The sequence below is a fragment of the Marmota monax genome, unplaced genomic scaffold, assembly GCF_021218885.2.
Source record: "Marmota monax isolate L192 unplaced genomic scaffold, Marmota_monax_Labrador192_F-V1.1 WCK01_AAM20220418_F8-fsc00725, whole genome shotgun sequence".
In the NCBI taxonomy this organism is placed as follows: domain Eukaryota; kingdom Metazoa; phylum Chordata; class Mammalia; order Rodentia; family Sciuridae; genus Marmota; species Marmota monax.
In genome coordinates this window covers 187-72,275 of record NW_026692243.1, presented here as the reverse complement: position 1 = coordinate 72,275, position 72,089 = coordinate 187, and the positions used below count along the sequence as shown (strand labels likewise).

Below are 72,089 nucleotides of genomic sequence, written 5' to 3'. Positions count from 1 at the left end.
TCACCAATGAACAAACACATGCCTAGAGTTAGTTTAAGGTTCTGATCTGTGATGTCCGTTTTCCACAACCACTTTTTTTAAATTAGTGATTTAACTCAGGGGCATTACACCACTGAGTTGCATTTCCAGAACTTTTGATTTAATTTTTTTTTTTTTTTTTTTTTAGACAGGGACTCAACAAGTTGCTTAGTTCATATCTAAATTACTGAGACTGTACTCAAATTGGCCATTCTTCTTTTTCATTCTTTCACATTACTGGGATTAATTACAGCTGTGAGCCACCACACTGGACACTGAAACCTCTTTTGATACCAAATGTGCAAATTTTCACATCAACCAATGTTTTAACAACTAGTTGTCCAATAATTCATTCCGGATGACCCTTAATACATAAGCCTAATGTTTAGGGCTCACTTATATAGAATTTCACTGACTTGAAGAGCACGTTGCAAGCCCCAGAATAATGTCTGTATTTGTGATCCATTTCCTATAAATTGGGGGTCTCTTCAATTACACACTGAAATTACACAATCTTATCGAACAACTCATGGAACAAAAGAGCACATTATGTATACCAGGTTCTTATAAAATATATAAACCAGAAATATGACAATAAAAGAAACATGCATAGAGCATGAAAAAAAAATGTCAGAGGAAGATGGGGCACTATATAGGCCATTTTAGGAAACAGCTGGTTGAAGATATTAAATCCAAATTTGGTGTTCTGCTACAACAGTGAAGAGTCCTCTTTCTATTATGATTTAGAACATCCTCCCTATTTTAAATATGGTGATTCAGATACACATTCTGCATATTCCTTTTTTTCATTAAAAAATTATTTGAAAACTTTTACATTCAGTAGTCAGAACAAAATATTGTGACAAAATGTAACATAAGGCTGTCTTTTGTGTACAACCCATAGAACATTGAGCCATCTCATGTCAGCCCAAACATACAAAATATTAAAAAACAAAAAAACTCCTAAGTATTGGATGGATTAAGAGTAATTGATTTTTCATTTGGAATTTTGATTTTTTTTTGATACCTGGACATTCCACAAGTGAGGTACATTCATAGCCCTTTTAATTTATTTTCATTTTGAGGCAGGGTCTCACTAAGTTGCTCAACTAATCTTGAATTGTGACCTTTCTGCATTAACCTCCAAGTAGTTATAATTACTAGCATGTTCTAATATGTTCAGCATGATATGAATGATCTACACTTCTTATACTTTTTTTTTTAATTTTCTCTTCCCTCTAAAACCAAGCCATTGGCAGCCTAATATTTGAGATGTATCTATATCTTATATTTGATGATTTCCCAGTATTGCAATATATATTTAGGGAAAAAAGCCACTTTTTACACATATCTGAATTTGTCTAATCTGACAGTCTTGAAGTAGATCCACAAAAAATAAAAAAAAAAAATATAACCATGGATAAAATTAAGAACTAACTAAACCATCAGTGATGTTCTTTCAGAGGCTTAAAAATTGACCATAGTGTGAATATAATATTATGCTGAAATTTGCCTGTATCTTTCCTCTTTGGAAAAAATTTTTATCTTTCAAAAATTAGTGATAAATTACATTTTATAGATAATGAGAATGTTAGACTTTCTCATAGCTAATGAGAAAGTCTCCATCCACCATCTTATTTAGTTAAATATTTATTGTAAACACCAATCTTGAGGCACTGCATTATGCTGGGATCCTAGAGCAGTTCCACAGGAACCTCAGAGGAGGTGGTTAGGGTTCTGCTGGGGTCCTAGAGCAGTTCCCAGGGAACCTCAAGGAAGGAGGTTAGCATGCTTATGGGGTCCTAGAGCCATTCCCAGGGACCTGAGGGGAGGTGGTTGGGATGCTGCTGGGGTCCTAGAGCAGCTCCCAGGGAACCTCAGGGGAGGTAGTTGGGGTGCTGCTGGGGTCCTAGAGCAGCTCCCAGAGAACCTCAGGGCAGGTGGTTGGGGTGCTGCTGGCATCCTAGAGCAGTTTCTAAGGAACCTCAAGGAAGGAGGTTAGCATGCTTATGGGGTCCTAGAGCCATTCCCAGGGACCTCAGGGGAGGGGAGGTGGTTGGGATGCTGCTGGGGTCCTAGAGCAGTTCCCAGGGAACCTCAGGGGAGGTGATTGGGTGCTGCTGGGGTCCTAGAGCAGCTCCAAGGGACCTCAGGGGATGTGGTTGGGTGCTGACTGGGGTTTTAGAGCAGTTCCCTGGGACCTCACCAGGTGGGATCGAGTGCTGAGTTTGTCCTCTCTGGGGAGTATCTGGTGGCTCATGTTCAGAAAGTAACAGTGATTAACATGGATTAGTTTCTAATACTTTGTGTGGGGCATGTGTATGGCTCATTTAACATTCACCATGGCAAGGAGGGTGAGTGTCATCACCCACTATTCATGTACAGAGATGCCAAGTCCCAGCAGCTCAGGGATACTGCCCTGGTCTCACTGGGAGTCAGCTGAACCCCAACCTGCTCCCAGTGCCTCTGTGATCCTCTCAGGCCCAACTGCCTCCTTCATCCTCTGTGACTCCTGCTGTCCTGCAGGTCTGTGGATGGCATGCTTAGGGCTTCTTAAGCCTGCACAGCAAACTCATACCATTCATTCCTCCTCACCTGCCATGTTTTATTATTTATATGGCTGTTGTCCCCTAGATATTCTTGACACCTCCTCTGTGCATCATATGTATAATAACATGCATGCCAGGACCTGCACTCTACCTGCTCTCTACCAGCCCCACACCTGCCCTGCCCTCATCTGCCCTCTTCCTGCTCTGCGCCTGCATCCCACTCCACCCTCATAGGACTTCATGAAACAGCCCTGCACAAGTGGCCTTCAGCTGCCACACCAATGACTAGGGAGGTGGTGGTTAGACCAGTGGGAATCTATGCTCTAGGTGTGGGGTGCCCAAGCTCACAGTGCAGATGCTGTGGGGTGGAGAAGGTGCTCCAGCCTCTGCTCTTCATCTTCTCCATGACTCTGTGTCTTTTCCTGTTTTGTCTCATAAAGACACAACTCCCTGGACTCAGCACCCACACTAAAACAAGAAGCCTCCTCTGGAGATCCTTAAGGAACTCCAGGGGTGGAGGACCCCCATCTTCATAAAGCCACATCCTGTGTGCTGCATGGATGTGGGGTTGGGGAACACTCCAGACATCGCTGCATTTTCCTCTAAGCACTTTCCATTACAGTCTTAGCTGCTGGCAGAGCCAGGGACTGGGCCTGGCCCCTGTGTGGCCAGCCGTGCTCTGCCTCCTAGGGGCAGTGTCTGGGCTCTGGCCTGCCCTGCAGTGGGTACACCTTCTGATCATGTTGCTTGGCTCCCCAGGCTGCTCATCTGGGAGGCCAGATAACGAGACTTGGTGCTATGCTGGAGGGGTCAGCATGGTGCAAGCAAGGCCTGAGGCAGTCTGTGCAGAGCCCGGTGGTGTGGCCATGGCCCCCATGGATTTTGGTCCTGGAAGCTACACAGACCCATTAGAGCCCTGTGGACCCTCAGCTGCTGCTGTCCTGTTCACACCTGTCACGGTGTTCTCGGGTGTGGCCTGGGTTGGTCGTGGTGCCTTTGCATTTGGACCATGAGTGCTTTTCCCAGGGGTCATGGAGCTGGTGGACACACTGACCTCACTCTCCTGCCTATTGGGTAATGGTAGAGATGATGGCATCTGCTCTCCAAATATGAGCCATCTTTACTACCACTGGCTGAAGTGGACAGTTTCCCTCCTTGGCCACCCACACAAGATCCTGTCCAGTGACACCTCAGCGGGGTCTTCAAATGGAAAAAGGGAGCAGAAAGCAGGCCTCCCACCCAGTGGGACAAGGGTACCATGGATCTCTGAGAGGCTTCAGGCTGAGTGGCCTGAAGCAGGAGGCCAGAGGCATCTTGGTCTTTGTTACTAAGTCCTTTTCCTACTGTTAAATGGGTCCTGGGAAAGTGTGGCCATGTTTTGGCCTGTGGACCATGCTATCTGAGACTCACAGACTATCCTGAGCTGTGTGCCTCCTTATTTCCTTGGGCTTTGTGCACAGCACTTGATCCCAATCAGTTCTTAAGTGTCAGGGGACATTGGAAACAGGGAGTGAGAGAAGGTGTTTGGCAGTCTTGAGGATCTCTGAGTCCTGGTCACAGGCTTCCTTAGCGGTCCCTACCCATGGCACACAGGGACCACTGTACTCTCCCACTGGGAAGTTTGGAGTTCTTGCCACCTGTGCACATTATAAGAAAAGACAACAGGATCCAGAAAGAGGGACAGAAAAGTCAGGGAGAGACTTGTGATGGTCTCCAGTGGACGCCATCTCTCCTGGCTGAGGTTTCTCAGGAAATGCCAGGAACAAGAGATGGCAGCCAAGCAGCTGGGAGTCTGAGGAGAGACTTGTCAGAGAGAAAGGGGGATGCAGAAGAGAAGGCAGCAGGAGGAGGGGGACAGAAAAGGAGGGCAGCTGGGGATTGATCCATGTCAAGAAGTGGAGAGCAACAGGAGTGGAGGGCAGCAGGACAGGGGGCATTAGGAGGGGACAACACCGCATTTCCTATTCTTTTAGTTAGAGAGGCATGCCTGAGTCCCCAGCCCCACTGCAGGGTTCTCTGGGCAAGCAGCAGCAGGAGCTTCATGCCACCCCCATGTCCCATCCTTCAATGCCTCAAATTCTGCTAAAAGAATATTACTCACTTGGGCCATACAAGGGTTATGATTTTGACAAATCCTTTTAGAAATTTTTTAAAGTTTCAGCCACATGGAATAATGCTGAGTCATTTACCTGTCCCCACCCCACACTTTTTTCTTTTTTAAAAGATTGATTTAGAATTCATGTAACACAAAATTAACAATTTCAAAGCCATCAATTCAGTGGCACTTAGCACATCACCCCAAAACGAAATTTGGTACCCATTAGCTAAGCAGTACCTCCCCATTCCCCTGCTGTTCCTAGACCCTGGAGACCACTGATCTGCATTTCTGTCCCTATGGTTCAACTTCTGTATGAATTATACTACTCAATATGGTCAATTTCCCACACTTCATAGAATAGTATTTTGATGGGCACTATTGGAGCACACATCATTCTTCAGCCATTTGTACAGCTCAGTAATACTTCAAGGTCATGAATACACCATGCTTTCATTTTTCCTCAACAGTTGATGGACATTTGAGTTCTTGCCACCTGTGCATATTATAAACAGCACTGGCCAGGTGGTGATGCACAGCTTTAATCGAGGGCTTGGGAGGCTGGGGAGGAGGATTGCAAGTTCAAAAAGCCAGCCTTAGCAACCTAGCAAGTCCCCAAGCAATTTAGCAACCCCTGTCTCTAAACAAAATTTAAGAAGTGGTGGGGATGTGGTTCAATGACTAAGTGACCCTAGGTTCAATCACTGGTACCAAAACAAAACAAATCAAAAAACCCCAAACAAACAAACAAACAGTGCTGTTGTGCACATGTTTGTATGTGTATTTTACTGAGTTCCTGTTTTCAATTCTTTGGAGTCTAAGCCTAGGAGTGGGATTGCTGGGTCCTGTAGTCATTTTATAAGTATTCATATGTAGGTCCTACAGTAGTTCTAGGTTAACGTTTTGAGAAATTGAAAAACCATTTCCAGAGCAGCTGTGCCTTTTACATCCCCACCAGCAACATGTGAGGATCTGATCTCTCCAGGACCTCACCACCTCCTTTATGTCATATTTTAACCTGTGAGTGAGTGTGGAGTGGTGGCTCACTGTGGTCTTGATTTGCATTTCCCAGTGACTGATGATGCTGAGCATCTTCTCATGCACCTGTTGGCCATCTGTATGTCTTCTTTGGGGAATTGTGTAGTCAAAACCTTTGCCTATTCTTTAATTGTATGATTTGTGTTTTTGTTATTGATTTGAAAGAATTCTTTGCATATTCTGGATATTAGACCTTATCAGACAGATGATCTGTAGATCATTCCTCCCATGTCACTGTCTACTGTATCTCCACTTTTGCTCATCTTGTTTTAACCAACATCACCTTGGACCGTGTGTGGTCTGATGATTAATCTTGAGGGGTCTTGGCTCCCCAGGTCTCAGCAGTGCTGGTCATGGCCTCCCTATGCCTGTCTTTGCTCTTTGACTACTGCACATGGGCCTCGTCTGCCTTTGGCATTTCTTTTGTATGTTCATGGGAAAGACTGGGAGAGCCTTGCTGAGCATTCCCCGTCACTGTGTGCTCAGTGCAGTGGCCTCCTGGGTCCCTGACGTGGCAGCGCCTGGCCTTCCTCATCCCATGATGACTCTTCCCCACTTGCAGGTGTGGGGCAGAATCCATATACTTCCCCACAGACCCATCACACCCAATGAATCCCAGTGGCAGGAAGTGACCTGTCCAAACTCAGACTAAACTGAAAATTAATAAAAATGGCCAAAGATTTGGGCTTCAATTTTCAGGCACTTGTAAAAATAACAGGACACTTTGTTTTCAGAGGAAAGCCACTCATGGTGTTCTTCCTGTCTCCTGGAGGGAGGACAGCATGCCCACACTGCCCACTATGTGGTCGTGTTGCCCTGCGGAGTCAACCTGAGATGTTTTCTCATAAATGTTGTTTCCTACCTCACAGAATTAAGGTGGCAGCAGGTGTGAAGATCACAGCCTTGAGAACCAGCAATGGAGACCAGTGGGCAGCGGACCACAGCAGCACCCAGATGATGGCCACCCTGGCCTGTGTGTGCCACCAGACGCCCAGGGCAGGTGAATACTGAGAGGCCCAAGGCCCAAGGCAGTCGAGGGACTTGGGACTGTGTGGGAACCCAGGGCTGGATGTGGCATCTAGACCGATGCAGCTCCACTGAGGACACGTGTTCTTCCCAGCTCAGTATCCCAGCTCCTGAAGGGCTGTGGTGCAGGACACATGGGGCAGAGCTTGGTCCTTCTGCTCTTCATGCACAAAGGCCTAATGAGGTCGACAGTGTCCATAGCCACTGAGTTTCACATTTATCATGGTGCATGGTTTAATATCTAGTTTCAGATCATCTTTATTATTGGTGTTATTATTGTTTTTAACTAAGAGTTGATGAAGGTAGTGGGAAAAGCAGAACTGACATAAGAGTCAAGAGGAAAATGGACATTTTATGGCAGACAGAGGGAGGCTCTGGCTTTTGGTCATTGTTCCTTACCACCTAAATAGTCATTGCTCTGATGTTACACCAGGGGACTGGTGCATGTCTTTGGTCTTAAGCTAGGTCCCTGGCCCTGCTGGCTGGCACCCTCTCTTCTCCAGCTGGGGCTCGAGCCTCGGGTATGTGAGCTGTGCTCAGCTGTGCCACAGGGAGAGGTCCTCACTGATGATATTGCATTGCAACACCTGGTGGGTGACAGGATCCCTTGCCTGAAGTCTTGGTCCCTGCCCCCTCCCATGTGTGGAGCAAGCATCTTCAGTGGTTATTCAGGTTAATGACCATGACAGCTGTGCAGACACCATCACAGCTCAGGCCTCACCCTGGTTGAGGCACCAGCTCCTCATCTGGGCACACGAGCCCCTCGGGAAACTGCTCTGTCACCCTGCATTATAATAGTCTTTTCTCTTTCCTTTCTTCTGTTAGACTCTTTGAGGACCATGGGCACAGGAGCTTTGGTGTGTGTGTGTGTGGTGAGGACAGCCTATTCCCTGGAGTGGCATGGTGTGAATGCCTCTTCCTTGTGACCCTGTCAGCATCAGCTGCAGTTTCCCTCTGCCTGCTCTTTCAGGGGCAAGAGGGGCTCATATGAGTGCTGGTCAGAAGCCTGTTAGGAACCACTGTCTGGGTGATCTGGACACCTCTCCTTTCAAACTCATTCCAGCAGCCTCAAGTGACCAAAATGTCCCTGGAAATCTATGTCTATCTGCTGAGCACACCCAAATGCTGGGTACCCCAAGTCCAGAACATCCCCAAATCTTGAACATACCCAAATACTGAGCACCCCAAGTCTTGAGCACACCAAATTCCTGTATGGTAAATATTAGCTCAGGGGATTCAGCTGCAAGTAATAGATCATCTGCCCACAGATGGCTGCTACAAAAGAATTTGGTCATCTCACATCACAAGCAGTTCATAGCTGGTTGGTCTTGTTATTGGTGACACAGTGGTACCACATGTCTGCTCAGTGTTTCTGTTCTTCTACTCCATTCCAGCCAGAGAACTGACCACTATCCTCTACTTTATCTCCTCATTGTCACAGATGGCTGCAGCTCTTCCAGGTATTGAAAACTCACCCAGAAATATTCAGGGGTTGAAAAGGAGCAGGACTTGTCCTAAGTGTCTTCTTCTACAATCAGTCTCCAGGGGAGTCTTCCCTTCAGAGCTCATCATAAGCTGTGGGATCTCTGTCTTTGCCCAAGAATCAGGTACTCTTGGGAAGTACCTGTTGGGTAATATTTTGGGCTTTTTAGTGGGAGATGGTCTCTGCCATCAGGGAATGAAGAGGGGAGATTGGCCGATAGTACTCTTCAAAGTTGGTGTCTGTCAAGGGCTGTGGCTTTATTCTGTTTTGCACAGTGTGTGATGCAGCTTTTCATTACTGTGACCAGGATGCCCGACCCCTACAGCTGTGAGGAAAGAATGTTACTTTGTCTGACCATTTCAGAGGCTTCAGTTCATGGTTGGTCAAATAGATTGCTCTGTGCCTGAGGTGAGGCAGAACATCATGGCTGGAGGGTGTGGTGAAAAGAGCTGCTCAGTCCCAGTCCTTGGGAGTGGAGAAGGCAGGAGCTGGGGATGAGATGAACCTTCTCAGGCCACATGCCTAGTGATAACCTTCCTCCAACGGGGTTCCACTCCCAATAATCCATTCACATCTTCAATCCATCTGGTGCATTATTCCACTGAGGAGGTAAACACCTGGGGATGTATTCATTTCCTCTGAGCCCCACCTCTGGACATTATTGCACTGGGGACTAAGCCTTTAGGTGCTGAGACTTTGGGGGACTTTCCAGACCCAAATCATAACACACAGCACTGCTGTGCATATTCCTGATGGAAAAGTTTCTCTCAGGTGCTTGGTTTATCAGGTGGTTTTGTCCATTTGGTCCTGTAACAATGAAGGTCTTCAGGCAGGTTGAGTTCATGGTGGACAGGCACCAGGAGTGTTGGATTGGGGCTTCAACCTTCTCCTCAGAGCCTGTCCCCATTTTTCCATGGTTGTATTCCTCTCAGGTGCTCTCCATCCTGGAGGAGGATGGTGGAAACTGACTACATCTGCATCCATCTGCTGATGTGGTCACTCTGATAGAAGCTTTTCTTCCCAGACAAGCCCAGCACAGGTCATGGTCATCCCTGGCCCTGGGGATATAACTATGACATGTGATCCCCTAAGCAACTGCTATAGCCAGCCCTGAAGTCAGGGGTTCCCATCAACCTCAGCTGAAGGCCTGGGATGGAAGGTGGGAGGGGATCTGGGGGACCATGGACTCTGATGGGGACTTGAGTGAGAGTGAGCCAGACAGTCACCACAGTGTCAGGGGTCCTGATATCCCCAGAGCATGCTGTGGGTGCCATCTGTCCCTGCATCCTGGGACACTGGGTAGGTGATGGTGTCCAGGTTTTATGCAGAGGGAATTTTGTTGAAATATTTGGTCAAACGGTAATGTTGCAAATGCAGAGAACAACACAAGTTCTTGGAGGGGGTTGTCACTGTTGTTTTCTAAGAGCAGAGTCTGCAGTTCTTAGAAGTGACTGAGAAAGAGCTGTGTGATTGACAGCTCCTGGCCCCACCCTCCTCCCCAGGGCTGAAGAAGGGCAGGGATTGTGGCTGTGTTGTGATAATTTATGCTTATCTAGTATCCCTCTAGAATCCATTCCATAAAGTAAATAAATAACTGCTTCTTTTTATGTCTTCTGTTGCATTGTTATATCAAATGAGATATGAAACACAGGCCTGTGGAGGAAACTTGCTGCTAACAGGAATGTGTGAATGTATCCCAGCACATCATCTGGCAGGAAGCTGTGATACCTGGGTTGTGACAACCTTGAGTGGAACTGAGTTTTTAATAGAATATAATGTACAAACTGCCTGAAATCCTGTGATAATAATTACACGTGTTGCATGGGGAACCCTGATGCACACGGCTAGGAGGGCAGTGCAGGTCTTAATTTAAAATATTGTAATGAATACTCATCCTGAGGGAATGTGAGTAATAAAGATGAAACCAGAAGACAAAGGATTGTATTGCCAAAAGAGAAAAGATTAGAAAAAAGCAAATTGGAAAGGTTCAGAACAGATAAGCTGAAGCCAAGGGAACAAGTCAGAGGACATGGCTCTTTGCATGGAAGCCACGGCTTTTGGCCAGTGGGGGCAAGTGTTTCCCTGCCTTCTCTGGCTGTTGGAACTAGACTGCAGGAGGTGACCCACCAGGACCCATAGTTCAAAGCCCTCCTCTTCTGAGCACTGTTGTTGGGGCAGAAGGAGGCTTTGTTTTCCACAGGGAAGAGGGGAAGCAAAGCCCAGGCTTTCTGCAGAGGACAGGCCCTCCCCATGCTGTTGCCCTGGTGCAACAGGCACTGGGAAAAGTGACCATGTTTGGAAATCTGGAATCCATCCTCAGATCCCTTCTGGAATTTTTCTTTGCTGCTGTAGTCCAGACAACATGATGACAGTTTGCTGGCTTCCATTAGTGGAGCAAACACTTGAGACACCAACTTGCAGAGAGAAGGGGTTTGTTGGCGTATAGTTTTTGAGGATTTAGACTGTGGTCAGTTTTGAGGGCTTGTGGTGAGTTAGCACCCTGTGGCAGGGAGCGTGGGGTAGAGAAAATGTCCACTCACTCTCTCCCTGAACAAAGAAGAGGAGGGAGCTGGCTTCCTGCAGCCTCTGTCAAGTCCCATGATCTAGAGCCTTCTGCAAGCCCCCAAAGGTTCCCCACCCCATCAACATCAGACTAGGAACCCCTTCAACACCTGGCCTCTGGGGACCACCAAGATCCAAATGGAAGCAATCACTAATGAAACAGGGGAGGACCACCCTGTCAATCAATTTGACGAACCCTGTTGCTTTTTGTTAATATTTAACCATTGGCCATGGAACCAAAACACAGTGCTGATTAAGACAGCCAGCACATCATGGTTCATGGTGCATGAATCAGACTGTGTCTCCCAGTGGTCTTACACTTCACACCTGAGCTGAGAAGAAGGAGGTAGCTGCTGGCTGGTGCTCACCAGGCCATGCAGCACCTCTGCAACTAGCCAGTGCAGCTGCCCCTTCTCACCACCATTTGGTGTTAGCTTCTCTGCTCCTGCTATTAAAGGGTTAACTGAAAAGTGAAAGAACACAGGGAAGGTTTAGTCTGCCTCTCAGGAACATCTTGTGTGATTTGGTCATCTATACCTTATTTTATGAAAAGATTTTGTTAAAATCACAAACACACAAACACATATATAGACAGACATATAAAATCATATATATATATATATATATATATATATATATATATATATATATATATATACACACATACATATACATATATATCAGGAGTCAAGAATTATTTTTAAAGTCTTTCAGGAGAACAACGTTTCAAAAATTAGATACCTGATTCCTTGAATTGGACACCTGTCATTATTCCCACTTGACAGCTGTTTGAGTGGAGGCCCAATTCAGCAACTCTCATGGTCCCACAGCCAGTTTGTTTTCAAAGCCATTGACTCCAAAGCTGTGCTTGGACCACTGCCCAAGGCTCTGAAGATGCTTGTCAAGGTGTCCCTACATGTGTCCCCATTCTGCAGCTCTCTGTCCCATTAGATGGAATGCTCAGTAGCAGCAGCTCCTATAGTGCCAGCATCTATCTAGCACATGGACCTAAGCAACAGAGGCCTCTCCAAAGACAGTCCCATATTCTCATCTCCATAACTTGTTAGCCTGATCTTTGGTCAATGGGCCTTTGCAGAGGTGGTTGATGTGGGCTATAAGGTGGCCTTCACTGAGGAACTGGCACCTCCCTCCTTGGCTGTACAGGGGAGGGAACTGGCACCATGTTCTGGGAAGGAATCCATTGCAGCTTCTCATTAAGTGAGGAGTAGTCTTCTGTCCACAGAGGATCCTGAAAGCTCATCCTGAGATAAGGCCACAGACAGGCAGCAGTGGGCCAGGTTCTGTGAACACTGCCATGTGTGGGTCGAAAGTGGCAATCGTTTCCTTGGTTGACAAAGGGGAATGGGCCATTTACTGTGTTCTTGACATTATGCTGAGTTATGTACTTCAAACTGAACTTTAATATTTGTTTGTTTTCCAGATTAAATGGTTCAGTCTACAAGATCCTACAAGTGGACTTTGGCATCGACAACAGCAGTGGTCTGGCTGGGGCCCAACACATCAGCTGGCAAGTGGTGTATACAAGCAAGGACTTCATGAGTGAGCTGGTCATTTCTGAGATCTTTATCAGCCAGATGACCTTTGTGGACATCTTCCCTCTGGTAATGGTGCACAATTATTGCTTTAGGAGAAGAGGTACAGAGAAGTTTTCTTTGAATACTTTGATTACTCCAATATCATGAAGCAGAATGTCATCTGTTCTCTCCCATGCACTTGGTACATGTTATTTAAACAAGAAAAATATTATTAAATCGCATTTCCTTTACCTGCTTTCCATAATGCCTCCTGGAAACATTGTAGGTCTACTGTGTAAATCCCTTTTCATTTTTGGAGACTGTGGAATGGTTTCTTGCGGAGCCCTCATTCTTTTTTTTCCTCCATCTTTGCGCATGTCAGGACCAAGTGCTGTGCTGAGGGAAGATAGTTTTATTGAAATGTATGGTAGGGTGTGTGTTGGGACAGACTTTTGTGTGTCCATTTGCCAGCCCCTCATCAATTGGTTTTGCTTTGAGAGTCTCTAGGTGGCCTGGGATTGGCAAACTTTGAAGTGCATACAGGTGGACCAAAAGAATCTTGTTGGCAACTGCCCAGATGAACTTAGGATCTCAGAGCCCACTAAACTGCCTGTGGTTTTTCTTCATGGGTCAGAAGGTGGCTGAGTTTTTTTCCCTGTGTTTGGCTGAAACTCTGTCCACAACTAAGGCCCAGGGACCACAGTTTAGGATGCAGTCATGGATGATATTCCAGTTCATAAAAGGAGGGTGCTGTGGGTCTGTGGGAGGGCCATGCACTCCATGCTCTTCTATCCTGGAAATTATCAGGTACATTCTGCACTGAGTTGAAATTCCTGCCAGGACCTCACACACAGGTGTTCTGGGGAAATCTAGCTGCATTGGATCATTTGTCACTCAAGTTGGATACCAGAGTTGAGCCAATTGCAGATAAAATCCCTATTTATTAATTAATCTACCATTACTCCCCCAATCTTGAGATCCTAACATGCCTGGAACACATGTTCTCTGCCTCTCCCTGGGGTGGTTCCTTTCCTGCACCTTGGCTGGTAGAGAGGCACCTTCCCTGACCACACTTGTTTGTGCAGCTCTCAGGCCCTCCCTGCTCTTCTGTTTCTGTCCATGTCTTCCTATTTCATGATCCTCACAGATGTCACCACTGGCCATTGCTGGAGTCATCTACGACTCTCTCCCCAGAAGATGAGATCCTGGTCAGTTTCATCCACCCCTGTCTCCATGGCACCCATAGCAATGCCTGGCACAGTTGATGGTTTTTGAATAAATGAATGGACCCCATGATTGAATCCAAGTTCCAGGGCATTTAGGTTTTGAAAATTATGTTATCCTGTCAGCAGTGATCCACATTTTGATTTGGTGGAGGCATGACTTCGTAGGAAAGCAGCTGCTAAGTAACAGAGGTTGCTGGTGTGCATTTCAGGGAGAGATGAGGCATCCTTGCAGTCCCTCTCCCTGGGAGCTCTCTTGCAGATTCTCCAGCTCAACCTACATTGGGCCACAGTTGTGGAATATCTTTATTCAAGTCCTTGCCCTTTGTCCCATGCTTCATCTCCAGCCCTCAATTTTTTATTGGTGCCAAAGCCTCCTGACACTTACCAGGGTGAAATTCATCAGAGAGCTTGATGCTGTCTTCTTGGGAAGGCACCAGTTTCTACAGTTGCTAGGAAGCAAGATGTGTTTACCTGTCAGGGCCTGGGACCAGAGCAGGAGTGGAGAACAGGGTTGGGCAAATGCAGAGCACAGGCTGAATCCAGCCTGGTGCCTGGTGTGTACATAAAATTGTATTGAAATCCAGCCATGATCATTGTCAGAGTCTATGGATGTTTGGATGGTGATGCTGGTGCATTTGAGTATTTGCAATAGAGAGTATCTTTGGCTGAACTTTAATTTTAGCACCTTGTAATAATGTGTGAGGAGGCAGGTGAGGAGAGGGCTGCTGTCCTGATGCTGTTAGGTAACATTGTTTTTGACTCTCAGCATTTCTCATCAGGAAACGAGACTTTGCCAAAAGCACCCCAGCCTTCTTTGACCAGTGGTGACATTGTCTTTCATTGGGCCACATAGCTCAGGTTCTGGGTTAATTGAGATGTCACTCATAGGGTCAGGTCCCAGGGTGGGGACAGAGCAGAATTGGGGGGAAGACCTGCCAACAACTTCATGGCTGTGAATGAAGGGCTTGGTGACAGTGTGTGTCCTGTGGTCAAGATGCAGGTCAGATGGACAGTCATTTTCAAGCATTGCCACTGTCCCCAGGGGGCTATCAGTTTCTTGGTGACTGGAGCAGAGGCCAGTGGATAGAACTGGGTGCTTCCCCCATGGGTGGCTCCCTGCAGCTTGGGTGATGTGCACTCTCTGTCACCGACCTCATCATCCTCTTTCCTCCCTGCTCGTGCAGGCTGAGCGTCTTGAGGACACACAAAGCCATTTTCCTGCTGTGTGCTCTGCATCTAGTGGCCATGAGCACCCTCATCTGGCTGATCTTCACTCAGGGGCACTCACGGTGTAACCATCTGCAGTTGGAAAGTGCTGTGAAAGGAGGGCACTGGTGTCAGTTGTGATTGCATTCAGGACCCCAGTCATTTAGTGGAGTTTCCTGAGTATTAAGTGAGACATTACAGGCAGTCTTTGCACACTGGCCTGCATATTGCATGCAGTTAATAATATTTAGTTTTTATTATTTTCATCCAATATCGTCATCACACTCACACCCATTCTCAGGTAAAAGGAGCCATTTCAAACTCCCAATGACAATGTGTGTTCAGTGAGATCACTTTGCACATGGCCAGAAATAACCACTCTTGTTGGTGGAGCCACAAGCTTGTAGCTGGTGTTCACAATTGTAGCAGAGTGGGTGCCACATGGGTGCCACGCCGGTGCCCAGCTTAGCATCTTTCCATCATGTGGCTTTAGTGAGGGTGCTTCCTGAGCCCACGTCTGCTGTTGCCCCAGCTGGATTTAGACACTGTGCCTCTGCCCAGCATACATAAAAAGACACCAGTGTGCAATGCTGCCTCCTAGAGGGCCAGCTGGAGTCAGCTGAGTGCAAGAGAAGGGACAGGTCGTCAAGGTGTTTTGTTCAGCTGAAAGGCATCTTTGTCAAGAACCTTTACCTATTTCTAATTTCTGAAGGTGAAAGGAAGGAGTGGACTCACAGGAGGGAGTTCAGGAGAGAGAAAAGTGGGTGGTGACAGTCAGAGGCACCACTCAGAAGGGTTTGGGTACTCGTGTGCACAGATGCGAGGATGTGTTCCTCAGGGCTATGTCAGTAGCAGTAATATTTATGTCCCACCCACCAAATGGCCATAGTGTGGCACATCCATCAAGGGCTTCTACCCTGGGAGCATTCAGTTTTGTGGGCAATGAGGCCTGAGTGACAACTTTAGGAGCGATTATGTGAGGGACTCCAGGTTCTGTTTGACACCACATTTAAGGTGGTGAATCATCAGGAGAGCCTGTCTGGAGACAATGGTTTTCTTAAAAACCAAAAGACCCATTTGACTGTTGGCAGGTGAACTAGGCCGTTGTTCACGGCATGGAGCCATGGCCCTGGGAGCTGTCCATGGGCTCCATGGCTTCCAGAAGCCTTCCACAAGCCTTGTATTTCTGTTTGGAAATGACAGAGTTTTTGCCAACAAATGGCCTTGCCAGTCTGTGCTGGCCCTGAGGGGAGAGCCCTTCCCCACAGCTGCGGACCAGGGAGATATCTGTGCTCACACTAAGACAATCTGATCACTTCCTGTCTGACTCACTCTCTGCTTGTGCCTTCAATAGGTCTGCCTGAGTTGTCCCATCTGCAAAAGGGTCACATGGACTCCGCATGTTGTGTTACCAGTTATTGTGAAGGCGAGACACAGGAACACACCTACACGAATGCCACATAAGGCATGTATGGGAAATGCTAATGCTATATTCCCTTTTTATTTTTGCTTAAAGAGGAAATGCACAAGAACAGTGGTGGCATTAAGAATGCTTCCTAATGGGTGGCAGAGTCTTGGACCAGCTAGAATATGTGCGACTTGTAAATAATCACGATGGCTCTGCCCTTTCCTGGGCACACCAGATGCATGCCAGCTTCAAAGCACACAGCAAGTGCCCTCATGCCCCATGCTTGCCTGGCTCACTGCAGAGCCCAGAGAACTCATTTCTAAATTCCAGTGGTCAAGATGGCATTTTTTTTTAATCTGCTTTGATTTTTTCTTTTTCCAGAAGGGAATTGTGGGTGACCGTCCCTAATATACCCACTAGATGGTGCTGACATGCCAGGTTGTGGCCACAGATGTGCCCTTCTCCCCTCCCCCAGAGGGCTACAGAACACCTGAGGCCAACTGGCTTTGCTATTGTCCCCTGAGAGTGAGCAGATAGGCTCCCTTCTGACATCCACCTGGTTCAGCCAGAATCTGGCACCTGGCAGGCTGGAAAGGTACTGCCTCCCTTCTCTACACTACTGCAGGCCCCACAGCTAGATTGATGCCTAGTGGACTTTCCCCCTCAAAGGTCTTTAATATTTTTATTTCTAAGGATTGGTATTCATTATAAAAATTTTAAGCTACATATGGAGAAATCAAAATCCCAGAATCCCCAATATGACTCCCATTCCAAATGACTCATCTAAATCAACGCTGTGCAGAGACAGCTGGCTGGACAGAGAGTTGGGGGTGAACATCCCACTCTGTAGCTGTGAGCTCCTGCTCTGCATGCTACGATTCCAAGAGATGTCAAGTCCCCCATTCCCTTCTACTTAAGAGGAGACAAGAAATCTAACATGAGATCCTTGCACTTTAAAAAGCATCAACCACCACAAGGTACTGATTTTTGATAGAACAAAAATCACCTATATTTTGCCTAGAAGAATCTCAGTTCACCTCCAAAAGAAACACATAGGCAAAAATGAAGAATAAGAGAAAGTTATCTCAAGCAAATGGAAACAAAAATTAAACACAAGTAGCACTTCTTACATCACAAAAATTACACCTTAATACCAAGTGATTCTCCTGCCTTAGCCACCTGAAGTGCTGGGATTACAGGCGTGCACCACCACACCCAGCTGACTTTAGTTTTTAATGTATTTGGAATTCAATCAAATTATGCAAAAATTCGTTTAACTGTTCAATCATATCCAGTTATCCCAATAACCAAAATGTTCATTTCTTCTGATTTTAATGTTATTGTTTTGATATATAAAGCTTTAAAATCAGATTTTTCTTATTTCAACTGATTTATAGGTTAGTGCTATGATCCCTAAATAATCACTGTTATTTACTTATAACATATTTTATAAATAAATGAATATTTCTTTAAAGCATAGTATTAAGATGTATAAAGATTAATAAAATGGTACTAATAATAATCATCTTCATCATCATCATCATCAAAGAAAAAAGCAAACATAAATGAATAAATAGTATTTGTCAGGAGGGTAGATATTGACACAGGTAAGAAACCTAAGCTCCTTCAGACCTTTTAATTATTTTATTCTGCACATGCTATATCAATTAGATTTACATATTCATTTAATTTTCAACTCACAAAGAGTCGTGGTACAAATCTATGCAGTAGAAGATAACAAAAATAGAAGGCAGTAAGAGAGGAAGAAAGGTCAGACAGCACAAGTAGTAAACAATAAACAAAATGGCACTAGTAAATATTCACCTGTCAAGAACCACCTTAATGGGGTAAATTCTCCAGTAAAAAGACAGAAAGTTCTATAATAGATAGAACAAAAAACATCTACATTTTGCCTAGAAGTGCCGAAGTCTGGCTGGGCACAAAATCATGAGCCACCACACAGCTTGTAGATTCAAACAGCAACTCTTTATTCCCGAACTCGCACCAGCCATCTACAATCACGTTCTGGGGAAATCCACGTTCTCTGCCCAAATCCACCACCACTGGGCTTCTGTGTCCCAAAAAATACTGTCTGAATCCCGTGAGAACTCAAGGGGAACTCAGGCAGCAGGATACGCCCTATTCCCAGGAGGAATAATCTTAAGCCTGGAACCACCCTAAACCCGGATAGTCCTAAACTGGGAACGCCCTAAACTCGGATCTGCCTTGGTCCTTGAGCAAGGTCACATACATGCAATGTCACTGCAAAATGTCCTATTTCCATGAGTCCTTCCACTAAGCAACATGGGGTACGCTGGCAAGGAAATTGTCATACCTACTTGGCTAATGGCTCCCAGCATCTCCCCCCTTCTGATTAATTAAACAACAAGCAATGTGGCTTAAGGACCGTGCCTGGTAGGTTGTCCAATTCAACATATGGTTCTTACCCGTCATCGGAAAACTGACCTTTAGGCGTCAGCCTCCTGTCTTAGGTTGATAACACTGCAATTGGATCATACCCATCACTGACTACCGGTCCAGCATATAGCCATTGGCCCCCAAATTTTAGACCATCACTAGCAGAAGGGAGATGGATACAGAAATGCCATGACACCAAGCCAATTGACGGCTCCTTGGGAAAAATTGCATCACTGGTGACACCATCAGCAAAGATATGTCAGCACTACCACAATTAACATGGGGTGCGCTGGCAAGGAAATAAAAATTGCATCACTGGTGACACCATCAGCAAAGATATGCCAGCATTACCACAATTTGCTGCACCAAACGATAGTTACATAGTCCAGGCAAGTTCTGCAAGCAGTTCAAAGCAGAGGAATCTATCAATATGTCCATTTCCTCCCAAAATCCGTTTCCTCCCAAAGTAAGTTCACTCCTTGATTGAGCATTACTTGTTGAGTTATATTCATTGATGCATCAGTTTATACAGTTTACTGTGATAGCTATCAAAGAAGCTGTAGTCTGGTTTTATCTTTGTCTTCACCGGCACTGGGATGAAGATAGGAATTCTGGCAATGATACTAAAGAGACATTATCCTGAAAAGAATTATTAAATATAATGAAAAGGAAAGGTGAAAGTAAACAAAGAGATCTATTAACCTACTTTAAAAACAATCCTTAACAGCTTTTTACCTAATTTAAATTAGTAAACAAACAGATCTGTTAACCACCTTTAAAAACAATCCTTAACAGCTGTTTACCTAATTTAAATTAAACCATTTAAATCACGTGAAAAAAAATAATAATAATAATTCGGATCCATTTTTTCATGAGCGCTCCTCATATAAGAAATATGGACATAAGCACATACAGACATACAACACAAAACACAAGAGTGCACACAAACGTACAACACATAAGAAAATAGTAAAGGCCTTGTAGCTTTACCTAGGTGAAATCTCCATTGCAATGTTTAAAAACTCCACAGTCAAAAAATGAAACTGATCAGAAAAACATTAACCTAGGTTTGTATGAGCTCAAAAAAATAAAAATAGAACCTTATGATGTGGAAAAATGCAATAATAAAATAGCTATTTGAAAAAAGCATCCTGGTTAATCACTGTCACAGATGAAAGAATGGCCAAGCTGGAGTTCTGGATATCAGCTGTTATGGATTTGAGTCAAATCATCTTCTTTTCAATCTGTAGAAATTGTTTTAGTTAATCTCTCTGGAATCCAAATGGGCTGCTGTTCTCCCTGTGGAAAAACACAAACAGACCCCCGACTCCAGACAATCACTGGGTCAGGACCTTTCCATTGTCCTGTTTGAATATCTTTCCAAAGTACTTTAGGCTTATGTACATTTTTTGGATACATGTGTCTTTCCGCAGCACTAAGTCCTGATGAATCCAAATTTAAAAAGTTTAGAGTAAAAAGCATTATTTTAAGTTTATCTTTGGGGGATATATACCCCCTTCCAATTCCCTCTTTTTGCTTTAATAAGTACGTTTTAATAGTTTGATGAGCTCTTTCAACTATGCCTTGTCCCTGTGGATTGTATGGGATTCCTGTTATATGAGTAATATCAAATGATGAGCAAAATTGTTTAAAAGAGGTAGAGGTATATCCAGGACCATTATCAGTTTTTAACTGTTTAGGAACGCCCACAGTGGCAAAATTTTGTAAGCAATGAGCTATAACATCTTTAGTTTTTTCTCCGGCATGAAGGGAGCCCATCAAAAATCCGGAAGAAGTATCAACTGTAACGTGTAATTATTTTAATTTTCCAAATTCTGGCAAGTGTGTGATGTCCATCTGCCAAATATGGTTAGGTATCAGTCCTCTAGGATTGACTCCAAGATTAACTTATGGTAAAAATGTCACACACTTTTGACATTGTTTTATTATATGTCTGGCTTGTTCCTTAGTTATTTTAAAATGCTTTTGTAAAGTATTAGCATTAACATGAAACCTTTTATGAAAATTTGTAGCTTCTTCAAATGTAGAGAAAATATGTATGTCATGTGTAGTTTTATCTGCTAAATCATTTCCTAAACTAAGGGCTCCAGGCAATCCTGTATGTGCCCTAATATGTCCTATAAAGAATGGATCTTTTCTGTCCCAGATTAGACTTTGTATAGTGGAAAACAAAGAGAAAACAGTAGAAGAAGGGGAAATCCTACCAACATCTTCAAGAGATACTATAGCATTAACTACATACTGACTATCAGAAAATAAATTAAATACAGAATCTTAAAACATCAAAAACGCTTGTAAAACTGCATTAAGCTCTACCTTTTGAGCTGATTGTTTGGGTACTAAAAATGTAAAAGTTCGATCTGGGGTAACTACTGCTGCTGTACCATTATTAGACCCATCAGTGAATATATTTGGAGCATTCATGATAGGTGTTTTTCTTGTCATTTTAGGAAAAACTACAGGATGCTTAGACCAAAAAGACAACAAAGGATTAGATGGTAAATGATTATCAAATGAAACATTAGATTTACACCTGATTATTGCCCAGGTATTTAACTCATTAGCTAACTCATCAATTTGATCCATAGTATATGGAGTAATAATTTTATTGGGGTAAATTCCAAATACTCCCTTTGCTGCTTTTATTCCTTTGAGTATTAATTGTCCTACAGCCTCAGGATACCTAGTAAGAATAGTGTTAGGAGAATAAGATAAATGTATCCACAATAATGGACCTTCTTGCCAAAATACACCTGTAGGAATATTTTTGTTGCTAGTACAATAAATAATAAAGGCAAACTTATATCAATTCTATCCAAATGTATATTTTCCATATATGTTTCAATAATTTTTAATGCCTTTCTTGCTTTACGAGTTAACATGCGGGGTGAATTTGGATCTGATGGACCTTTTAGAATATCAAATAAAGGTCCCAACTCTCCTGTTGGTATACCTAGATAAGGCCTTATCCAATTTATGTCTCCCAATAACTTTTGAAAGTCTTTAAGTGATTTGAGTTGATCTACTCGTATTTGAATTTTGGGTGGATGGACCATGGTTGAGGATAATAGAACTCCTAAATAATTAATTGGAAAATTTAATTGTACTTTATCTATTGCTATCTCTAGATTATAATTTTTTAATAAGTTAGTAAGTGTGGCATAACATTCCAGTAGTATGTTTTTATCTTTATGTGCCAATAATACATCATCCATATAGTGAAATATTTGTAGTTCAGGATTTTGATTTCTAAGTGGCTGGATTGCTTTGTTAACATAGATTTGACACATAGTTGGACTGTTAGCCATCCCTTGAGGGAGTACTTTCCATTCATATCTCTGATCAGGACCTTCATGATTTAATGCAGGGATAGTAAATGCAAAACGTGGACTATCCTCTGGATGAATTGGAATTGAAAAAAAAAAAAAAACAATCTTTAATATCTATAGCTAAAACATGCCAGGTTTTTGGCAAAGCAGACAATTGAGGAATCCCTGATTGAGCAGGTCCCATAATAAGCATCTCATTATTAATGGCTCTTAAATTTTGCAATAATCTCCATTTACCAGATTTCTTTTTGATGACAAAAATGGGAGTATTATGGGGAGATATGGAAGGTTGTATATGTCCTTCCGCTAATTGTTGTTTGACCAGATCATGGGCTACTTGTATCTTTTCTTTAGTCAGGGGCCACTGAGGAACCCACACTGGTCTTTCTGATTTCCAAGTAATTTTGATTGTCTCAGTGGCCCTTTCTGAAAATCCAACCCATGTCTGTCTGTTCCTTGATCTATTTGTATTGGTGCTGCTATAACTTGCCCTTGTTTTCCTAATCTTTTTTTTTTTCCTAAAGCCTTGTCTAGCCCTAGTAGTGGGCGCATTAGGATTGATGTTATTTGTTAACGTCAAACCTAATTGATCTAGGACATCTCATCCCCATAAATTTATAGGAAGATGATCCAATACATATGGCTGTATAGTTCCTTCACATCCTTCAGGATCCTTCCAATCTAATATCATAGAACTTCTATGGGGATTAGTCACCACTCCTAGGCCTCGAAGTGTTTGAGTGGCTTGTTGTAATGGCCAATGTTTTGGCCATTCTTGACGAGATAGGATGCTAAGGTCAGCTCCTGTGTCCAGTAGCCCATTAAACTCATGACCTTGAATATTTAGTTTTAGCATTGGGCGAGAATCTAAATTTAAAGACAACATAGCCCAATCTACACCTGTGGAGCCTAATCCCCTGGAACCTCTTTCTACACTATGACTAGGAAACTTATTATGTAGGCTGGGTATTATTAACAACTGTGCTCTTCTATCTCCTGGTGAAATTACTGATATACCTCTTGGAGAACTAGCTATAATTTTTATTTCACCTACTTAATTGGGATCAATTACCCCAGGACTTATCATAAGTCCTTTTAATGTAGATGAACTAAGTCCCAATAATAAGCCTACTGTTCCTTGGGGAAGAGGTCCTTTTACTCCTGTGGGAATGATTTGAACTCCCATCTCTGGAGTTAATACTGCTCTGGCAGAGGCACAGATGTCCAACCCTGCGCTCCCTCGGGTTTGTCTGATGAGGGATTTAATGGACAATGTGTCCTGGGCACTACCCTGATGGTGTTGCTGGGTTCCTCCAGTGCCCCGTAGATTTGTGCTTGTGGGCCCCGGAGCATTGGGCCCCCCTGTCTGTTTTTTGGCAATGGAGCCTGATGCCTTTCTCCATGATATCGTGGATAAATACCTGATCTTTGTCCATTTTTTGATAAGGGAGTACCCTCTTTGGTGGTTTGAGAACGGCATTCATTAGCCCAATGTCTCCCTCTATGGCATCGTGGGCAAATACCCGGTATTCTATTCCTTTGATACCTACTTTTGTTAAACCGTCCTCCTATGGGGCAATTCCATTTAAAATGTCCTGTTTGTTCACAATCATAGCATGTTTTTGGCCTGGCATCTAAAGCCTGTTGTACTGCAGCTGCCAAGACTTGTCCTTGTTCATTAATATCTCTACATAATTTAATATATGTGTTTAAATCTTCATGTCTCCATGGTCTAATAACCTCTCTGCAGCAACGATTTGCTTGGTCATAAGCCAGTTGTTTTATTAATGGCATTGCTTGTTCTGTATCCCCAAAAATTTTGGCAACCGTTTGAATTAGCCTATCTACAAAGTCAGCATAATGTTCATTAGCTCTCTGTATTACCTTAGATAGCTGACCTTGTAAATCTCCATGTCCTTGTAAAGTCTTCCATGCCCTAACTGCGTCTGCAGCAATTTGTGCATATATAGCAGGATCATATTCAATTTGTTGCCGTTGACCCTCATAAGGTGCTTTTCCTAACAACATATCTAGATTTCTTTGAGGGTAACCAGCTGCTGCATTTCGCCTAGCTGTCTCCGCGCAAAATTCCTCATTGGCAACCTTCCATAACAAATATTGTCCTCCATTTAGCACAGATTTACACATGCTAGCCCAATCTGCTGGCGTCATGTCCAAGTTAGTAATGGACTCGACCATGCTTACCGTGAAGGGTGCTTGGGGACCATAGGTTGTTACAGCCTCCTTTAACTGCTTCACTGCTTTAAAATATAAAGCACGGTGAATTCGCTGCCCTCCTACCTGTTCAAGTACAGGGCATGCTAATCTTTGAAGTCCTGTCTCAGGATCCCATTTATCAACTACGGGGTCTGAGAGCCACTCAGCTGTCTCCATAGGTGGGGCTGTTGGTTGAATTACGCCCTCTTGTGATAAAACGGAGTTAGTAACAGTCTCCTGTTGTGGCCTTTTTCCTAACAACCCCTTTTCCTTTAAATTTTCTTCCTCTGTCTGACTAGCTCGAGAGACCTTCTCTTTTGCTTGATCTAAAATGTCTTTCTCCATGGTCTGAACTTCTAACAATTTACTTAACATCTTTTCGGTTTGTTTTTTACTAATTTCTAATCTACTATAAAGATAACACAACCCAATAAGATAACACAAAACAAAACCGAAACTGAATGAAACAAAAATGGAATAAAAAATCATTGTATCAATTTTCTCTTCCTCAGGGCAGACAAACTTCAAACCTTTAGTTAACCATTTTTTTTCCAGTTTTCCTGAGAAATTTCTAGGGATAGGCAGCTTGAAACCAAAACAAGATAAATCAAAACAAGAACGCACTGTTTTTTTGTTTTTTTTTTTTAAATGGTCACCCATTCTTTTGCTATTCCTCAGGGACGAGCAATTTCACTTACCTCCAAGCTTCAGAAGTTCCCCGTACAGTCCACCAAATGCCGCAGTCTGGCTGGGAACAAAATCACGAGCCACCACACAGCTTGTAGATTCAAACAGCAACTCTTTATTCCCGAACTCACACCAGCCGTTTACAATCACGTTCTGGGGAAATCCACGTTCTCTGCCCAAATCCACCACCACTGGGATTCTGTGTCCCAAAAAATACTGTCTGAATCCCATGAGAACTCAAGGGGAACTCAGGCAGCAGGATACGCCCTATTCCCAGGAGGAATAATCTTAAACCTGGAACCACCCTAAACCCGGATAGTCCTAAACCGGGAACGCCCTAAACTCGGACCTGCCTTGGTCCTTGAGCAAGGTCACCTACATGCAATGTCACTGCACAATGTCCTATTTCCACGAGTCCTTTCACTAAGCAACATGGGGTACGCTGGCAAGGAAATTGTCATACCTACTTGGCTAATGCCTCCCAGCATAGAAGAATCTCATTTCACCTCTAAAAAAAAACACATAGGATAAAAGTGAAGAATAAGAGAAAGATATCTCAAGAAAATTGAAATAAAAATTAGAAGTAGCTTTAATTATATCACAAAAAATAGACCTTAATACCAAAAGTAAAAATAGATGAAAGTCATTATATAATGACAAATGTTTTTAATTAAGCAAGAAACTATCATAAGTATAAATATAAAATCTCATAATACTACAACACATAGACATAAGACAGACACTACTTCATCTAAAGGGAGAGAGAGACTCCAATGCATATTAATGAAGAACTTCTAATAAAAGAGTTTGAAAAATGGATGGATCTTTCATCCCAAAACATCAAAAAAGAGACACAGGATTGTAAGTGTTTTGACCATAGAAATATGAGGACAGCATTCCTCTGGTGAGCAAACTCCCAGGAGGTAACAGGCACCCTATTTCCTATGTTTGGAATATTCTGCAGTTTCTTTCAGAAACTAGCAAGATAAGTAATACATGTGCAATACCTAGCTGTTGTGGAAAGCCTTGCATGAAGAAGCTCTTTCCTAGAATCTTATCAGCCTCAATCCTGACCTTAGGCACTTAGCTCCTGGGGGGGCACTTTTTAGACAACCACAGTGTTTTGCCAAGCTCTGTGGCACCTGAAGCTGTCCATATAATAGTGACTTTAAACAATAAACTTAGTTGAGAGCCACACAAATCTCCTAACATTGCACATTGCAACCTTAGTAGGTAACTATCGAAGAAGCTGCCTAATGTTGCTAAATCTGTAGCCTAATGGCACAATGAACAATAATGTACTACTGATGCCAATGACCTAATGTAACCTACTACTATAAGTAAAGCTGACAGCTTGGACAAGGAGACTTTCTGCCTTTCTGTCATTCTGCCTCTGCACCTTGCTTCTGTCTCTTCATCTTTCTTTACACAGTATTTAAAGTACACTGCAGAGCAGATGGACTTCACAGAACTTTCCAACAAAAACCAAAGGAGGACAAATTCTTCACAACAGTACCAAAAACATTCTCCAGAATAGACAATAGGTTAAGTCATAAAACAAACCTTAACAATTTTTAGAAGCTAAAAATCATTTCAAATAACTTTTTTTTTCTGAACACAATGTAAAAAAACTGGAAACCTACAACAGGAGGAACTTCAGAAACATCCTGTGTGTCTGCAAATGTAACAACAAACTCTCAAATAGCCAAGAGTTGATGAATAAATAGAATGGAAATTCTTAAAAATTCTTGATAAAAATGATGATAGAAACACAAAATAAAAAACCCTATAGCATAGAGCAGAGGAAATTTTAAGAAGATTAGATCAGTACATACCTACATCAAAAAAGAAGACAACCAGGACTTCCACTTCAAGGAGGTAGAAAAATCAAGAATGAGCCAGACCCAAAACTAGTAGAAGAAACAATACTAAACATCAGAGAAGAGGTAAATAAAATAAAGACTAAAATATTATTTTAAAAATATCAACAACAGAAAGAATTTATTTATTTATTTATTTATTCATCCATCCATCCATCCCTAGGATTGAACTGAGAAGCAACCACTCACTGAGAGATGTGTCCAGCCCTAGCTTGTTTTTTACGGAGAGACAGGGTCCCATAGAGTGGCTCAGTGCCTCACTTTTGCTGAGGCTGGCTTTGAACTTGCCTTCCTCTTGCCTCACCTTGAGGATCTAAACTGTTCATGTCAATGGTTAAGAGCACAGCTTTGCCATTGAACTCACTTAAGCAGTGGGAAGATCATAATGCTGTATAATATGAGGATTCCCAGACATGACACCTACAGACATCTTCACATAGGCTTCATCCACAGAAAGCATGAGACTCACTGTTCAGGACTCTGCTTGGTGCATGGTTTGGCTTCTTCTCTTTTTTGGGGGAGGGTGTCTGCTAGAGACTGAACACAGTGCATCATGCATGCTAGGCAAGTGCTTCCCCATGGAGCTGTGCCCCCAGCCCTCCTTGGCTTTTCTTGGTGATCAGAGAAAGGGTCTGTGGGATTCCATTTTTATTGACTTACTGGGAAACTTCGTGTCCTCTGATTCTGCCTCTTCTGCAGATCCAGTTGAAGGAGAAGGTGCTGTGGATGGACATCCCACTCTTCATCTTCTTAGTCTGCTGTCAGGTCAATCCGATCTCCTGTGCTGGCATTGGGGCGGGGGGAGTGGGGGACACATTCACCACTCTTTTGGTTTCTGCTTGTTTCCAGATCCTCTATTTGGTATTATGGCCTCAGATTCTGCAGACCCTTTCTACTGGATGTGAGGAATTCTGGCCTCCAACAGAGGGAGGCTCAGACTCACTCTGCCTGTTCTCTTCTGGACCAGCACCATTTAGTTGAATGACAGACTTTCTTTGGAGCTCAGAGAATGGGCAGCTCCGTGGCCTGGAAATTCTGCATGTGCCATGTCGAACAGCCTGATCAATGGTGCATTCAGCCTGGGCAACACCATCTTCTTTGGAGTTGGGTTTGAATGCAATACAAAACCTGGAAGAGCAAGATAAATCTCTGCTTGAGAATTTCTGAAAACCTGAAAACACTAGAGTGTTTGAAATCCCTGAAACAAGATGGCCAGTCCACCTAGAACATTCTCTAGAACTTTCCATTGTTTTCTCAGCTGCATCTTTTTCATATCTACAGTTGAAATATATAGATCAAAACCATGAGTGACAGTGGAGGGTCGATTCTAACCAGTCACCTGTGGGTCTGGAAACTATTTTCTTGTGTATGTTGATGGTGGATTTGATGGACATGGTTTAAAAATGGGGTTCCAATGAAGTTCCAGTCACTCAGAATCAGAGCTCATCTGAACATGATGGGGAAGGTTGATTCCCAACTATATCCAATTTTGCCAGCCCTGTCTGCAGAATCAGGAAATGATTGGAATGTTCTCCAGTTTTATGAACTGATGAAGGACGGGCCTCTCTGACCTCTGTCCAGCCAGAATGGATCTGTCCATAAGGATGGGAATGCAGCAGGCTGTTGAGGGGTATGTTACTTTCCAAACAGAATGACATGGGGTCTGGTGGGCTCGACAGAGGGACTCAATTGTGTTCTAATCTTTGGTTTTGGAGGGTTATTCTATAAGTCAGCAACCTGAAGCCCATCCAAAGTGGAGAGGGGGTCGCATGCTATTCTCTAGGTTCATTTTATTAAATGATACTTTGCTTTCCTGAGCTCACAGGGGCTTTGTGACTGCCCCTTTCCTTAGGCACACTCATGGAGCAGGGTATCTCTGCAATTGTCACCTTGGGCCTCATGATGCAGCTCTTGGCTGGCGCCAAGATGATTGAAGTGGGTGACACCCCAAAAGATCAAGCCCCTTCAATGGAGCCCAGAAGTGTAAGAAAGATCATGGGTACAGTTCTGTGTCTAGTTGAGAATTTGAATTGGCTCTAAAATTGGGGGCATTAAAACAGCCCAGTTTGGCCTGTGTGCTTGGCCTGCCGGCCTGTAGGTGCTCCATGGCCTGTTAGTGAGAGAGCACTTCTGGGAGGTGCCGGGTATGAGGGAGGGCCAGGCAAGGCAGGGGAGGGCAGGAATGCCCCAGAGGATGGGCTTGAAGGATAAGGGCATGGAGGTCACTCCTTCACCAGCCATGATTTCTGTACCTTGCGAAGAAGGTGACATCTACTCCAGAGCTGTCGTAAGAATTAAATCAAAGCCAGGTGCTGTGGAGTATGCCTGTAGTTGCAGCAGCTCTGGAGGCTGAGGCAGGAGAATAGCCAGTCAGAGGCCAGCGTCAGCAACTTAGTGAGGCCCTAAGCAACTCAGTGAGACCCTGTCTCTAAATAAAATGAAAAACGGCTGGGGATGGGACTCAAGGGCGAAGGACCTCTGCTCAGTCCTCAGTACTAAAAAAAAAAAAAAAAAAAAAAAAAAAGATTAAATTGAATAATCACTCTCACAGTGCCTAGCACATGGTAATTATTGAGCAAGTGCTATATTTCTTCTGCATTTAAAAGGATTTAATGAGTGGAAAGGTGATCCTCTCAGTCTAGCTCTGCTATTGATGAGTTTTTTGATGTGGAAGAAATTTAGATAATAGTTCTGGAGTCTCAGTTTCTATGTTCTGTTAAACTAGGTTAAGAGTATCGGCCATATCAAATGATAGGCAGCCCCAATAATGGGGGCCAGCCTCAGAGTCAGTCAAGCCTAGCCTCTGTTAACTGGAATGTATTATTTAGAAAATAATATTTACAATTTTCTACTCTGCCATCTTCCATACAGCATGCCATAGAGATCTTAAGTTAGAAGGTTAAGTAATTGAGTGAGAAATCCATTTAACTTAAATTTGTGTTTCAGACACAAATCAAGATTGTAGAATATATTTATGTATTAATGCATTAATCATTAATGAATTAAGTAATGCATTATTAAATATTAAGTAGTGTATTTATTATTCAATGCCTTAAATTAATGCATTATTCTTCTAAAGCACTAATAAGTGGGTTTTTTTATTGTAATTTTGGTCATTTTAAAATATACTTGGCTTAGTGCAGTGGTGCTCGCCTCTAATCCCAGCAGCTCGGGAGGCTGAGGCAGGAGGATTGTGAGTTCAAAGCCAGCCTCAGCAACAGCAAGGCCCTAAGCAGCTAAGTGAGACTCTGTCTCTAAATAAAACACAAACAGCGATGGGGATGGGGCTCCGTGGTTGAGTGCCCCTGAGTTTAATTCCCGGTACCAAAAGCAAAACAAACAAACAAAAAATTGCATTATTTTTCTAAAGGTCAAATTTGGTGTTTTTTTCTCTCTCTCTCTTTGTTTTTAAATATTAATTTTTTGCAGACCTGTAAATGGACCTCAGTGACTCTACCACTGAGCTACAGCCCCAGAAGTTTTCTCCTTACCCTTGAAATTTTTTTTAAATGTTTTTCCATCTTAAAAATTCAAGGCCATTTTTTAATAAAAGAATTTAGGATGACTAGGCAGAGGTTTAGTAGTGGACTTGCCTACCGTCTGCCAGGCCCTGGGTTCAATCCCTAAAGCCACAAAAAGACCAAAGCTTCTTTCACTAGAAATCTTCTGAGTTCTCTTGCACTTTGACCTGTGACAGTTGGACAATCCTTACCAAGTCCCCGGGGGCAGTGTCAGTATTTGTCATATGTGCTCCTGCCACACTCTGTTCAGGGTTTTCTTGGGATCCTAGTGTTCGGCATGATCGTCACCATCGGCAAGTCCATCGTGGATGTGATGACATGTATGAACAGGGACCCCTCAGAGATGGGCACTGGGATTTGCCTGTTGATCACCACTCAGGTGAACCCCCACTCGCACCTCTCTTCCTGAGTGACCCCACCATCCCTCTTCCTCCTCAGCAGTACTCAACCAGAGCTGAGGCCAGGCCAGGCTCAGGGCTGGGCTCAGGGCTAAACACTGGCCTGAGCAGGGTCAGGCCCCTGGTTGGAGGCTGGGCACCACCCCAAAGGAAATCAATCAAATAAAGACACAGCACTCATCTCCAATGAGAAATATTGAAGTCAATAAAGGCATGCTGTCCACCTGCAAACCCCAAAACAATTAAGGAACAAAAATAAAATGTAGGGGCTGGGGCTGGGGCTCAGTAGTAGAGACTCACCTGGCGTGCACAAGGCCTTGGGCTCCATCCTCAGCACCCCCATAAAAATAAAATAAAGATGTTGTGTCCACCTCCAACTAAAAAAATAGACTTAAAAAAAAGAGAATCGAAAGATCCTGGCTTTGGCTTCTGAATTTCCGTGAGGCAGATTGAGAAGGGTCTCTTATTTGGCCTTCATAGCAGAGTGCCAAGTCATTGAAGACGGAAGGAACCAGGGCCCTGGGGCCAGTAATGCAGAGTCTACTTTTATTAATTAATTTATTTTAATTCTGAATTTCTTTGTGGTGGGCTTGATCGTGCTCTTTTTGGATGAGCTTCTTTAGAAAAGGCACGGCCTGGGCTCTGGCTTCTCCCTCTCCATCTCAACCAACAGCTTTGAAACCATCCTGGGGAAGGCCTTCAACCCCACCACCATCCACACCGACCAAGGTAAGGGCCCTACCTCCCATGGGGCACCTCTGCAGGAAGTTTCCATGCATGCAGAGTATTCCTCTGGGGGAAAATGTCTGTTTCAAAAACAGTTCTTCTGAATTTTCAGTGTGCAAAGTTTTAAAAATATAGCTGATTGCAGAGGCTGAAGCCTGTCATCCAGCAGCTCAGGAGGCTGAGGCAGGAGGATAACAAGTTGGAGGCCAGCGTCAGCAACTTAGTAAGGCCCTAAGTAACTCAGTAAGACCCTATCTCTAAATAAAATATAAAAAGGGCTGGGGACAGGACTCAGAGGTTATGTGGTCCTGGGTTAAATCCCTAGTACCTAATAATAATAATAATAATAATAATAATAATAATAATAACAACACATTAAAATGATATCTAAACTTTCACATCTTATAAGAATATTTCAAGGACAGTTAACATGCCACAGAGTAATCCTGTCTCATATTTCTTAGTAGGAACCTGCACTGCAAGGATAAAGAAGTGTTGATTTTAGCCAATTGTCTTCTGGTGGACATTTCAGTCCTTTCTCAGTCACAGTTAGAATCAAAGTGAATATCCTTGGGCAATCATCTGCACATATTTTAGCAGTTGTTCTTAGCAAATAAGATTCTAAAAATGAAATTGCTACACCAAACCACTTGTTCAGGCAAGGAGCAATTAGTTCGATGATTACAAGTTCAAGCACACCCTTGGCAAATGAGACCCTGTCTCAAAAAGGACTTGGTTCAATCCATAGTATTGCCAATTGGGGATGGAAGTCGCTAGGGATTGAACTCAGGGACAGTTAACCCCTGAGCCCCGTCCCTAACCCTCTTTTGTATTTTATTTTATTCAGAGACAGGGTCTTGCTGAGTTGCTTAGAGCCCCAATTTGGCTGAGGTTAGCCTCCAATTTGTAATCCTCCTGCCTTAGCCTCCAGAGCCACCCAGATTACATGCATGCACCATGACACCTGGCTTACAAATATTAATAAAATAAAAATTGCAAAACATGTGAGACTTCTTAGGAGAATAAAATTGACTTTTTTTCTTTTCTTTTTCTTTTGGCCTCTGAACCCTGAATTTGTTATTTGCTGGGAAGTCTCTCATGGAAAATATTTATGAGCATTTTCATGTTTTTTTGCAATTGACTGTGGAGCTGGTTTTTGGTCTCCAGTGCCATGTCATCAAATTGTGTGTCCAGCGTGAGCACAGGAAGTCTGCATTTCTTTTTCTTTATTTTTTGGTACCAGGGATGCAACCCAGGGGCACTCAACCCCTGAGCCCCATCCCCAGCACTTTTTATATTTTATTTAGAGACAGTCTCGCTGATTTGCTGAGGCTGGCCTCCAAATTGTGATCCTCCTGCCTCAGCCTCCCAAGCTGCTGGAATGACAGGGGTGCACCAATGCCCCTTAGGGCATTTTTAAAGTCTTTCTAAAGATGTAGAGCTGCAGAAAGAGCCCTTTAATTGTCCAGCAGCTCAAGACCTTTTCTCTGAATCCACCTCTGAGGCCATCCTCTGCTCTGGGCATCATGCAGGTGGCCAAGCAGCTGAAGGAGCAGCAGATGGTGATGTGGGGCCACTGGGAGAATTCATGGTGCATGAGCTCAACAGGCAAGTGCACTACCCGCCCCCAGTCAGCATGTGCGGCTCCTGGGCCTCGAGCACCAGTTGGCCTTGGGGTCTCCAGTGTCCATGGGTCTCATTCTCGCATCACAGGGTAGGCAAGGTCGCTGTGTCATTGGATATTCATGAACCTGCTAAATGCTGGATGCTGGGGACATGGAAAAAGATGCCTGCCACACTCAGCAGGGAGCCAGGAGCACACAGATTGGCAACCCAGCATGGGGCTCTGTAGGGACTGTGCTGGCAGCAGGGGACCCTCACCTCTGCTCATGCTGGTGGGATGCTGCCCTAGGCATCCAGGAGCAGGTGCCCAGGCTCTGAGCACAGAGTGGGGCTCCAGATGGACCTGAGCTGAAGCACCAGGCTTTGTGGGGCACACCTTGAGGCCCAGGCAGAAGGATTGCAATGTGAAGGCCAACCTCAGCAACTTAGTGAGGCCCTAAGCAACTCAGTGAGACCCTGTCTCTAACTAAACACAAAAAAAGGGCTGGGCACAGGGCTCAGGGGTGGAGCACCCCTGGGATCAATCCCCAAAACCGAAAAAAGACAGATCGTGGATGTGGCTGAGAGGCCAGCAGAGCCACAGAGGGCTGGTGGTGTTTGAAGCGGGGAGGTCAGTTCCAGCAGACAAGGCCATGGCAGAGAGGAGGCCAGAGAACAGGTGGGCCATGGCCAGGTGGCCATCACCTTGGGTTGGAGAGGAGAGAGGGTGGGAGAGGCCCCAGGGCGCAGGTGCCCAGGGCAGGAGGTGTGCCCGCTGCAGCTGCGCCTTGTCCTGTATTGAGGGCTGCCCCCGGCCTCCCTGGTGCCCTCTGCCATTTTCGTAGCTCTTCCTCTGCCACTCGGCAGCAGAGACAGTGAGAAGGGCTGTGTTTACAAAGTCAGGTGGCAGCCCAGGTTGTCCTGTGGGTTCTCACTTGGTGAACTTTCCTGAAAGAAGCAACCACAGGAAAAGCAACAGTTGCAAACTCTAGGTTGCTTTCGAGTGCTTGGTAGGGACAGTCGCCATTTCGAGAGACATCTTCAGCATTTGAGTCTCATCCCCAGCCCCCCAGCCCCCTGTACTGAGGACCAAACCCAGGCTGACTTGACTCCTATGCCACATGCCCAGCCCTTTTTATATTTTATTTAGAAACAGGGTCTCGCTGAGCTGCTTAGGGACTTGCAAAGTACCTGAGGCTGGCCTCCACCTTGTGATCCTCCTGCCTCAGCCTCCCGAGTTACTGGGGTGACAGGTGTGGGCCACTGTGTCTGGCAGCCTTTCAGTTTGGACTAATAACAGTCCCTTATCAGGGACTAGGTCCCAAAGCATTAGTTGGGTGCACAGGGGTGTTAACAAATTATGCTTCAGGGAGGCAGTGGGGTCTCCTGAGTTTCTGGTCTCAGTCATGGAAAAAGCCTGGTGGCCAGCTTGGGGGCTCTGTGGTAGCCCAGGGCTGACCACCTGCCCTCCCCCAGGTACAACCCCATGGAAGTGGTCTCTGGGGACCTGTGCCTTGGGGCCTCTCAGTCCTGGCTGCCTTCCTGGGCGCCATCGATTTGGGGATGGGGATCTTTTTGGCGGTCACCAACATCTCCCTGTCCTTTGAGATCTTCATCAAGGAGCCAAGTGAGGTGGGCAGCACGGGCACCCTGCTCGTCTGAGAGCCATGCCTACCTGAGGATCAGGGAGGATGCCGGGCAGTGCCTCGGAAGGCAGTGGTGGCCGGGGGCATTGGTGCTGTGGCACGTGGGGACATTGTCGTCTGTCTGACGCCTGCCCCTCCTCTCCACCATGGGACGGCCACCCTTGGCTTGCCTCCTCTACTCCTTCTGGCTTTGGCAGCTGCAGCTGTGGCAGAAATGGGGAGCACTGTCCCCATTTTATGTCTGACTTTGGTTTTGGCTTCCCCTCCCCCCCCAGTGATGTGTGCAGCCACTGTGGCATCCCTGGTCCCCCAAAGGCGGCTTTTTGACTCTGGATGGAAGCACAAAATATCTGTTGTGGCCTTAGTGTGGTCAGGCATTGGGTCGCACCTCCTCTGGGGTCATGGACAGCATCACCAGCATGTCCCCATTGTCACCAGGAGTGGCAATCTCTGGGTTCAGACTGTTTCTGTGGGGGGTGTTGGGTCCTCTGGGCTCAGGACAACAGAGCTCCCTGCCCAGCCATGGGCGGCTGCTCTCCCACCAAGTGTCCAGATGGGCCTCGTGCTGGGGCAGAGGAGGACTGCCATCCCTGCAACCTTGTGGCCACCTCGTGGCCACATTGTGGCCAGGCAGATTTGTCCTCATCCAGAGGAGTCCTGGGGTCACCACCTTCACCCTCGCCTAGCCAAATTCGGTTCCCTCAGGGGACCACCCCACCACGTCCACTTGTCCAGACTCCAGTCAGCCATGGTGTGTTCTCACTGTGCAGCTGCCCCTGCACCCCTGGGAAGGGACATATTCTGTCTCTCCCTGTGTTTATAGAATATTCTGACTGCACTTAGGGACCAAAGGGAAATAAGGGGACAGCGAGACGCCACCAGCTCTCTCGGTCTCCACCACATTCAGCCTCCACCTCACTCGGAGGCCAGGAAGGGAGGTTCAGGGGGCTCAGGGCCTAAGCTCAGGGTTGGGGCTTGGGGTCCCTGGGAAGATGCTCTGGTGTCTGACACAGAAAGACAATGATGTCTCTGGTGACAGGTGATGTAGACCATGAAGCTGGGGACCTTTCCGGAATTCTCAGAGGCCACTCTCAGACTCAGCTGCAGGCTCCCTGAGGAGGGTGTGCCGATTCTGCATAGGCCCTGTCATGGCTCAGTAGAGGTGGCACACTGTCCCCAGAGACCTGGGACAAGAACCAGAGGGGCCCTGGCCCTCCCCAGGGCCCAGCACCTTCTCCCATGTGGCCTTGTCTAGACCCAGTCCCCAGCAGGGCAGCCTCACCACCAGCTGCCTCCCAGCCCATGGGGGCCTCTGCTATACCTCTCCTGCTCCTGTTAGAGGGCAGGGCCTCCCAAGCCACTGCAGGGGACTCCATGGCCTCTGGCAGACAGGCCCAGTCCCTGGCTCCCAGGCTGTGCCTGGAGAGAGCCAGACTTCAGAGGAGCTTGTGGTCCTGCTGGCCCCATGTGGCCTGGGCTTCCAGCCCGTGGGCAGTGATCACAGTGGGTGGATGGGCAGGGGCTGACCCAGCTTCCAGGGGACTGTCACTGTGGACACTAAAATGGCATAACTGAGATACGATGGATAAATGATAAATAAAGGCAACTTTTACAAACTGCTCATTCATGGTCTTGTTTCTGCTCAGGCTCATCCCCAGAGATGTGCTGGCCTGCAGCCTGGCCTTCCTCCTGCTGGGAGTGTCCCCTTGTTCACATGCCCCAATGACTCGGGAGGCTGAGACTTGGGATCATGAGTTGGAGGCCAGCCTCAACAATTTAGTGAGGCCCTCAGCAACCCACGAGACCCTGTGTCTAAATTTAAAAAAAGGGTCAGAGTGGGCCTCCATGGTCCAGCAGGCCTCAGGTTCAGTTCCTGATACAAGGAAAAGCCAAAATCCCAAGTCGGAAACCTCCTGCCCCTGGAAGCACTGGGCCTTTTCTCTCTGCCCTGGGGACTTGGGGCTGTGCCTGGGGCTACTGCAAATCTGCCTCAGAGAAGAGCAGTTGGAGCCCAGGGTCAGGTAGGGTGGGAGGGGTTGAGGGGGTGGACTGGGGCTCAAACCCCACCTTCAACCCCCCCCCCCAGTGTCTGCTGCTGACTTAGGTGGCCAGGTGGCTCTTCCCCCCTGGGGAAGACTCTGCTCACCGCTTCCTCCATGAGGTTCCTGCTCAACCATGGAGCCCCCGAGGAAGCAGCTGGTTCCCATTTTACAGGTGAAGAAAGTAAGGCCCAGAGCAATAGGAGGCCAGGAGGCAGCTGGGAGGCCAAGCTCCAGGATCTGCCTACCCCAGGCCCCTGCCTGCAGGGACCTTCTTGAGGTTGGAAATGAGGGGTCCTGGTGGTGTCAGCTGCAACCCCTGGCTGCTAACCCCTTGGTTTCCTTCCCACCACTCCCTCCACCACTGACCCCCACCTGCACTCTGGCCTGACCTGGTCCTCAGGAGCATAATACCCATGAGCCTCCAGTCCCATCCTCCAGGTGGATGGCCCAGGGAAGTGCAAAGCTTCCTGATGAGGGCCGGTGCCTGAGCATGTAGCACCGTCCAACGGCCATAGTCCAAGGGCAGTCAAACACCGGCCCAAGCTTCAGCAACCACCACACCCACTAATGCATCTCCTTGGGGGCTCCACGGGTTGCCCTAACTATGCCAGCACCCACCTCACTCCTTGCCCCAAAACGTCTGGGGCCACAAAACCCATCTGTCCATTCTTGAAGCATTAAAGCCTGGATGAGAAGCAAGTAGACCGGAATCAGGAAAGGTCTAGCAGTTTCCATGAGGCCAGAACATGTGCATGCCTGTAGGGCATGACTTGCTGCCTGCTTCCCATCTTGGGGCCGCACAAGTGGCTGGGATGGCACCTGGCGATCAGCCAGGAGGCGGTGCTGTGGGTAGTGACAGAAAAAACAGACCACCTCCAGGAAGGTCCAGGACTCTTTGGCCCTCATGGACATCTCGTGCCTTCTCTTACAGACCATGTGATGGGTGGACATGTGAACTCACTCCACCCCTCTGAACTTTATCCTGATTGGCTCCTGTGCACTATATTATCTGTGTGTACTTCCTCAATAAATGAGATCCTGCTTTGACTGGTTTCCCAGGCGCATCTGATTGTCCTCCAGTGAGGGAGGGCTGGGTGTGGGCAGCCAGTCGACCTTTGCCTCTCGTGGCTCGTCCTAGTCAGGGCATGCTTTCGCCATTTCTCCCGCAGGTCAGGAGAAAACAGAGGGGGCTAAAAACCCTGACACACGCCCTCTCTGCTCAGTTCTGAAAAGAATCATGCCTACAAGGACTTGGATAAGAGCCTTCATAACCCCAGCCCCGTGGTGCATGCCTTTAATCCCAATAGGGGCTAAAAACCCTGACACATGTCCTCTCTGCTCAATTCTGAAAAAAATGGTGCCTACAAGGACTTGGACAAGAGCCTTCATAACCCCAGCCCTGTGGTGCATGCCTTTAATCCCAGTAACTTGGGAGGCTGAGGAAGGAGGACCGCAAGTTCAAGGCCAGGCTCAGCAACTTAGCAAAACACTGTCTGAAAAAATAGGGCTGGGGGCCTGGGGATGTGGCTCAAGCGGTAGTGTGCTCACCTGGCATGCGTGCGGCCCGGGTTCGATCCTCAGCACCACATACAAACAAAGATGTTATGTCCACCTAAAAAATAAATGAATAAATATTTTTTTTAAAAAAAATAGGGCTGGGATGTGGCTCTGTGATCAGCCACCCCTGTCTAAATCTCCAGTCCCAACAAATTAAAAAGAACACGCTGCTCACCGGATAACGGCTGGTATCCTGAAGTCTTCATGGACCAAGATATTGCGTCTGCAGTTCCAAAACGCAGGACACTGGAAGTAGCATGGACAGTGCAGAGGTTGATGGGATGACAGGGAGCACCTTATGGCGGGTTTCAGGCTCAATGGCGATTTTTCAGCCTTGCACTTCATAAGTCTCAAAGTCAAGGTCAGACAGACACCTTGATCTGGTTTGGGAGTCTCCAGATAGGAGGCCTGGGGAACTTGTGGTCAGGGACCAGAGCCCGAGGGTTTTCACGTCAGGGCAACTTCCAATGAGAACCCCTTCTGTGGCTTCCTGGGTTGTGGTCCCAGGGATTGAATCCAAGGGTGCCTACCCGCCGACCATCCCAGCCCTTTAGAGACAGGACCTCGCTGAGTTGCTGAGGCTGGCCTCCACCTGGTGAGCCTCTTGCCTCAGCCTCCTGAGTCACTGTGACGACAGACACACTCCACAGAACCAGGCTCCTTCGGACGTTCCAAGCTGTCCCCCTCCCCTATGCCAGCAAACACCTACCGCGGGCATCACCTTCTCAGATGGCTCCCCCACGGGCGCCTCCCCACGCTCTGCTCCTCTCCTGATGGGGAGCAGGGGGCAAAGTAGCTGGGCGAGTGTGGCCACGACCCAGGGGTGGGGTGTGGGCGGTGCAGGAACGGGGGCGTGGCCACGCTCCAGGGGCGGGGTGTGGGCGGGGCTTGGCCGGTGCACGTGCCGAGGGGGGTGGGGTGAGTGTGGCTACACATCTGGGGAGGGGTGTGGGCGGAGCCAGGACCCCGCTGTGCAAGTGCGTGTGTACCGGGACGCTTCAACCTCCCGGTTGCAGGCCATGCTCGCAGCTGGGCTCCTCTAGGATGGGCGCCGCTGTCCCCCGCTCGGTGGCCCGGCCCTGCCGCTGCAGAACGTCCCCGACCTCCGTGGCCCCCGACCGTCGTGCTGGGCTTGGGGCGACCGCGGAGCCGCTGGTTTGCAGGGTCGCTGCCCAGGGGACAGATCATCTCAGGGGTCTCCCTGGTCGCCTGGAGAAAGGCGTCGGAGTTGGGCGTGGTGCGCGGGAGCCCTGGGACCCTGACAGCTTGTTGCCACCGCCACCGCGTCCTGAGTGCAACAAGTTCCCTCTTAGGTTGAAGAGTGCAGGCGGCCGGCGGCCAGAGCTGCCCCTAGGCTGCCTAGCGGTGGTGCCATGGATGTGGAATTCGCCCCTGGGCTTGGGACTGAACTGAACCAAGGGACGCTGGCCACTGCTCCAAGTCCAAGCCATTTTTGACTTTTAAGACAGGTTCTTGTTAAGTTCAGAGGCTGGCCTCAAATTTGCCATCCTCTGGCCTCAGCCTCCAGCCTGGGATGACAGGTGGCTGCCGCGGATCTGGGGTTCTCCAATGGCTAGGACAGTCGGAAAGGGGTCCACAAGGGACAATGATAGTGGCCCTAGAGGCTGAGTCTGTTGCAGGCAGGGGTGGGGTCGGAAGCTTGCCTGGTTGTCACTGCGTTCCCACCCCCACCCCAGCTGAAGTCCCTCTGGTCCTTGGGTGAGCCTGGTGCGGGAGCCGAGCCCCAGGGGTCCCGTTGCACGTCCCCAGGCCCACATCCGCCCTGTGTCCCCTGTGTTCTGCACAGCATTCCGCAACATCCCTTCCCACAGCAGCCCGTGTCCCCATTAATCAAACAAGGTTGACAGCGCAGACCTGCGCGCAGGACGCGTGATGGTGACAGCAACAGCAGGTGACAAAGCGGACAATCTGTGGGCGCCCATTGGCCCATCTTATAGCGCCACCTATTGATCACCGCCTACCGCCGTGATGAGGGTGACAGAGGCCCCCTGCACCCAGCCACATTCCCTCCGTCCTCCAAGTGGGAGGTGGCAGTTTGGTGAATCGCCCTGGGGAGGGGAAAAGGCATGGTGCTAACCGATGGTTGAGCGGGAAGAAGGGTGGCCGCTGCCCTCCGTTTCTGGCTCTGCTTCAGAGAGGCCTGGGACAAAGGGAGGCTGCAACTCCCTCGACTCAGTGCAGCCCTGGGGAGGCAGACCAGGGTCTTTCTCCCAGTGGGGATACTGGGTGGAGCCGGTGACTTCGCCTGGTCTGATCCTCTCGGCTCTGAGGCCCTCCGCAGGCCTCGGGTTCTTATCCCTCAAATGGAGATTTTTCTTCTAAGCCCAGCGTCTGGAAGGGGATGGTGGAAGCAGCCAGGGGGGTCTCCTTGTTGACAGACTGCCAAGTCTTCTTCCTGGAGGGACCAGGATTGGGGGCTCCTCTCAATCCAGGCTGCTTGAGTGGCTGATCACACATCACCTCCCAGGTCCATGGGATATGGTCACACACCTCCAGTGATAGGAGACAGAGGCCCATCTTACAGATGGGGAAACTGAGGCTCAAGAACAGAAAGGAGCCTGGCTGGGTGGCAAATACCTGTCATCCCAGCATTTTGGGAGGTTGAGGGGGGAGGATTGAAAGTTAGAGGCCAGCCTCAGCAACTTAGAGAGGTCCTGAGCAACTCAGTGAGACCCTGGCTCTAAATAAAACATATTACGGGTTGGGGACTGTGGTCAGTGGGTAAGGGACCCTGGGTTCAGTCCGTGGTGCCAAAAAAAGGCCTTTCTCTCCTGGGTTCTCACTCCCACAGGGGCCCCTGGGAGCCGGCAGGAAGCTGGGATTGATGGGCCACCCAATCCTACACTGGGAGACACCCCAGAGCCTGGACCCAGCTGTGACCAATTCAAACACTTCAGGGGATCAGCCCCCCCTTCACCTAACATCACAACGAGTTTTCAAGCGCAAAAAATGGGGGTGCTGTAATGGCCGCTAGGTGGCGTGTCAGCATGATAAGATGTGACAAATCCCCTGCTCCCGCCTGGCTCTGTTCCACTCATAATGGAGGGAGACACTTCCCCCATAGGGGAGGGGTTGCTCAGAAAAATTGCCTCTGGGAGATGAATGTGACCTTCAGGCCTGGTGGCCAGGGAGTCAGAGGAGATCCAGGCCACCCAACCTGCCCACCCAGGGCCATCTCCACCCAGAGCCAGCTGGCCACCTCCCTGAACCTGAGGAGCAGGAACGAGAAGACCACACACCCCTCTGGTCACCAGGGCACCTCTGTCCCAACCCACAGCTGGGGTCTGCTGTCACTGTGGCCTTTGGTCTGTTCCTGGGAAAGGTTGGGTCCTGGGTCAGAGTTACTACCTGCACTACCTGCACCAACCACCTTCTGTTTTATCTAATGCCCCTTTTTCTGTCCTAATATCCCAGCCAGGGACCTTGTTGTCCCATCTCTAGAGGCTTCTCTGGGCTGTGACCTGTTCTTCAATGGCCCTTGTTCTTGGTGACCTCAACAGTTTGGGGGAGAACTGGTCAGGTGCTCTGCTGGTGTCCCTCAGCTGAGCTCATGGCCTGACCAGGACTCTGGGTGTGGGGAGTCCACTGTACCATTGTGTCTGCTGAGGTGCTTCTTGTGGATGTGTCCAGTTGGCATTGACCACCAACTCCTGGCTGGGTCAAGGGGACGCTTCAGACCCACATGGTCCCTCCTCTCCTGTCCACCTGTGGAGGGTGGCATCATGGGCTTGGTGTCCTGGGCTGCACATTTACCTCATTGACATGGAACCCACAGGTGGCTGAGCCTAGCCCCCATGTTGACAAAGTTCCTCTGATGTCATTGTGACTTGTGTCACTGCGCACTGGGTGACAACCAAGAATGACTCTCTCTGGTTGCTCAGGCTGGTCCAGCTGGGCCGTTGAGAGCCTTCTGTTGGCTCCTGGTCCCTTCATCATATCCCCATCACAGACCATCTCAGGGTTACAGGGCCACTGAGTGAGTGGGAGGGGGCAGCCCCTGACAGCTGGCCATTCCAGAAACTTCCTTCCCAATAGGCCGAGCACAGTGTGCATGAGCATGCAGAGGCATTCCCCACATGGGCAGGACCTCAGCAGTCAGGGTGTGGGGAAATGGGATGGAATGGATGAGGAGATTGTGGGCAGAAGTGGAGGTAAAGCTCAGGATTCACCCAGGCTCCCACTGTCCCCTGTGACAAGTGATCTTGTCTCAGGGCCTGACCTGAGAGAAATCCCAACAGCACACAGTGGGGGACACGGAGGCACCCTTCCTGGGGACAATGGTCAGAAACCACACCTTAGGCCTCGAGCCCAAGCCATGTTGGAAGAAATATATATAACAATAGTAGATAATTAAAATATGGCCAGTTGGGTATGGTGGCACACACCAGTCATCCACATGGCTTGGGAGGCTGAGGCAGGAGGATTGCAGGTTGGAGGCCAGCCTCTGCAACTCAGCAAGGCCCTAAGCAATACAGTGAGACCCTGTCACTGAAAAAAAAAAAAAGTCCTTGGGTTTAATCCCAGTTATTCCCTGCCCCTAAAAAAAAGTTTAAAAGAGGGAGGGAGGAAGGGAGATGGAGGGGGTAGGGGTGGTGTCGTCCAAATAACATCTAATATTTTCTTTAAAAGCACCTCAGGGGAGGGAGGATTCCACCAAAGCAATCCCAAAAGTAATAATTTAAAACAAAAAAAGCTCTTCAGACAGAACTAGCCAAACTGCAGAGCTCACGGGAGAGGGGAGGCCCTGCCCAGGCAGTGCACACTGCCTTCCTGGGGACGCAGTCTCAATGGAGTGCCGCCCAGGTCCCTTTATGGATTTGTCCTGCTGGTCATCCAGGATCTTGGCCGAGGATTTGGCATCGTGAACAGCTCGCTGGTCTCCTCCATGGGCTCTTGCTCGATGCTGTCCTTCCCATTGATCTTGGCCAGCAGATTGGCTGGAGTCAGCAGCTGCACCAAGGACCTGCAGTGGACGGTTGGGCCAAGAGTCCAGCGAGGCCCAGAGGGAGTCCCCCCCCCAGGTCCACAGGTGGCAGGACTCTGCCATCTGGGCCCCCTCCAGGCTCTAGCTGGATTTTGTACAGCCAGCAAAGGAGAGAGATGGGAACATCACAGTCACAGCCCCATCAGGGAGGCCACCAGGGTGACATAAGTTCTGGTCCTCACATCTTCACCCTATTCTAGAAATTCCTCAAGCCGGGGACAGTGGCTTCCCAAGGGCTCTGGAGGCTGAGGCAGTAGGATGGCAAGTTGGAGGCCAGCCTCAGAAACTTAGCGAGTCCTGAGCAGCTCAACAAGATCCTATCTCTAAATAAAATACAAAAGAGGGCTGGGGACCGGGCTCAGTGGTAGGGCGCCTGCCTAGCACTTGCCATTCCCTGGGTTTGCTCCTCAGCCCAATGTCACAATAAATCAACAGAATCAAGGCCCTGTCCCTGTGGGTCTCCAGCAAAGAGAAGTTAAAATTCAGTGAAGCCACCACCCAGCCAAGGAGGCTTCAGCTGTAGGCTCAACCGGAAACCAGGGACATATGGGGGTGAGGAAATGGGTCAGAGGGCCTCGTGGACTGAGGGGGACACATTTCCTGGTCTGGAGAGCCCACTGTCCTCATGCATCTGGACAGGAGCCGGGGTCCAGGGGAGGGGCTGGGCTGACGAGGCCTCCAGGGAGCCCAGGTTCTGGTTCTGTCCATCTCCTGTCCCAGAGGATGGTGACAGAGTTATTGACCTCCTGCAGAGGGAGTGTCAGCTGTAGGACAAGGGGGACCTCTCTTGTCAATGTAACTTTCACAAGCCACCTCAGATGCTCAGCAGTCTAAGCCACCATGTCCCGGGAATTGTCACATCTGGAAGCCCAGAGACAGCCTGAGCCCTTTGCAGACTCCACCTGGGCTCAGGAGGCTACCACCTCACCTCAGAGTGGTCTTGGTGCCGATCTACCCCAGGTGGTTGAGCGCCTCCTCACTGATGTGGATCCATTCCATCTGGGCTTGGATCTTAATGATCCTTCAGAGGAGAAAAAACATGATCCACAGTGACCGGGCCCTAGGCACAGTGGTGCACGCTTGTAATCTCAGCTCAGGAAGCCGAGACAGGAGGATCGCAAGGTGGAGGCCAGCCTCAGCAACTTAGCGAGGCCCTGAGCAACTCAGTGAGACCCTGTCTCTGAATCAAATGTAGAACAGGACTGGGGATGGGCTTCAGTCCCTGGTTGTTGTCCGGTCCCTCTTTTTTATTCTCTCCCTCAAACTTAACCAAAGGGGGTTAAAGGTGAGAACAGGCAAGACCCAGGGGACCGGAGGCTCTGGGACACTGGACAATGTCCCCATAACCAATCCACCCTGCATATGAGGGGACAGAGCCTCTGGGTAACAGGAGCTGCCAAGGGTGGTGAGGGGCCGGAAGTGAAGGCGGGAGAGGACGGCAGAAGGGGCGCACCTGCTTCATCTCCTGTTGGGGAGCAGAGCATGGTGCAGAGGATTATCCCCTGGTCCAGCAGATCCAGGGGGATCCTGTGGGGAGAGGGGATGTCCTCAGTGCCCCTGTGAAAGCCGAGAGGAGTTCTGTCACCTACGCTTGTCTGAGACAAGACACTGGACACTGGGAACTGGGAAGGGGAACTGACAGCCACAGAGATCTAGTCAGTGACCCAAGGAAAGCAGAGCCAGGGACAAGTAATAAACTGACCCTCAGGTGGCCCCAGACAACCCCTATTTTGTTGATTTTGTTTAGGGCTGGAAGGCTCCACCGCGGAGCCCCAGATCCAGCCCTTTTTAATTTTTGTTTAGAGACAGGATCTCACTGGGTTGCTTAGGTCCTTGCTGAGGCTGGCCTCCAACTCGTGATCCTCCTGCCTCAGCCTCCTCAGCCTCCTCAGCCTCTGGAATTACAGGTGTGTGTCACTGCTCCTGACTGGACAATGATATCTTAAATATGAGGCCAAAAACACAAAACAAAAAGGAGATAAACTGCAATTCTTTGTTTTTTGTATGTGTATGTGATGCTGGATGTGGAAACAAGGGCCTTGGGTACAATGGGCAAGCACTCTACCACTGAGCCACATACACCTCCAGCACAATCAACTGGAGCTTTAAATCAAAATTTGTTTATGTCAAAGCCCCTGTTCCTGGGCTCGAGGGGCAGCAGCCACGTATCTCAGTGCTGCTCAACCATGACCCCGGGACTAGGCACCAGAGTCCTGTTCTGGAGACCATGTGGCTCCATCCCCACAGGCAGGTTCTTGGGTCAGAGCCACCTTCCTGTGGAGCTTTCTCTAGGGCTCAGGGTGGACAGAGCAGCACCCTCTGAAGATACCTTCTGGCCAGGCCAGGGACCCTGGGAGGGGGGGGCTGTGAGCAGGGCTCCCCAGCAAGGGGTGCCATGTATCCATGTGGAGCCCTCAGCCAGTCAGGCGGAACCCAGATAGGAGACCCAGTGAGGGGACCCAGTGATGGGGACCCAGTGAGGGGATCCAGTAAGGGTACCCAGTGAATGGACTCCTACAGTATCAGTGGTGGCTGCAGGGCATCCGGCCCCCAATGCTACCCAGGGTGCCCTGAGCTCCTCCAGCAGCTGTCCAGGCTGAAACCAGCTGCCCCCAAGGCTGTGGGAGGCACTTTTGCTCTGATCTTGTTCAGTCACATCAGGGGATTTGAGGGGACCACACAATGCTGCCCATGAGCCTGGGTCATCCGCTCAGATCCCAAGGACAAAGGAGCATCCAGTGGCAGGGACCCATGGGTGACCTGGTGCTATGGTCCCCTAGCTGCTGAGATGGGGCTTCTCCATCGAGAGCCACTGAATTTCCCACTGTCACTCAGCAGCCAGTCTGGGAAAATGGGGGATCACTTCTGGCTCCAGCTGTCCTGAGACACTTGGACCACAGGGTTCTTTTCTAATTCCTACCCCAGCATGAATTCTCAGGGACTCATCCCCATGGCCCTCAGCTGTTGGGGTGGAAGAGGCCCTCCTGCCACCTGCACTTAGCAGTCCCAGGCCCAGCTCCTATTGAACCAGGAAGACAGAAAACCCCGAGGGCGCAACCTGCCCACTGCAGCTGCTGGACCTGAGGGGAGACAGGGAGGCTTCCAGCGCAGGGGCCTAGGGAAGAATGTCCCCCAGCTGTAGCACAGATAGCAGGGCCACTCCCAAGCCATTCTGCACCAGACCCCCTGTTCCCATGGCTTGGAGCAGCTATACTCAAAGCAGGATGAGGCCAAGGAGGGGCCAGAGGCCACGATGTGTCTCCAGGAACGTCTTACTGTCCTTACTGGTTTTGTTCCTGGATAGAACTGCGTTCTCCTCAGTGTTAAGAGCATCTCAACTCAGAGTAGCCAAGCTACAAAACCAGCCTAGGTGCCCCTCAGCAGATGGATGGATAAAGAAACTGTGGTCCCTATACGCAGTTTCTAAAGAAAGAAGAATAAAATGATGGCATTTGAAGGTCAATGGATAGAGCTGGAGAGGATCGTGCTGAGTAAGTAAGCCAATTACAAAAACCAAAGGCTGAGTGTCCTCTCTGACATGCAGATGCTGACTCACAATAGGGGAGAAGAGAATAGAATTTCATTGGATGAGACAAAGGGAAGGGAGGGGAGGGAATGGGAGAGTCAGGGGAATGAATGGACCTCACTTTATCATGTTCACATAGGAACACAACCAGAGACACCCCACAGCAGGGCCAGCCACAGGAATGAAAATCACACCCCATATAGGTGCCATGGAAGGATGCACGCTGCTGTCATGGGAGGCTAAGAAGAACAAATTCAGAGACAAAACTGTGTTCCCACCTATGACAAGGGACAAGGTGCAATGTCATTCAGTGTCCTAATTAAAGTTGAAGCGGGATCTGTTGGCTTCTGGGAGCCAGTGTGAGGGAGCTGACACTCAGGTCACCAGAGTGGCCCCACCTCCTCAGGCATTTCTCCCCACAGGAATGTTGAGCCTCAGAGTCCCGCAGAGACCCTGCCCATCAGGGACAGGGCAGCTGCGGCCTTCAGTCTCCCTGCTGTCTCCTCCCAGAGGCAGCATGCACTCCCTTCATCCCATCCTGACTTGTGATGTCATGGGTGGGGACAGACCCAGGGAGCAGGGACAGCCGGCAGCACCTACCTGATAACACAGTGGCCTCCGTTGGAGGCAAAAATCACAATGGGGACTGTAGAAGATTCCAGAGCTCGGTGCAGGAAAGTGAAGCCCTTGATGTCCAGAATGTGCACCTTGTCCACGAACAGCACACTGGGGACCAGCTCAGACATGCCCTGGTTGATGTACTTGTTCCCCACCTTGTTGATCTAACCACGGACAGGGTCCCAGCCAGTGGGGGAATTTCACCTGCTCTCTTCGCCACACCTCAATTCCCTCCAGACCCAACCCTGCATCCTGGTTCTCCTACTGACTCTTGGACCCGAGGGTGGGTACTGGACCCATTCCAGGCTTGGTGTCATCATTTGAAAACAAGAATCATGCCAGGTGTGGTGGCACACACATATAACCCCAGCAGCCTGGGAGGCTAAGGCAGGAGGATCGCAAATTGGAGGCCAGCCTCAGAACTTAGTAAGGCCCTGAGCAACTCAGTTGAGACCCTGTCTCTGAATAAAATACAGAATAGGGCTGGGGATGGGGCTCAGGGGTCAAGAGTCCCTGAGCTGAATGCCTGTACCCTCATCTAAAAAAATAAAACAGCCATCCTTACCCCCAAATGCCGCAAAAAGCCTTTCATGGAGCTGTGTGGGGTGCAGTATCCAGAAGCTGCCCCATCTAGCCCGAAGCCTGATGCCAAGACACCCAACTTGGGAGCCTCAGGGAGATGTGTTTTCATATGCAGATTCTCCTCTTCTGCACTCAGTCAAAGAGCCCTTTTGGGGCCCTGCGTGACACTGCTCAGGTTAATGAACTTTCCATCAACTGCAGTTAGAAACCTCTCCCCAGGAAACCTGAGCAAGGAGGGTCAGAGCAGGTCCAGCCTTGGCCCCAGAACCAACAGCCCCTGCAGAATGGCAGACTCACCTCAGGTCTCAGCCCTTGCCTTCCAAACCAGCTCCCCCTATCATCAGGATGGAGCTGTTCCCAAAGAACTGGGATCTGAGGCCTGTCCTCACACAGAGCCATGATGTGGGGCTGTCAAAACCGAGTTCAGAGACAGACCTGCTCTTGGCCACCCATGGAGGAACTTAGGCTGCTGCAAGGCCTCAAGGCAAAAGTGGATTCATGGTGAACTTATATATTAAGGGAGTAAAGTGGTAATGGGCCAAGAAGGACATAAAATTGGGGAAGAGCCAGGAACAATGGCACATGCCTGTCATCCCAGAAGCCAGGGAGGCTGAGGCAGGAGGATCACAAGTTGGAGGCCAGCCTCAGCAACCTAGCAAGGGCCTAAGCAACTCAGCCAGGCCCTGTTTCTAAATAAAAAAAATAAAAGTGCTGGGATGGGGCTCAGTGGTCGAGGGCCCCCGAGTTCAATCACCGGCATCAAAAAATAAAATAAAATAAAATAAGTCCACAAAAGTGCAAGGGAGACCCACTGCCTGGTGTCAAAGTCAGCACCTTTCTGGGACCTCAAAGGAAGCAGATGCTGACCTCAGCGGGGCCAGAACACACAGTGTGGCTATGGCTTCTAAAGAGAGTGAACAGCCAGAGCCACACAGTGGGGGGTGCTCAGAGCTGGGAGGCAGGGCCTCAACTCGGCTCCGGGCTCAGGGTTCACCATGTGTCCTCCCTGTGATCTCTGTCTTCTTTCGCTTCATCAACTGGCCCATCATGGACAGGATGTCTTGTCCCCCCTGTAGGAGAGAGGACTTTCTAAATCAGCTACCAAAGCCCATCCTCCTGCCTCCTGCGGGTCCCTGATGTCACTCAACTTGGAAGCCTGAGGTGGACAGGCCCAGAACAGCTCCCATGGAAAAGATGAGGGGCTCCTGAACTCAGAGGGATCCCCTCAAGGTTTCCCCTGACCTGCAAGAATCAAGCAGAGTCATGCGTGGTGGCTCGTGTCTTTAAAAATCCTGGCAATTTGGGAGGCTGAGACAGGAGGACAGCAAGTTGGAGGTGAGCCTCAGAAACTTAGTGAAGTTCTGAGCAACTCAGCAAGACCCTGTCTCTAAATAAAATATAAAAAAGGGCTGCAGATGGGGCTCCATGGGTAAGCACCCCTGGCATTTAAGCTTCAGTACAAAAAAATAAAATAAAAAAACTCCGGCCAGGTAGGAAGAAACTCCAATCCCAAGAATCTCTGGCCTCTCCCGTGCAAAGCTCCAAGAGACAAAAAGCAAAACCAGATGACCAGCAGAAAGCCCATTCCTGGTGGGGAGGAGGAAGCCCCCTTCAGGATGAAGAGCAAACCTGACTCGGTCCAGCGCAACCCAAAGCAGCACCAGCTGGGAGCTGGAGGACTCGGGGATCAGGCTCTGCAGAGGCCGGAGCCTCTGTGAGGCTGTCTGAAGCCCTGTGAAGGCTCCTGCCTGGAACCCCCAGCCCAGGGTGGAGAGAAGCCCTCAGCAGGCTGGCAGGCGGCCAGGGGCAGACAATGCCCAGAGATCAGCTGTGACGGCATCTGGACATTGGGACAAAGGGGCCGAAACTCATGTCGTGCTCATTGCTGAGCCTCCCAGAGGGCCTCCAGGAGAACATCACGGCCCTGACCACTGGTTCCCAGGGCCTTGGACATGCACTGGACCAGCAGGGCCTGTCCCTGGAGCCTGGTGTGGGCCACATCCAGGTCATGCAACGTCCCGTCCTAGATGACCTCCTTCTTCTTTTGCACATCGCCCTTGGGCAGGGCATGTCCTCCACGGCCTCCAGGGTGAACTCCAAGGCCTAGGAGTTGCACTTTCCCTTCCTCTGTCAGCAGACCACGGGGCACCAGGACCACACAGAGTTCAGTGACAGAAAGTTTCCCGCTGCCCACAGAGGGCCCCCAACGGCGCCCTCCGCCTACGCCCCATGGCCTGGTGCCACGCTGGGCTCCCAGACCCACCTGGGCAACACCTGAGACTTTGTGGAAGATTCTCTCCCCTTTCTTTTCACTCCTGATAAAGGAGCATCCAGGGGACTCACTGGAACCAGGGGCCTGGGCTCTTCTAGGTTGTGATTTATGGGTGACACAAAGGCTGAGGCTCATCCATGCACCAAGGAGGCGCAGCCACTGTGGGACGCAGCAGCAGATAGAGGAGGAGTCACCTGGTGCAGTCGCCAGGCTCAGGATTCATGGAGGGACATCAGGGAGATAAAGGAAGATGGAATATGCCACCTATTGCAGCGGGAAGTGACGAAGGCTGTCTGGTCCCTGTCCCCCACAGAGTTTGTGTCTTAACACTCTGCCTGCTTATGTTACCAGGAGAGGAAGACAGAGAAAATCCAAGGTGACTTAGGTAAAGGGACAGCTGCTGATCTTTCCCCACCCACCCCCACTGAGCAAAGTGACGCCCTGGTCACCCAGGTATCCCTCTGGCAGTTCCTCAGGTGCGGTGCTGTCCCCAGGGAGCATACCTTCACAGCCCCTCTGTTGGACTCCATGTAGATGACATCCCTGGCCTCCACTCGCTTCTTCTGCAGACTTTCAAAAATGCTAGGGTTCAGCTCAAACCAAACCAAAACAGACAAAGTGGGACTCAGACAACCATGATGCACGTTCCAGTTCATTCTGACCTTGAGGGAAGGCACCTTTCCGTAAGAGACCTGAGGGGCCAGGCACAGCGGTGCACACCTGTCATCCCAGGGACTCGGGAGGCTGAGGCAGGAGGATTGCCAAGTTGGAGGCCAGTCGCATCAACTTAGCAAGAGGAGACTCTCTCTGAAAACAATACAAAGCAAAATAAAAAGGGCAGGCTTCTGCCTCCCTGCTTAAGCACTAAGGGTTCAGTTCACAGGACTAAACACGAGGGAGAGACAGACGGACAGACACCTGAGGTAGCCAGCGACCCTAGGAGTGGGTGGGTATGAGGGTATCTGGCAGGGCACAAGAGCCTGGACTGGGGGCTTAGCACACTAGGAGGTGAACCTGAGGGTGACCTTGTCTGCCTGCAGGGGACATAAGAACGTCACAATTACTCTTTCTTGCCTTGCCTTCAGGGGTTGCAAAGTGGTAGGAGCATTCTCACAGTGACCTGGCTGCCCTTAGAGGGGACATGTGTCCTTGGCCATGTCCCACGGCAGCCCCCAGGATCAACACTGCAGCTCCAGTCCTTGGTTTAGGGACACTGGAGCTTCCTGCTTAGCCACCTGAGGCTGCATTTGACTTGGTCCATGATTCCAACTCTCTGGGCCTCGGTCTCCTCCTCAATGTGACAGCACCCAGAAGCACCCACAGAGGAGTCCAGCTCAGAAGGGGAAACATAAGTTGGAATCCCCCCAAACTGTCTGGGTCAGGAAGCTGAGGAAGGAGGATCACCAAGGTGGAGGCCAGTCTAGGCCACATAGCTAGGCCCTGGGCCTGGGGCACAGCTCAGTGGCAGAGCACTAGTTCTCTATGTCCAGGGCCCTGGTTTGAGCCCCAGGACTACAAAAAGCAAATCCTAGCACCCTCTTGCCCCTGGGGCTGTGCACACACATCTCAGGGTGATGGTGCTCATTGGGGCCTTGCTCTTCCCCAGGGGTGTGCACTGGGCAAGGACAGCAGCCTCTGCAGGACCCAGATGGCAGACAGGTCCTGAGGCTGAGCTTCCAGAGCAGCTGCTACAGATGGCCATGCTGTGGAAACACACCTGAGCTCTGTACCAGACAGAGTCCAGAGTCAAAGGGGGGAGGCAGGTGACACAACACAGACTAACACCAACTGCAGTGCTCCCTCAGCAGGAGGGGCCCCCAAAAGGCCAATCCAGAAACAAAGTTGATATGTGGTGGCCAAAGTCCAGGGGGAGGGAGAGCAGGTGGCCATTCATGGGAATGAGGTCCCTTGGAAGGTCATGACAATGTTCTAGAATTAAAATGGGGAGTGTAAACTATGTCATGCATCAAAATCCTGGTGGGCCACACACACTTAAAATGGGTGGATAGTGTTCACAAGTGCACCCCAACAGAGCTGCCAGGAGCTCACCAGAGCCCACCCTCTCTGGCCTCCTTGGGGCACTGTGCAAACAGGAACAGGCCTAGGGAGTCCCTGGGCCAAAATTCTTAAGCCTCCTTCAAACTCAGACTCTTCACAACTCCACACAACACACCTGAGGTGCTTCTTTCCCAATATCTAATCCATGTGGGAAAAGTGCCCAGAAGGACTTGGGTTTTGGGGTGCTGGGGGTACCAGGGATTGGACTCAGGGGTCCTTGACCACCAAGCTCCATCCCCAGCCCTGTTTGGCATTTTATTTAGAGTCAGGGAATCTCTGAGTTGCTTTGGGCCTCGCTTTGGCTGAGGCTGGCTTTGAACTTGAGATCCTCCTGCCTCAGCCTCCCAAGCTGCTGGGATCAGAGGTGGGTACCACCTTTGTTTGAGAAAACAATTTTCCTCTTCTCCATGAGGCTCTTTTCTTCAAGAATCTGGATGAACAGACTGATGGATGCCTCAAATTTCCACTGTGTTCCTGTATCCTCTCTCCTATGTGGAAGAGAACAATTTTTCTTTTTTCATCCCAGGCACTTTTATACGTTTGATTTTCCAGATGAACTGGATCAAGGTGTCATTCCTGAGAAGGGGCCACCTTCTCAGAACCTCATTAATCCAGGGTGGACAGGATGTAGTGAGGGATTAAAGAGAGAGAGAGAGAGGTTTGCAAAGCCAAGCTCCTGAGATGAAGGCCCCGTTAGGAAACAGAAAAATAGCCCTTAGAAGAAGGGACATCTTCATGATCTCCATAAAGCAGTTATTGAGAAACCACCTCAGAGAATCAAAGAACCATCGAATTATAAAAGGGGAAAGATGGAGAGATTCTATGGTGGATGGAGAGTGGTCTAGAGATGAGAAACTGAGTCCCAGAGAGCTCAGAGGACTCGCAGGGGTCACCCAGCTCAAGGGGACTCGCAGTCACCCTGCCCCTCAGCCAGCACTGGACACAGGATGACTGTGTAGCCTCTTTATGAGCCTGAGGCCTTGATCTGGAAAACAGGGGAAATGAGATTCATGGCACCTGTGCACACGGGCACACAGCTGTGAGGAGCCACAAGTAAAATACCTCTCCAAGCCTGCTGCAGGGGACCTGGCTATGCAGCAGGCGACAGGTACAGAGCTAGTGTGACTCAAAAATAACAGCAGTGCACAAATAAAACATTATGAAAAAGAAAGAGAAAATAAAAAAATCTGTACACTTTGACTTTTGGGGGAGGTGAGGGGGCAGTACTGGGAATTGAACCCAAGGGTGACTTACACCTGAGCCACGTCCCCAGCCCCATTTTGTATTTTATTTAGAGACAGAGTCTCCCTGAGCTGCTCAGAAACTTGACTAAGTTTATGAGGCTGGCCTCCACTTTGAGATCCTCCTGCCTCAGCCTCCTGAGAAGCTGGGGTGACAGGCATGCTCCACTGTGCCTGGCTGGCCAATGGTCATCATGTGGGGGATGAGATGGCAGAAGCAATTTCTTGACTTAACCACACAACTCTCAAGAGCAATGAGAAAAGGAAGAGTTACCTCATGAAGGGACCTACGTCCAAGCCCTCTATGAGGTGTCCCTTTATACTACATGGTGTTATCCTGAGTGTCCCATATGGCATCAACAGTGCAGAGGCCAAGGAAAGAGGGACACAGAGGTCACACCACCTGCCCGGTGCCACAGTACTGAGGACAGGGCTCAGGACAGACTCCCCTTGAGCTGCTTTGTGCCCTTGGCTGTCTTGAGCCTTATGATTATGTGGCTGGTGGTCTTGCCATTGCCGCCCATGGGGTTCTCGGTCTCACATGGCGTCACCTCGGTCACCTCCCCCTCGTAGACCTCCTTGGCCTCCTTTATCCGCAGCCCTGGGAGGGACGGCCGATGGGGACATGGTGAGAAGTGGGAACATCCTTCTCTCTACATCCATCTCCTCCCCACCAACAACCTTCTTAGCTCAAACTGCCAAGAACTGACAAGTCACCTTACAGTACAACCCGGAGACACCATCATGGGTGGAGAGCAACACTACAGGGAGTGGTGGCCCACACCTGTCATCCTAGCTCGGGAGGCTGAGGCAGGGGGACAGTGAGCTGTAAGCCAGCCTCAGAAACTCAGTGAAGCCGTGATCAACTCAGTGAGACCCTGTCTCCAAATAAATTCAAAACAGGGCTGGGAGGTGGCTTCATGGTTAGGTGCCCCACCTCAAAAAAAAAAAAAAAAAAAGAAGTGATGAGGGTCACAGCTCTCCTGACAAATGGGGAGGCCACAGAGGACTTCTGCTGGCATGTGGCCATCGGGCTCCCTGTGAGCTGATATGGAAATGTCCCCAAGGCAGAGACACAGGGCCACAGGATCAGACACTCAGGCCACTTCCCACTGTTCAAGGGGGGTGTTACCTTATCATGCAGACCCTTGCCTTCTCTTCTCCAGAAACCCAACCAGGACAGGGACAATCAAGACAGGAAGCTAAGGGCCAGCTCTCCTCTGCTTGTGATCCACCTGAGAGCCTATAAATGTGGCTTTTGGAAAACACCCAAAAGAGAAGCCATATTCTGTGTTGGATGAACCAAATTCCCAGCTCCTGAACCCCAAGACAAACTTCCCAAACAAAGCCCAGAGCAGCTATGCACACCTTGAGTCCCAGCAGCTCTGGAGGCTGAGGCTGGAGGATCATGAGTTAGAGGCCAGCCTCCACAACACTGATGCCATGAGCAACTCAGGGAGACTCTGTCTCTAAATAAAATGCAAAATAGGGCTTTGGATGGGGCACACAGGTTGAGGGACCCTGGGTTCAATCCCTGGTAGAAAAAAAAAAAGAAATTTCCCAGACAACATGAAGGTATCAGAAAACTCTGTCAAGTTTGGAAAATTCTCGACTTTTAAGCCTACTTTGATTTTTTTTTTAATAGAACCTTTTCTATTCTGCAAAGAGTAAATTCCTTCAAATGGAATGCCTGCCCATACTCACTTTCAGTGGACAGTGACACGAAATTCCTCCAGGAGAGGAAGAAAAGCATACCCATCTCTCAGCCACTCATATTTGTCTAGAAGTTTCTCTGTGGTGACAAGTAGACGAGGGGAAGGCCCAGTGGTGGCCAGGAGAGGGGCTGGTGGCCAGGAGAGGGGCTGCAGGTGCTGTCTTTGGCCAAAACAGCACAAAGGAAATGGGTTTCATCTGCTGGCTCGGGTTTCTAATTCCCTGATAGGAACCTTTATCATGTCAAGGGAGCAGCACAGATGGGGACAGATGACCCTCTCTTCCTCCCTCTGCAGCTTCACAGGAATTCAAAGGTACAGGGACAGAAGGCTCCTGTCTGAGGGGAGGCTACGGCTTGCCCTTTCATTCTGTGGCAGGATCTAGAAATTTCTCCTCCTGCTGCCATCAAAAGCCCCTGCTGTGTCCCCCACCCCCCCACCCCAGGGGAGACTCCCATCAAATGTGCCTGGTGACCTCTAATTTTTCAAATTTTAAAGCATTTCAGTTCCCGCTGAGTCACTGATATATAAGCAACTGTGTGAAGGCCAGTTTTATCAGGTTTTTGTCTCACAAAAATGGGGCTTTTAATTTTTTTTTAAGTTGTAGATGGACACAATTTATTTTATTTTTTTTTTATTTATGTGGTGCTGAGGATTGAATCCAGGGCCCCACACATCCTAGGTGGGTGCTCTACCACTGAGCCCCTGCCACAGCCCAGAAAAATGTTTTTTTTGTTGTTGTTTTTTTTTAAATTTAAGTTCTTTTTTTTTTTTTTGAATCTGACGTAATTTTACTATGCACATATATGAATACACTACAGTGAATCTCACCATCCTGTACATACACAAGACTGGGGTCCTAATTAGAATAAGATATATTCCATGCTTGTATAATTTTATCAAAATGGACTCTACTGTCATGTATTACTAAAAAGAATCAATAAAATTTAAAAAAGACAATCATACACCATGATCAAATAAAATTTATCCCTGTGATGCAAACTTGGTTTAACCCATACAAATCTCTAAATATGATAGATACTATTAAAAGAATGGAGGATATAAATCATATTACCCTCTTTTTTTTTTTTTTTAATTTTTTATTGTGGGTTGTTCAAAACATTACAAATTTCTTGACATATCATATTCCACACTTTGATTCTAGTGGGTTATGAACTCCCACCTTCACCCCATACACAGATTGCAGATTCACATCAGTTACACATCCATTGATTTACAAATTGCCATACTAGTGTCTGTTGTGCTCCGCTGCCTTTCCCATCATCCACCCTCCCCCCTCCCCACCTCTCCCCTCCCCTCCCCTCCTCTCTCTCTACCCCCTCCACTGTATAATCCTGAGGGTAAATTTAAGTTCTTAAAAATATTAATATTCAGGTACTTGAAAGGTTGTGATATCTTATTGGTCACATTTTTTTTGGGGGGGGGGTCTTTTTGGTACCAGGAATGGAATTCAGAGGCCATCAACCCCTGAGCCCCAGACCCAGCCCCTTTTATATTTTATTTAGAGACAAGCTCTCACTGTGTGGCTCAGGGTCTGGCTAAGTTGCTGTGGCTGGCCTCCAACTTGCTATCCTTCTGCCTCAGCCTCCTGAGCTGTTGGAATATGGCTCATGTGTTTAATTAATGAGTTAAATAAAATCACTGGCACATGTTTAAATAAGGAAAAGTAAGCCAGGCACCGTAGCATACGTCTGTAGCCATAATTGCTCAGCATACTGAGGCAAGAGGATGGTTTAAACCCAGGAGTTCCAGGACTGCCTGAGAAACATAGTGAGACCCTGAAAAATAGGAAATGAAAAGGGAAAAGAAAAGGAGAAATGAAGAAAAAACAATAGAGAGAAAAATTTTAAATGTAAAACCCAGGTGTGGTTGTACACACATATAATCTCAGCAACTCAGGATGCTGAGGCAGGAGGATCGAGAGTTCGAGGCCAGCCTCAGATACTCGGTGAGACCCTGTCTCTAAATAAAATATAAAAAGGGGCTGGGGATGGGGCTCAGGGGTGAAGTGCCCCTGGGTTCAATCCCTGGTACCAAAAAATAACAATAAAAAGCCTAAGTTAAATGTGACACAAAGCTTAGCTTCTGGACACAAGTTCAGAATTTGAACTCTTCCATTCAGCATTAGTGTCACACAGGAGCTGGGGGTGGCTCAGTGGCCATGGTCCCAAAAGAGAGAGAGAGAGAGAGAGAGAGAGAGAGAGAGAGAGAGAGAGAGAGAGAGAGTAAGAGCCCCATACCCATAGTTGAGTGCTTACAGGGACTTGCTTGGGAAGATCAAGAGGCAGAGCCAGTCCTCCAGAGAGGCACTGCAGAAAGATAGAGTGCCAGCCACCAGGAAATCAGATGGCAATGGGGGACAAAAGAGGGTCCCATGATGTCTCCCCACTTCCAAACATTGCACCCTCCTACTGCATTTTCTTTCCTTCAGCATTAAATCAAAAGCTACTCAAGTAGACTTCAAGGTCTTATTTATTTATTTATTTATTTATTTATTTATTTATTTATTTATTTTTGGGTATCAGGGGATAGAACCCAGGGGCCCTTGACCACTGAGCCCAGTCCCCAGCCCTTTTTATATTTTATTTAGAGATAGATTCTTGCTGAGTTGCTCAGGGCTTCACTAAGTTGCTGAGGCTGGCCTCCAACTCCTTATCCTCCTACCTCAGCCTCCCAAGATGCTGGGATGGCTGGCTGCTCTTGCCTGTCTTGTCATCAGCAACAAAAAACACGAGCAGTCCAATCAACACATCAAAGAAGCATTTTTAAAAAATATTTATTTTTTTTACTTATCAGCGGACACAACATCTTTGTTTGTATGTGGTGCTGAGGATCGAACCTGGGCCGCACGCATGCCAGGCGAGTGTGCTACCACTTGAGCCACATCCCCAGCTTTTCACAGAAGCATTTTTAAGATGAAAGGATTCAAAGTACCAGAGAAGCAACAGCCATCTGTCACTCCAAAGTGACACTCACCAATGGCCCTGTGGAAGTACTCCATCAGCACCTCTGTGTTCTTGATCTCCATGGAATAAACTTTGCTCCCCACCATGGGGCAGAAAGGTACCTTACTCCCCAGCTCCTGAGCAATCGCCAGGGCCAGGGCTGTCTACAGAGGCAAGAAAGGAAAGGTTTGCATTTTACAGTCTTGAAAACATAATTCAAAGCCATCTATAAAAAATTTATTCAAGAGGTTGAACATGGTGTCACACACTTGTGATTCCTGAGACTCAGGAGGCTGAGGCAGAAGGATGCCAAGTTGGAGCCAGCCTCAACCACTTAGCAAGACCTTGAGCAACTCAGTGAGACTCTGTCTCTAAATAAAATGTAAAAAGGTTGGGGATGGGGCTCGATGGTTAAGCACCCCTGGGTTCAATCCCTGGGTCCAAAAAAAAAAAAAAAAAAAAAAAAACACTAACAACTCAGGAAGGATTTATTCCATGACCTTCATTTTATGTTAAAAGGCCAGTGAATAGTGAATGATATGTGAGGCCAAATCTGAAAGCGGTGGGTTGGTCTGCACAAGCTCCCCCTGACCGTACCCAGTGGTCAACTCTAGATTGATGCTAAGTAACCTAACTTAGGTTTGCAGATGCTAAAGAGAACCAGATGGAACAGACATCTTGTCAAATACCAAGTGGAACAGACATACTTGTCAAATATGGAAAGCAAATGCTCTCATGTTGGCCCAGGACTTGGAAATGCCATGGCCTCTGAGTGCCATTTCATCCTCCCTCATCTCTGAAACCAGAATGAGGTCAGACCCTAGATGTGCAGGCCATGCAGAGCCTCCTGAGTAGCTGAGGGCCTCCCTAAGTTGCTGAGGCTGGCCTACAAATTTTGATCCTCCTGCCTCAGCCTCCCAAGCTTCTGGGACAAGGCCAACTGGAGCTGCTGCTTCAAATATGGCCCAGGGAAGGCTCCTCTTAGATTTTCTTTTCAAGGCACTTTTGGTGACACCTCTGAGCAGCCGACCTGGGGGACAAACAGCGAACACTATTGAGCAAAATCCACTAGCCCATGGGGCAGAGGCTGGTTCTAGTCCTGATATTCTCCCTGTTTTCCAGTGTGGTCTTGAGCACACAGTATAGCTAATGCTGCACGGCCTCATCCAGCAAATTAAAATACTGTTTAGATTACAAGGAGCCAACGAGCCGCCCACAGGATGTAATTTAGATGTGCCTTTAAACTTGGCTTTTTTGTGGGGGGATTGAACCCAGGGATACTCAACCTCTGAGCCCCATCTCCAGCACTATTGGGTATTTTATTTAGAGACAGGGTCTCCCTGATTTTCTGAGGCTGGATTTAGACTCGCTATCCTCCTGCCTCAGCCTCCCAAACCAGCCACTGGGATTAAAGGCATGTGCCACTGTGCCTGGCTCTTGCCATTTTTTGAACCCTAGGAACTTTCATGTAGAAATCCAGCTATTTGGTTTCTTTTGAGCACAGAGGCGAGAAATGGTCACTATTACTGTGTTTCAGTGGGGAAAAAATGCAGTCCCTGGTCCAAACGATTCACAGACTCATCCAACCAACCCTTGGTGCCAGCACCCTCCAGGCACAGCTCTGGGTGCCCCGACAGTGGAGGTGAGAGAGAAAAGTCTGCTGGGCCCAGTGGCCCAAATCTGTGATCCCAGGGACTCGGGAGGCTGAGGCAGGAGGATCTCAGTTCAAAACCAGCCTAAGCCAAAGTGAGGCCCTGAGCAACTCAGAGAGACCCTGTCTCTAAATAAAATGCAAAATAGGGCTGGGGAGGGGCTCAGGGGTCTAGGGCTCCACGATTTCAAACCCTGGCACCCCCCATGCTAAGGAAAGAGACATAGACAAGAAACCAGAGACTTTTCTTTGGCCCTTTCTGTTAATAGGATTCTCTGAGGCCACAGTCACAAGCTCATATAAATTGTAGGTTTCTGTAGCTGCTCAGCCTCCAGGGAGACCGCGGGCCATGACTCTAGGGTCCAGCAGCTTAGATGTGGTGGAGTGCAAACCCCCAACTGTCATTACTAAACTGGGTGCCAATGGATGGGCCATTTTTTTTCTGCAAAATAATAATAATAATAATAATAATAATAATAATAATAATAATAAAAAATACCATACGTGCTGGGACTTGGCACAGTTGCCACTTAACAAAAGTAGATCTGACTGGTAAAAGGATGGTTGGTCGGGGTGCGGTGGTGCAGGCCAGTCATCCCAGGGAACCTGGAGGCTGAGGCAGGAGGACTTCAAGGTGGAGGCCAGCCTCAGCAGCTCAGCCAGACCCAGTCTTAGAATAAACACAAAAAGGGCCGCAGTGTGGCTCCGCAGGCAGCGCCTCTGGGTCAACTCTGGGCACCAAAGTGACACTGAGTCAGGGCGAACACCGGGATGCCCCGCCCCCCCCGCACCTCCCCAACCACCGGCCCCTCTCACGCCTTCTCCTGGCCCATGAGCCCTAAGGCTGTCTGCTTGGCCAGGGCGCCCTCGTGAGCCCCAGCCCCTTCCCGTGGCTGTGCCAGGCGATGCAGGGTATCTTCCTGCTGCTCTCCACCTCCTGGATCTTCAAGGTGCCAGCCAGAACCCAACCCCTGCAGGAGTCACTGAACTGCACCCGCCCGGGGGTTACCAAGCAGCTGTTACTAGGGCAGTCGCAAGAGCCCGCCTCTGTGGGCGCCTCATTGGAGGATATTGGAACACCGCCACTCTCCATTGGCTCAGGTATGCGCTCATCGCTGGTGCCGGCAGAGCTCCACCCACACACTTCCCGCTGTGTCTCTGGGTTGACTTCCCTGGCAACAGGTACTTCTGGCTTGCTCTGCAGGTGTGAACTCAGAAGGATGGAGCCCTGGAGTTTTGCTCCCTGGCTGAGTAGCTGAGCCCAGGGGGTGGGTGGCCCCAAGGAGCATTTTTCTGGGTGTTTGGTACCTGGGTTAAAACCAGGGGCTCTAAATCACTGAGCCCCATCCCCAGCCCATTTTTGTATTTCATTTAGAGACAGGGTCTCACTCAGTATCTTAGGGTCTTGCTAAGTTGCTGAGGCTGGCCTCCAACTTGCAATCCTCCTGCCTGAGCCTGAAAATCCACTGTATTAGAGGTGTGTGCCACCATGCCTGGCATCTACTCAGAATCTTAATAAATTAGTGAGACTTTGTCAGAAGCAAATGGCATTGCACCATTTTTCAGACGAAGAAAAGGCATTCAGAGGGAAAAAAGAACTTCCAAAGATAAGCGAGCTCACATGAGGGTGAAGACTCACCTGAGATCCACTCCAGCTGTGGTGTTTGCTGACTCCCATTTGATTTCATTGTCCTCTATAGTCTGACTTTTAAATCTAATTATTTTATTCTGATTACTGACATCATTATTGAGTCGATGTTTGCCTCCTTCCCTCTACTGCTTTACATTATGAAGGTGGAGAACACATAATTACCATTTTAATTTTAATTTTGGAATGTGGTACACAGTCTACAAACCAGCTTTTAGATAAGACTTCTTATGAATTCAAAGAAGGTTCTAGAAAACACCCACCTGCACACTCACACACACTGTTGAATCCATGCTGTTTATTTTTATAGTATGGATTGAACCCAGGGGCACTTTACCACTGAGCCCCATACCCACCCGATTTTATATTTTATTTACAGACAAGGTCTCACTGAGTTGCTTAGGGACTCACTAAGTTGCTGAGGCTGGTCTCCAGCTTTTGATCCTCCTGCCTCAGCCTCTCAAGTCACTGGGATGACAGTCATATGCCACTGTGCCTGGCTTCAATTATATTTTTATCCATTAATAGGTACTAAAATGCCAGATCATTGCAATGAAAAATACACCAATAATCATATGGAGACAACTACCTTCCAGAACTGTGCACTGGAGAACCCATCACTGCCACCTCTCAGTTTCTCATTCCCATCAACTTTCACCTTAAGTCCTTCCACCTCTCTTCTCTCCAGCCCAAGACTGAGGCCCTCAGTCACTTGGTTCCCAACTCTTCTGCTCCCTGCCTGCCTTGACCTCTGTCCCTTCTGACCTTTGAACCCCCAAGCCCGGGGTCAAGCCTGCCTTTTCTTCTGTAATGCTGCTAAGGAGGAGAAAGTCACCCAGGGTTCCGCAGGAGCCCTTCTATCATCATAGCCTCTGACCTCAGCTGAACACTCAAAGCTGTGCAAGTGATGATCTCATGTTGTATTAGTTAGAATGTTAGTAAACTGCATTAACGGAGAGACTCAAAACAATGGTGGATAAAGCAAAATAGAAACTATTTTTCTCAGTTGGGCACATTGGTGCATGCTTGTAATCACAGGGCTCAGGAGGCTGAGGCAGGAGGATCTCAAGTTGGAGGCCAGCCTCAGTAACTTAGTGAGACCTAGTCTCAAAATAAAACATTAAAAGGGCTGGAGATGTGGATCAGTAGTTAAGCACCCCAGGGTTCAAGCTCCAGTAACAACAAAAAAAGTTATGGCTAGCTGCAAGGGATTTCCAAGAAAGAAAGCAAAGCCCAGGACCCAATGGCTTGACTTGATTGTAAATTCTATGATATATTTAAAGAATGAACACCAGCCTGGCAAGGTGGTGCACTCCATTCATCTCAGCTGCTGGGGAGGCTGAGGCAAAGGATTACAAATTAGAGGCCAGCCTAAACAAAAGTGGGGGCCTAAGCAACTCAATGAAGCCCTGTCTGTGGATAGTGCCCCTGGGTTCAAACCCCGGTGCCCAAACAAATAATGAAACCAAATGCATCTCAAACTCTTACCAAATAAATAAATAAATAAATAGGAAGAAATGTTTTCTAATATGTTCCCATGAAGCCAGCATCATCCTGGTAACAGCATCAGGTAAAGATTCTACAAGGGAAAAGAAAACAAAACAAAAACCCAGGTCAATATCCCCATGAACAAAGACACAAAATTTCTCACAAAAATCTGGTGTTAGTAAACCAAATTCATCAGCAGGTTTTCTCATTGATTGTGGTCCTAGAGAGAGAACCCAGGGATGCTCTACCTTTGTGCTGTATCCCTCACTCTCCTGGTGTTTTTATTTTGAGTTGCTGTCTTACTTAGGTGTGGAGGCTGGCCTCCAACTTGCTTGCCATCCTCCTGCCTCAGCCTCCTGTGCCACCTGGATGACAAGATGAGCACCACTGTGACCTGCTTGAATGAGATTCTTCCACTGCGTAAGACTTCCTCCACCTCTGATTCAGTGTGGCATTAGAAGATCTTTTCAGTTCTGGGGGTGACAGGGAGCTCAGCTGGAGTCCTGACACTCTGCTCTGAGGTTGATGTATGACACACTGAGGAACACACAGGGTTAATGCCAATTGCTGAGAAAAGAGAAATTTCCATTTCACTCCTGAAAGCATCTTTGAAGCCCAAATTCCAATCAAAGGGGAAAATCTAATAACTTCCTCGGGGCAAATTTATAATGAATCCAGGATTAATTGGCCTTAATGAAGTTGAATTCATGACTGGCTGTTTGTAAAAAACACTGAACCACCTCGGTTTTAAAATGGCATTGAAGACACAGAAAAAAGCCAGCATCCTATGACCATGAAGAACAAATTCCAAATCATCCAGATCTGCATGCAGTTTTCCAGCAGTCATGTCCCCAGGGATGGTGCCCAGCTGGTGGGACTGAAGGGGACATGGGCAGTGTGCTGTGGAGGAAGATGCCTATATAGGCTAGTGCTCTGGGGGTGAGTCCCACTCAACTTGGGGTCATGGTACATTTACCCGTGTCCATGCATCCTCAAAGCTGGGTATGGTGCTACATTCTGTTATCCCAGCAGCTTGGGATGCTGAGGCAGGAGGTTCAAAAGTTGGAGGCCAGCCTCAGCAACTTAATGAGGCCCTGAGCAACTCAGCAAAACCCTATCTCTAAATGAAATACAAAATAGGACTGGGGATGGGGTTTAGGGGTGAAGCATCCCTGGGTTCAGTCGCCAGTACCCCCCCCCCAAAAAAAAAACAGGAAAGAAGACCAGCAGCCCTCAGGACATGGGTGGCCTCAGGAGGGCTGACCTGTGGGCTGGCCTCCATGCTCAGTCCTGTGGCTGGCTTTGAACTCAGGCACATGGCCAGTGTGGAGGGACACGGGGCTGAGGATGGTCTTGGGCACATCTGGACCACAGATGGCTGTAGAGATTTCCTTACTAGCCTTCTCTCTCCAAATGACAAGAAGATGGAGAAATGTGGACAGAGGGCTCCAACTCCAAGTCAACCCTTCAACAAGCTGGGAACCATAAATGGTGGGCTTAATTTCTAAATCTGTGAACTACAGCCAAGGACATGAGCAGCCCTGCCTACTGAGAGGTCTGTTGGTTGAATTACAAACTAGAAAGTATGGAAATACTCATGGAGCTTTAAAGGGCTGTTCAAAGTTGGTGACACGTAGAGATAAAGAAAATGTCTGCCAGGTATTGCTACAGATGATACTTGAGAGGTGTGCGTGCTGTGAGTGAAAGATGATAATATATTTTTCCGTCTGAGTCAGAGAAGTCTGTTCAGTTTTGCTGTCCACCATCTGTTGAGATAGGTGCAAAGTCTCACACTCATTACTCTTGAAAATAAATCAAGGTTTCTGAGCATGGGAGGAGCTTATCCAAATTCCCACAGCTCCTCTGTGATGGAAATGATGGCACATTGCACTCTGCCATTGGGGGTCTTTTAGGATTTGGTACAAAGTCCTCTCTAAAGAGTCAGATTGACAAAGCTGGGTTAGGAGCAGTCTGGGTGTGATATCACATGCCAGGAGCCTTGGATTTAAGTGGATTATTGCCAGTCTCTGAGACTTGAGTGTCTCCTTTTTCCTTTCCTGTTTACCTGAGATGTATTTGTGTCTTCAGAGCAACATTCTTGCTCTGCCTTCTCTGCTATTTGGCAATGCTGTCCTTGAATCAGGAATTTCCTCCAGGAAGAACCCAGGTGGTTACATGATGCAAAAGATAAAATCTGGCTTTAGGGCCAAACAGATGCAGTTGGATTCCCAGCTTCACCTTTTATTAACCTGGGAGATTGCACAAGCCATGGTTTCTGAGACTCAGTTTCCTCTCTGAACTGACTCCTCTGTGGCTCTGAGATGCTTTGAAAATTTAATGAATTAACAAACCCAAATGAAAGAGCCAAGCCTGGGTCCCAGGACTGAGCCAATGCTCAAATAGAGGGGGCACCATTGTCTTTCCCTCACCAGGGAAGGTGTTCCATGGGAATATAAGATAAGTGGGTCCTGGGGAGCAGGCAGACAAGACCTTACTAGCTCTGGCCACCAGGGACTTGAGAAAAAAAAACAAAGATTCAGTGAGACGAGTCCAGAGAAGGTGGTGTGGAAAAGATCAGAAACATGTGGCTAAGATTTTTCTGGGAGAAGAAGGGAAAATTGCTTCTTGAAAATAATCTATGTCAAGAAAAAAATCCAGGGAATCTTAGGAACATACACTATTATGTGCAGAGTTGATAGGGCTTTGAAGATCATCTTATCCAGCTCCTTTGACCCATGTGGAAATTGAGGCACAAAAAGAAGAAGTTATTATTGGAGTCAATGAAGGCATTCATGGAAGACTTCCCACTCCCTCTGGTGTTCATGACACCTCCCATGCAGCCTGGGTGGGACTGGAAGAGGGCTTACCTGTGTCATGGAAAGGGAGATAGAACCTGCTTCTATCTTTGGTGGTCAGAGGAGGAACAGGAAAGAAGGTGGGTCCATTGGCAGTATCCAAAGCCTGGTCCCCAACTTTTCTGTCCAAGGCCTGGTGGCCTTGTAATGACTCCGATCTGCCAGTGGAAGCTGGATGGCCAGCCCTATCTGTCTAGAATTCTTCCTGGCCCATCCTGCTAAGAAAGAAGAAATTCTGTACTCAAAGTGGGGGCTGGGGCAGGAAGGATTGCCTTGGAGGTCCTCAACAGCTCTGGAAGTCTTCACACAGGGTCTCTGGAAAAATAAGAGGTGATGTCCCTGCAGAAGAACCATTAGAAACTTCTGTGTGATGGTGAAACAAACCATTTCTTCTTCCATAATCATCCTTGCTATAGCCCTGGCTCAGGTCAGACAGCCTTCCATGTTTGCACTTTATTTTAAAATACCTCTTGCTTTATCTATAACTATATCTATATCTATATCTATATATCTATGTCTATATCTATATATCTATGTCTCTCTCTCTCTCTATATATATATATATATATATATATATATATATATATATATAACCATCTACTTATCTATCTATATATGTATGTATCCACATATCTACATATCTATATATCATCTATCTATATCTATATATCATCTGTCTATCCCTGTGAATACCTGAACTCCCAGTCAGAAGAAAGCACTCAATTTTGTCTTTGAGTGAGCTGATGGTAATGTGATTTCTCAGACAGAACCCTTTGATCTCTGCAGTAGAAACAAGCCCGTTTCTGATGTAATTTAAAAGAATAGCCTCCCAATTTTCTCATCTTTTTGCTGGATCCACCTTATCCAAGGACAGAATAAGCCAATGTTTGGTTAAATAGTTCACAGATTAATTCTCAACAGATGTGAGAACTTTTTTTCTTATATTCCCCCACTCTTAGAGAGAATCTGGTCAGATTTTCTTGCTGGATTCACAAGTCTAGAAGAGAAGGATGGGGGAGGAAAGGGGATTTTACCATCATGCCCATTGAGGGAGTCCCTTCTCCCCAGCCACTGTCAGCCCTTCAGGGTCTCAGGCTGTGTCTGGAGCCTTCAGAGGTATATGCTTTGGGCAGGGTCATCCAGGACTGCCTGCATTCAGAAAGGAACACTGTGTCTGCCCTGTGAAGTAAACAGATGGAGCTTACTAAAAGAAAATTAAACAGAAGAAAAACAGTACAAGTAAGAATCTCAAATTCTCAATTCTCTGTGCTTTGGGCAAATTATTATTTTTTTAATTTTAAGTTTTATTTTTTGGGTACCAAGCATAAAACCCAGGGTCCTGAAACACTGAGCCACACCCTCAGCCATTTTTTAAAAATTTTGTTTAGATACACAGTCTCACTGAGTTGCTTAGGGCCTTGCTTTGTTGCTGAGGCTGGTGTTGAACTTGTAATCCTCCTGCCTCAGCCTCTGAGCCACAAGGATTACAGATGTGTGCCATCACACCTGCTGGGCAAATTATTGAGTAAGGTTTCAGGGAGCTGAAACCTTACTTATCAGTTGCATTTATTAATTTACATGGTAGCACTGTTGAAGAGATTTAGAATTCTTCTGGGAAACTGGATGTTCACGTGATTTGAGTTCCACCCCCAATTTCTGGCCTGTGCCAAAGAGAAACAATTACATTGCCTGCGAAGTGATCTGGCCTCCCTTGTCATAATCTAGTGATCAACTTTGCATCAAAAGTCATAGGGTGCCCACATAAGGTGCTTCCTGATGAGATGCTGCATGGAGTGCCCCACATGGCCCCAAAACGTCCTTGTCCAAAATGATTCACCTAAGTAATTGACAAGGTCAATGGAAGATGGAGAGAGTTAAATAAGAAAAGAAAACAAAGCACAATTTCCAAAGGAAAACTGGTCCAGTCTCTCTTTAAGGTCAATTTCAAGAGAAGTGGGAGGGAGAGAGAGGGGAACAGGACTAGCAGGAATTGTGGAATGTGATGGATATCATTATCCAAAGTACATGTATGAAGACATGAATTGGTGTCAACATATTTTATACACAACCAGAGATACAAAAAATTGTACTGGATATGTGTAATAAGAATTGTATTGCATTCCACTGTCATTTATTTACTTATTTAGCAATACATTTATTTTATTTATTTATTTATTTATGTGGTGCCTGGGAATCGAACCCAGTGCCTTGTGCATGCTAGGCAAGCGTTCTACCACTGAGCCACAACCCTGAACACTATTTTTTAAAAGATTAATTAACAAAAGTCAATGTCAAGAAAATAAAGTGGTTGGCATGAGGAGAGTTTGTTTTATATAAAAGAAAGTTGAGAGACATAACCATTAAGTATAATCTGCAGTTCTTGTTAGAATAATGTGGTTTTATTTTATTGAAGTGTAATTCATATAACATATAATTAACTTTTTTTCTTCTTTTCTTTTTCTTTTTTTTAATTTTTATTTTTGGTACCAGAGATTAAACGTAGAGGCACTTAACCACTGAGCCACATTGCCAGCCAATTTTATTTTTTCTGCAGACAGGATCTGGCAGAATTGCTAAAGGCCTCACTAAGTTGCTTAGGCTAACCTTGAACTTGCAATCTTCCTGCCTCAGTCTCCAGATGTGCTGGGTTTATAAACATGTGCCACCACACCCAGTTACAAAAAACCATTTTAAAGTGAACAAATGGATGGTGTTTATTGCATTCACAATGTTATACAACTATGATCTCTCTCTCTATTTGCAAACTTCTCCATCATTTCCTAACATTTCATTTCCCTTAAATAATGACTCCCTCTTTCCTCTTTCTGTGAAATCACTAATCTGAAACTCATGAGCTATTATTTTGTTTTTGTTTTTATTCATTTTTTTTGTCTGTGCTGGCAATCCAATCCAAGGCTTTATGTATATTAGGCAAGTACTCTGCCATCAAGCTACACCCTCAGATTTTTTTTTACCAAGTTTCTATAAATTTCAGAATATGTTTACCATGTGTTTTTAATAAGTATTCTTGGATGTCTACTTTAGAGAAAGAAAAACTTACCTTCAAATAAAAACCTGTAAACAAATGTTGATTTCATCTGTATAAATAATTGCCAAAAGCTGTAACAACCCAAATTTCCTCTGGGAGGCAAATGAAACTTAAAACAAAGACAAACAACAAAAAGAAAACTGTGACCAATTTATAAAACAAAATAACATTCAGCAATAAAAACGAATCAAGCTGGGTGCAGTGGTGCAGGCCTAAAATCCCAGCAGCTCAGGAGGCTAAGGCAGAAGGATGGCAAATTTAAAGCCAGCCTCAGAAATAGTGAGGTGCTGAGCAACTCAGTGAGACCCTGTCTCTAAATAAAATACCAAATAGGGCTGGAGATGTGGCTCAGTGGTTGAATGCCCCTGAGTTCAATCCCCAGTAAAAGAATAAATAAATAAATAAATAAATAAATAAATAAATAAATAAATAAAAGGGAATGAGCTACTGATACAAACAACTTGGATTAAGCTCAAGATTTTTATTTTTAATGGAAGGACCTGATCTTAAAAGGTGATATACAGTGTTGCTCCACTTGCATGACACTCCCAAAGAGAGAACCCAATATGGGTGAAGAATAAAGCAGTGGTTGCCAAGAGTTACCAATGGGAGCAGGATATCTGGAGAGGACTTGGACCCAGGAGTTGTTTGGGTAACGAAGCTGTTCCATAACCTCATTATACATGTACTAAAATGTGTTAAAAAAAAAAAAATTCTGTGTTAAAATTCATAGAACTGTACACACACAAACACACAAGCCAATTTTAATATACATTGGGAGGAGCTGGGACTTTAGGTTAGAAGTACTTAACCACGGAGGCACATCTTCAGTCTTTTTTCTTTTTTATTCTGAGAGAGGTTCCACTAAGTGATTGATGCTAGCATGATTAACCCAGTCTAATTTCCTCTTAAGATTGGGAGCCATCTTGCCACAAAAGCATAAAATTTAATTTCAGCTTTACTATAAATGACTGCTTGGAATGCCTGCCCATACCTTGAACTCACCCAGGCCTGGCTTTTTTTGGCCAGATAACAATCCTCTCTGAAGCTCTAATGGTGCCTCATAAATTCCAATGTTGAGATCTAATTCACTTCCTAAGTGCTGACAGCAGACCATTAACTAGCCTTTGTGTCATACTTGTCAAAATTTTGCTATCTGTAAGTTCTCAAGACATTTCCCATTCTTTTTGTAACTTTCTGTGTTATAAAGCTGTGCTCCTAAAGAGCTGTGGGACTGTCTTCTGTTTTCACATTTTTCAGGGTCGAGAGCCCTGACTGGTCAGAATTATAAGCTTGCTTTAATTTGATTTCAATTGGAGTCAGTGGACTTTTCTTTGCATCATGGTTTAACAAGCCTCCAACTTGCAATTCTCTCATCTCAGCCTTTCAAATCACTAGGATTCAGGGATGCATCACTGTTCCAGGCTTAATAAATAATCTTAAAAGAGTGAGAGATATATTGAAAGAAACAATTAAGGGAATGGCAAAATTTGACTATTTTTTCTAAGCTATAAATATATAGGAGTATAATTTTCCAGTCTGTTTTTCTGCATATTTGATATTTTATATAATCTAAAGAAGAAAGAGGAGGAGAATTTTTTCTGATGAGTCAGTCTGACCCTGTCTGGCCCTCAGAAATGCCATTCCCCTCTCCCCTGGAAAAACAATCATTGCTCTGTAGGCCTCACCCTTAAATCTGGGACCCTCAATAAGAACAAAACTGTTACCAGCCCCCAGCCAGGTGCTCAACGACTGATCAGAGTCTGCAGTCACTTTCAATAGCCTGGCTGCTGAGGACATGAAAGGTTGTGCATGTCTAGTCCCCACCTCTTGCACCTTCACCATGAAGACCAACTAGATCCCTTCAGAACCCTCTTCCCCATGGTTATGCTCCTACATGACACTCTAGCAGCCCTCTTCTGGGCTCCCCTCAACTACACACACAACTGTACAGCTGAGTGGCATTTGTCACATTGTAGGGTCACTGCCTCCAAGAACAGAAATGGAATGTCCTTGAACCCATGAGAGGATCTACAGGTCTGGGTGCATTTGCAGAGGACATCACTTATCAGTGTGCCATGGAGATCCCTCCCACACCTTTGAATTATAGGTGTTTATTGAAAGGCAGACTCTGGGTCCATCCTCAGACCCACTAAACCAAATTTGCTTAAATGAGGTGCAGGAAAGAGCATTAGAGCGAAGGCCCCCCACACTAATGGTTAAGAGCACTAGCCCACGAGAGCCTCCTTGTCCTCCCCTGTGAGTAACCTCTCCTAAAGGGCCTACTAATCTGGGGGAGAAATCCTGCCCATTTTCTTCTCTCAAACCCCACCCTGGGCTTGGCCTAAAGAGAGGTCAGAATATTTTTTCTGCAAAGGGCTAGCTAGTAAATATTTTAGGCTCATGGGCCATAGAATCTCTGGGACAACTACTCAACTTAGCCTTGTAGCATGAAAGCCACAAACATGTAAATGAATGGGACAACTGTATTCCAATTAAACTTTATTTGTGGATACTAAAATGTGAATTTCATATAATTGTCCCACATCATAAAATATTCTTCTTTTGTTTTTTTCTCCTAGTATTGAGTATTGAGGGTGGAACCCCAAAATGCTCTACCTCTAAAATATCCCCCTACCTGGTTTTGTTTTTTTTTTTTTTATTAGGGTCTCACTAAGATACCCAAGAGGTCTTTGAACTTATGATCCTCCTGCCTCAGCCTCCTGAGTCACTGTGACTCCAGGTGTGCTCCACTTTACATTTCTCTTCTTTTCATTATTCAATCATTTTTCAGGGGTCCATAAGGCAGACTTGCATTTGCTTAGGCCTGGGAGGGTGAGCGAGTGAGGGATTACAGGTTATGGTGGTGGAGTTTATCCTTGAAATTATCAAATGCATTTATCTGTGAATATACTAAAAACCACAGAATTGCACACTTTAAATGGGTGAAATATACAATAAAGCTGTTTCTAAAAAAACAAACAAAAACACTTTTAGCTCAAAGACCACACACATATAGCAGGTAAGATTCAGTTCATGAGATTAGCAGACCCCTGCAGCAGGTAGGAACATTTTAGATCAACAAGATTCATATACTTTCTTCTTTTCTTGGCCAGAACCAACATCTTCCAGTAATTCTTCAGTATAAAGAACAAAAAGGGAAAAAAAGAGAGAAACATTATTGATGTTCTCTAGATCTTCTAGCAAGTGTGGAGTCATTCCTTTGGT

The 72,089-nt window shown here is 47.3% G+C and overlaps 2 pseudogenes; one reads left to right on the top strand and one right to left on the bottom strand.

Moving 5' to 3' along the window:
* Positions 1 to 27,403: 27,403 nt before the first annotated feature.
* On the top strand, positions 27,404 to 34,607 carry LOC124085505 (protein transport protein Sec61 subunit alpha-like 1; annotated as a pseudogene).
* Positions 34,608 to 40,154: 5,547 nt separating this feature from the next.
* LOC124085498 (ruvB-like 1) lies at positions 40,155 to 61,509 on the bottom strand (annotated as a pseudogene).
* Between the last annotated feature and the right edge of the window lie 10,580 nt (positions 61,510 to 72,089).